This window comes from Sinohyriopsis cumingii, chromosome 2 (genome assembly GCF_028554795.1).
Source record: "Sinohyriopsis cumingii isolate HCF-2022 chromosome 2, ASM2855479v2, whole genome shotgun sequence".
Classification (NCBI taxonomy): domain Eukaryota; kingdom Metazoa; phylum Mollusca; class Bivalvia; order Unionida; family Unionidae; genus Sinohyriopsis; species Sinohyriopsis cumingii.
The window spans coordinates 109,813,872-109,885,960 of NC_142962.1; the positions used below are offsets into that span (position 1 = coordinate 109,813,872).

General features: G+C 35.2%; 1 long non-coding RNA gene across 3 annotated transcripts; it reads left to right on the forward strand.

The window, feature by feature from the left end:
- Positions 1-28,369: 28,369 nt before the first annotated feature.
- Positions 28,370-54,445, forward strand: LOC149805597 (uncharacterized). Of its 3 annotated transcripts, none has more exons than XR_016419705.1 (9): positions 28,370-28,864; positions 29,370-29,491; positions 34,424-34,538; positions 51,313-51,438; positions 51,757-51,873; positions 52,727-52,923; positions 53,423-53,581; positions 53,776-53,882; positions 54,335-54,445. It is a non-coding gene; the product is annotated as an uncharacterized LOC149805597 (long non-coding RNA). The 3 variants fall into 3 exon arrangements; XR_016419704.1 differs by having other exon boundaries at positions 28,371-28,864; positions 51,784-51,873; XR_016419706.1 differs by lacking the exon at positions 51,757-51,873 and having other exon boundaries at positions 28,373-28,864.
- The last annotated feature ends 17,644 nt before the right edge of the window (positions 54,446-72,089 follow it).

A 72,089-nucleotide genomic window follows, 5' to 3' on the forward strand; every position in this document is an offset into this window, starting at 1 on the left:
CAGCACCTGGTCTAACTTCATGTTCAAAATCAACTAGTTGTGGATTGCTTGCAGTATTTTGTGGTGTTCGCAACTTAATATACTGAATACGATCGGCGTTGTTGGTAATATCCTTAGCAAACTTCATCGAAGGACCAGCTGTTTTTATAAAGTCGTCAGAGTATCTTGCTAGACCAATTATTGTTGTAGCAACATCGACATCATTCTGAATCGATTCGATATTTTTTCCATCAATCATGTAGGTGGCGCTATTAAACAATGCCATGATCCCGTTGTTGACAAAACCAACTCGGTCATTGGCACCGTATTTATTATTATCCGCCCTTACAAGTTTACCTTCTACTTCAAAAATCGCCTCACCAGGTAGAAAATATATACTTGTATCATGAACTTGAAGTTCGATACGCCCTCGTTGATCTGGGATTGTTACATCATAGGACTAACATTGATAATCACGCACTGATTTATCTGTAGGGACTGGCTCATCTATGTTAAATGCTGTTCCGGATATACGCTTGAACATTTTATACTATTGCGTGTATTTCCAAATTGTGATTATCTTCGTCGAACACGAAGTCCACTTCCTGCCATCAAATTCGCTGTTATATTTTTTTTGTGCGTCGGATTCCTGGTTTACTAACGCTGCTAGTTTTTGATTTTCAGCTTGACGTATCACCTTACTGACATCCGCCGGCATAATTTCGGTACAGGGTAATTTCACCGGTGCTGATTTTCTTCTTATTAACCGTGCTAGTCTTTCTTTGATTGCCGAGAGTGCCTTACCAGCAGCAGTAACAATTGCACCAGAAGCTTTTTCACTAACAACATTAATGGCTTTCATTGATAATTGTTTTGCAAGAGGACCCAGTTTTGGTGCTAACCCTGCAAATAATCGTTGACTTACATTACCAAGTCCATCTCCGTAAGTTGCTCCGTAGATTGGTAATCGTGAGTTTACTGATCTGATCTACACGGGTGTATGTCTGTTATATATGACCATGTTATGTTATTTACTATTGTTTAATCGCTGTAATCATCATCGAGTTCTCTGTAAATACCAGCATCCATGACACCACCCTGAACAATCGCCGACAGATATCAGCTGCTTCATTAATATGTTCCTCCTATGAGAACTTCTAACCGCGAAACGTCATTGAAGATACTATCAGGGCAGGTAATAAAACCACCTCCTAAACCCTTGCCGGATGTTTTTTTTTTCTTCATATATATGTTTTAATTTTTCGACTTTTCCCACAAATTCCAGGTATTTGGGATCATTTAGGTTAACAGGTGATCCTTTAGCGGCAAAATATATTGCAACAGGCCAGTGCTCACTTAGTATTCTTCCACAATATTCAGGCTTTAAATAAAGGTCATGCTCACTCGCAGCAGCTTGATCTAAAAGGTGCTTTTATTTTCCTCGAAAATCTTCTATACAGATATCGTCAAATATATCTTCGGGATCTGGTAATCTGGACCAGAATTGTGGTTGTTGTGTTTGCTACTGAGACGAAGGAGAAAGAAAATCATCCTCTTCTTCTGGTCTAGAAGAAACATCGGTGTGCTGAAAAACAACAGAACCTTTGTTTTCTCTCTTCCTTTTCTTTTTTCTTTTGTTTTTCGTATTTCTTGTTGCTGTTTCTTCTTTTCTGCCAGCGATATTCGTCGAAGTTCTTGTTTCTATTTTATTTCTTTTAGCCTTTGTTCTCTTTCTTTTTCTTGTCGTTCTTCTAGATACCTATTATAATCTGTTATCCCCTGCGAATACATTTGGTAATTAGTACTATTACTGTCTATTTGATCATCACCTTGATTTATTTTATACATCCAATCAGCCCATGTATTTTATCTACTCTAAAATGTTCGTGTTTTAAAATATCACCTCTGGAATTAAATCTTTCGACAGCAAACTCACTAAATTTGGCTATATCCGGGCGGATATTTAAGTCTGAATTTATTTTATACCCGCTTCAGTAAATTTCTCCCTAAAATCAACCACTCTTTTGTCTCTTTGGGTTCTCCAACAGCACCTTCAGGTTCTCCAACAGCACCTTCAAGTTGAAGCTGGACCGCAGCCATTTTTCAGCAGTTTCTTTTAATACCTGAGTAAGACTTTCTTGTTTCTCACCTAGTTCCTTTTTTAGGTCCCGTAATAGCAGTTAAAACGTCTCCAGTATCCGTGGTAATAAGTTTAAACAACTGTTCCGTTTCCGCTGCCTACTCAACTTGTGCTTCCTGCCGCGATTGCACATTTTTTTTTTTTAAATCCTCTTTTACGGGGATATATTTTCAAGTGCTTCTTCTCGCTCTCTAGCTAGTCTAGCTTTGTAGAATTCCGAGTGTACCATTAATTGGTATAGCAATTTTTAATTCAGAGCAGCAGAGAGGGCGATGCTCTCAACGCGTCACCGACGATCGCGCATTTTTTTTAACGATTTTTTGCGATCCCCAGGAGGTCTTAATTTACGAAAATACAGGTGAACCAAGTAGAGTATGTTTGCCCTACCTGCTGCTTAAATTGTTGATGGGGTATTGGTATTTCCATTGTTATATATAGGGATGTTAATCCGAGCCAAGTTAATTTCACCTAGCTCGAATTCGCTCCCCTAGTTAGTGTTTGTGACTTTTACTAGAGTTTTCCTTAGTCTCGTGTTTGCAATATGTGTATTGATATGTGTGTGAATGCTATATTAGTTTCCATGTTGAGACAGCATATCAGTAAAATTTCCACAATTTGCCTTTGTATAATGTTTTAATTTTCTTGTAATATACTTTATTAATTATTGTTGAAAGAGCAATTGAGCGGTGTATTATTTTCAATAGAAAAATGCATCGTGTTTTATGTGCATGCTTATATGTGTCGCTCATCGCATAATTTTGAAATGCTGCAGACTGAACTCGAGTTATGGTCCATGCTTTATTTCTTTGTCTTATTTCACACGATTCTAGTTTTGGTCCTCTATGTTATTTATTGTGGCCAAAATTCAAATTTATGTTAGTCAACTATACAGTACGGAAGCTGTATATTTAAGATAGAGAGAGAGAAATGTAAAAATAAGTAAAGGTGTTGTGTTTGTTTTTGTGTTTTGCATGTACTAATAGTCCATATAGGGTGTTTTTATTAGGTTTAGTATGGGCCTTTCCACTTTGGGTGGCCCCGTGTGATATAGTCTCATGACATCATTACCTCCTACTTTGATATATATATATATATATATATATATATATATATATATATATATATATATATATATATATATATATATATATATATATATATATATATATAATATGTTTTTAACGATATATAAGACCCTTCCCAGGAGATCAAGGTGGGTACGACGTCTTAGCACGCGTTTGCGTTAGCGCTCGTAATGAGCGCTATACCAATGCCCTTTTCTTACGCCTACTCCGTTTGGTATTTGTTATATCCACACATGCAAATATATTAGTGTTTAACGGTGCATTACATTTATATGTTTGTTCGTTGTTTATTTCTTTTTTTGGGGTGGGGGGGGTAAATCCATTTTATACTTAACGTTTGAGAGATATCAAGTGATTTTTAGTGACTTAAATTAGTCCATAATTTTAGAATTTTAAATAATTCTACGTTATTTATTTTTTAATTATTATTACCTGGTCCCAAGCCGTCATTGTTTTTGTAATGTAATATATCTTAATTACTGCTTTTTGGTCAAACTCCCCGTCAAAATATGGAATATGTTTTCTTTGATATCTTTTTTTTTTTTTCATATCTCCATAATCTGTTTAATCCGGTCATCCTTCCATATTTCACATTATGCGATGGTATGATATTTGGTGAAGTGGATGTTTTACACATGGGACATTTGATTCTTCTCCGAATCATCCTTCTTCTCAAGGCCGTCCTGTCGCCTGTTAGCCACGAACTAAACAAGTATTGAAATATGAAACTTTGTATTTTAACTGATCTGATGTTGACCCTTTGCCTCAATAGTCTATCCCAATCTAGTTGGATGTGTTTCTCCTCTATTATGTTTCTTTCATTTTTTCCTTCATATTCCCTAATCCAGTCATATATCTTATCTTAGCATTTTGAAATCCTCTTTTAGCTTGTGATTTTTATACCTTCGATAATGTTGTTATTTCTTATTTAATAATTAATATTTCAATTGTTTTTACGTAGAATGTATAGTGTACAGCCATGCCTCAACGATCTTTGATTATCAATATTATCCGTCACAGCGCCGTTTACATGTCCTCTAGCTGTTATTTTTTTTGTACAGGAGTTTAGTCCAGTTTTGAAAGTTAATTCAAAATCCAAATTTCTCTATTACCTTTTGGGTTTAGTTATTTTCCAATCTGTCAAAAGCTTTATATTGGTCAAAAAGTAACATAGTACCTTCTTGACCTGTTTTGTTTACATTACGAATTCGCGACTAATTTCATACTCCATGATTACTCATTTGTACATTAAACATTTGTATTGTTGCAAACCGTGATATTGCAGTATTTAAGGTCAAGTTCTCGACATGAAGTTGGTAACATTGTAATAAATCTCATGATTTACGCATATTTCTCTATATAGAATGTATAACTGTCGATTGTGGTCAAAATCGTGCGTTTTTTATATAAGATGGGGGTCCAAGCCTAATATCGAAATTCATCAGACAAGTACACCTGATGTGGTGGATGCCCCTGTGCACTCTCCATGGCTTGATTTTGGGGGAGGTGTGTGCATGTGTTGAACGAAGAAAAGTATGAAATACGTATCCTTTCTCTGTAAAAGGCTACCTGTTAAAGCAAATGTAATCAGCCTTGTTTACAGCATGAATCTATGAAGTATATGTATAGAATGTCAAATTATGGTAGATTTAAATTACTACAAACAAATAATTATGTTTTTTTGCTCAAAAAACTAATATTCCTGACCCTAACATCCATTAAAAGTAGCGTTATATCTAAAACAATTTGAATCTTTTGAACTATCACAGAACAGTCCTCCTTCTTCATTATACCGATCTTTCCCACCAGTCCTATTTCAGGTTGAATCACTTTTTTAAACAACTTAAACTGTATAGAAATGTAATATCATTCATTGTTTTTCTTCCTCACGACTGAATAAACTAGTGGTTGGTGAGGTATAGTACGAAAACACTCCGAGCTGTGAGTCTGACAAAAAGAAGTACGAACAAGTGAACTAATGAGTGTAGCTTGTACCAGTACATATACCCTCACACGTATGATTGAAAACTTAGTTTGGTTCTTGACATTAAAACTTGATTTCTACATATATGTATATATAATGCAATAACATAGTTCAGATGCTATACTATCTGGTTAAATAACAGTTTTGGAACTTCAAACAATTGCATTCGAGGGTCCTTAAAGGACTGGTTCTGACGCAAGATCACGAATAAACATATACATACATGAATACATATATACACACATACATATCAAATGATGTTAACAGGCCGATGTTCAGACGAAATGGGAACAGGTAGAGAGAAAGTCATAAGAAAAGAAACGTTATGTTCTTGATCACGATACTTCCATATTGTTATATATATATATATATATATATATATATATATATATATATATATATATATATATATATATATATATATATATATATATATATATACATATATATATATATATATATATATATATATATATATATATATATATATATATATATATATATATATATATATATATATATATATATATATATATATATATATATATATATATACTATTATTTAAGGTGGGTCGTGGGCAGTTTTGTCGTCCTCGGACTGGTATCGTGGGCAGATGAAAGCTTCGTGGGCAGATGGAAATCTGCCCATGAAGCACGTCGTCCTTTTCTGCACTCTTGCCACAAATATAAATAAAATAAATGCATATTTACGCTGCTGAATGTTAAATATTCGATAAATATTCATCTGCAAAATAAATAATTGCCTTTTTACCTATTTATTTCCATTTTTTCATTAATGAATTGAATTGAATAGCACAACTTGAGTTACCTCCCATTATGTACAAGCATTTCTTACATGGTAAAAATAGATTGACCCGGAAGTAGTATGTTTCAAATTTACTGCCCATGATGACAGGGGGTCGTTACAAAGAAAATCAAGGGATGGGGTTCTAACCTGTAGCAATATAATATGTTAATATTGTTACAGGTTAGAACCCACATCTGTTGATTTTCTTTGTAACGAGCCGCTGTGCCCGTGATTATTATTGTGAGAGATCACAACTGCCCGGGAACCAGGATGTGGAGTGAATAATCTGCCAATGTCGCCAAAAAGCACCATACATAATTACATATATACTATTTATTATGATATCTAAGAAGTTTTCAATAATGCTAATTAGTAATGTACATGTACTGTTTAAGGTACAAAACTGTTTTGCATACTTCATAACTTATTTATCTAATAGTGCAAATAATAGGAGACAGAAGACAGTTAGAAAGAATTAATTTGTCAAAATAAGTTAAATATCAAGATTAGTTTAATGGACGTTTGAAAATTTAGTATTAAAGTAAAATTGCCTATTTTTGAGAGAAAAATCCTAATAGTAATACATGTACTTTATTTAAATTAACAGTAATGTAGAGGATGCTGATTTATTTATGAAATATACCATAAACGTGTGTTTCATGTTCATTACTCCAAAGTAAAATATCCAAGAACCACCTCAGAAAATCAGTAATGACATATTCATGTAAAACACAAAACACAATTCTAAAAAAGTGTTGGAGATGCAGTTATCAGCTGTGAGTCACATAGCTAACACATGTTGAGTAGCAGACTGGATGCTTGGTATGGTAGGAATTGTATTTGCCTTGTCAGAATAGTTGGTAAAGATTGTAAGAGGACTTCCTGGTTGGAAAAAAGTGAATTTGAGAAATGTATTATTTTTTTCATCGTATGTGTCCTTGTTTCACTTCATTAATAATAATGATATGACTTTTGACAAATCTTTTAGTCTGCATGACTCAATGCTGATATGTGTAAAACAAATGTCGAGGCTGCGACAGATGTGTCCTCTGTAGAAATGGGTGTTTATTAAACTAGGTCAAAATTAGGTAGTATAAAAATAGGAAGTGGAACAATACACAATATGGAAAACGCTCGCTTTGGAAGACATTGGGCGGACATACAGACACATCAAGATGTACTTAATAAGATTCATACACATATTATATACTGTTGTATAGCTGTCCTTGTATGCTTCAGATTTATACTATTAACATTGAAGTTTGTGGTACCGAGGCAAACGGCAATGGTAGATGCACGTATCAAGGATATAAAGATCGTTAAATTCACAACCGATACAGAGTCAAAAATACCAAAAATTTCATATTGCATTTTCTTACATTTCTACTATCACAGATCGATTTAGACTGATGCGAAACCTATCAATTTATATCAAATTTGTCAAAATCGGGGTTTATTTACTATTGTTATGAGTTATTCACCTGTATGGAAAACGATCGTATAGGAAGACATTAGGCGAAATGACAGACAAAGGAAGACATACTTAATAAGATACATACACATACTATTTACAGTTGTACGGCTTTAATTATATGCTTTAGCTATATAGCAATAGCATCGAAATATGTAGTACGATCGCAAAACGGCAATGGTAGATTCACGTAGCAAGGATATGAAGATCGGTAAAGTCGCACCCGATATTCAGTAAAAAGAGCAAAACCTTCTATTTTGCATTTTCACACATGTCTATTGGCACCGATCGATTTAGTATGATTAGAAACATATCAATTAAAATCAAATTTTTTATCTGATATCAAATGTGTCAAAACCTTGTTTTTGCGATTGTTATGACTTATTCGCCCATATGAAAAACTTTCGTATAGATCGGATCTAGGCGCACGGACAGACAAATAAAGACGTGCTTATTAAAATATATACACACATTTTATAATATTGTATAGTTTTAATTCTATACTTCAGATCTCTAATATTAGCATCGAAGTATGTGCTACAATCACAAAACGGGAAGGGTGTATTAAAGTAGCAAGGATATGAAGACCGGTAAAGTCGCACCCGATATTCCGTAAAAAGTGGAACTTTTTTATTTTGTATTTTCACACACGTCTATTGGCACAAATCGATGTAGGTAGATGAGAACCTATATATTAATATGAAATTTGTCAAAAGCTGTGTTTGTTTACTATTGGTATAAATTATTCACCTATATGGAAACCGTTCGGATAGGAAGGCATCGGGTGCACAAACAGACATATGAAACCGTACTTAATAATATACATACACATATTATTTAATGTTGTACATCTTTAGTTATATCATTCAAATCTATAGTATTAGTATCCAAGTATGTGATACTATGGCTAAACGGGAAGGGTAGATGCACATATCAAGGATATGAAGATCGGTAAAGTCGCAAGCCATAATGAGTCATAAATACCAACTTTTTTATTATTAATTTTCTCGACTTTTTTGGGGGACAGATCGATTTAAACTGATGAGAAACCTATACATTGATATTATATATGTCGAAATATATGGTTGTTTAAGATTGGTACAACTAATTTACCTATATGGAAAATGTTTGTGTTGGAAGGCATTTGGCGCACGGAAAGCCAAATGAAGACGTACTTAATAATATATGTAAACATGTTATATGCTGTTGTTTAGCTTAAATTTTATGCTTGAAATCAGTAGTATTAGCATCGAAGTATGTTGTAACCCCCCTCCCCTTAGTACGCTACTGCAAGCAGACTTTGTCAAATGCTAAGAGACACTAACTTGCTGGAAAATTATAATTTTAATAATTTTGTGGACTCGTATATTATAACCTTATAATGCGCCTTCATTTTCCATCAGGTAGGTCTCCAGGTCGAGTTGTCATGAAAAACAGGAACCAGTATCGTACATTCTTTACTAAGCGACTTCTCCGATGGTGCAATGTGTCTATAGAGCGTCCGCCTCGGATGCGAGGGGTCGCGTATTCAAACCCCGGCCGAATCATACTAAAGACATAAAAAATGGTACTAGCAGCTGCCACTTTTGGTGCCGATCATTAAGAGGTTAGTGTTCGGATTAGCCGGCCTGTTGTCAGGATAGTGTGACTGGGTGGGACAAGTTTGTCTTGTGTCCGCTAAAATGCAAAAGCCTACTGAACCAAGTCGAACAGGATACGTATTATACAACTTATTTTCGACGTTTCAGCGCCCCCCCCCCTTAAATGCGTACATTTATTATCAGCATACCTCCATACGCAAGCCTATGCATTTGGGTTACCCCCCTCCCCCCTCTATGCGTACATACTAAATGGACGGCCCCTAACCATTCATGAGATGGTATTGATTCAAGTTTATGAGTGCGATTGTGATGTACGCATTGTCCTACACAAACACGGGATGGTATTATTCAACCGTACATGTCCACAAAACTATATATATTTATATATATATGTATACAACCATGGTACAACAATTAGGTATCTAATTACATAATGACAGTGTAGTGGTTAGCAAATTTGAGAAATATACCTTTTTATTCAGACACCATGCCAAAAGGAAAGAACTAACTTACAGTTTACTCTAAACTAAATTAAATTTACTAATTTTGTTTCCAGCATGGTCGGAATATGTTTAAATGTTTCATATTATGAAACAATTTGCATTATGGCTAAGTATATCTAAGAAGGAAATAAGATGTTCTTACGAACTCTTATTTTGTTGGTGTATTGGTTACCTCTCAACATATGAACCATTCTTTGCCATCTCACGATTATAATCCGTATGTACTTATGTGTTGTCTCATTTGTAGTATTAATTTTTAAATGTATACTTTGCTTGTAAAATGATCCCACTTTATATAAATGTACAAACACCGCAATCGTGATGTGCTTACAGGAATACATTCTTCTGAGTTCTACTGAAGTCAATTATTCAGTATAATTTGTAAAACGATATGGACTGATTGATAAAAGTGACTGTTTTCTTTACTTTGGTTTGTCGCAATATTTTTCTAACACAATACTAATATACACTGGTCACACATGACGCCCCAAAGAAGCAGTTGTAGTTAATTCTTTTTTCCCTGTAGTAATGGGATTTTTACAATATATGGCAGTGGCAGATGTACGTCGATTATCAGACAATGGTCGGCTTTTGCATTATTCACTTATTTCCCTACTGCGAGTGCGGACTGATTGACCGTTAAGCAAAATCTCAGTTAATCTCTGCGATTTATGTGTTATCATTTTGATGCAACGTACGATATTGTCCCCAGTGTTTATTTAATTCCATCATCGTTTAACAAGACTTCTTTTCTTATCCACTCTAAATCAACTTTTGTTGACCAAAGACAATACATTTTATAAGCAAGGCAGAACGCAAAATCGCATTGCCCATTCACGAGTACAATGAAAATATATAAACAAAAATAGTTAATACAATTCCAAAGTATGTATAATATTGTAATATATTTTGGAGTATGCGCATTTGTTTACAGCTCTCCATTTTAAGGATTCATTATATACTTGCTTGAATATGGGAAGTCGGTGCTGGGATTATAGTCTTTAGACCGAAATAATTAGCGAGTTACTAGGGGCAAACGTTACGGAGTGAAGTGTAAGTGAGTTTCAAGATGACATGGTTTACTTTTGGTGAATTCAGGTCAGAGCCGCATGAGTGTCCCTGTCACTCAGTAGTCCCTATTCAAATCTAGTTGCGTGAATTGATCGTGTGACTCCAGGTGCAGTATTTATGACTGGAGATTGGTAAATTATACAATGGAATCAACAGGAAAGGACTGTTCCGCCGTCGGCAGGCGCCATTTATTGTTGCTATGGTGGTAAATATATTACAAAGTTACAGGCGTAATTAAGCAAAAAAATCATGATTTAAATGGCCTAAGGTGGCGTAGTAAAAACGGTTCCCTGTATTAGGTTGTTGAGTTGTATAGTTTCACGGCGTGAAATACTGGTGGTAAGTTACGGAAAGTTAACGAAGAGAAGCTTTGCAGTTGTGACCTTGACATTCAATTGGGAAATTGGGATTTGTGGTCATGTATTAATTAGAGTAACATTATTGATAGAATGGACGCGTTGGACTTTCCAGTTTGCAGAAGTAGTTGTACAGGATTCCTTTGAATCAGGGGAAACTTATGACTCGTAGCGGGATTCGCGCAAGGGCTTGACATCGCTCGGTCAAGAAACCCCTTTGGTTGATACAATATTTCTTGCGTGAGCATAATGCAAATATGTATACTGGCTTGCACTGTTTTCAGCTATGATGTACGATGTTGAGATCTCAGTCGGTCAGAATATTCTTTAACAATGGTATCTTTTATCCTAACACGTCTTTCAATACGGTTCCATTTCAATAGGGTACCATTTACCCCTTGCAATAAAGTATATCAGTTGGAGGTTGAGGATGAACTAATCGATATTGAATTTCTCTAAGTACTGTTTGGTCAATGTTCGGATCTCATTATCTTGTTATTGCAAAAAATATATATTGGTTATAATCAATTACACCTTTAGTTTTATGATTATTTAGACATTCTATTTAAATCCAGCATGGTATTAGTTAATATTTCGACGATATTATTATATGTGACCAGTACATTTGAACAGGTATGATTATAAACAGTAAATATAGGCATTTAAACTGTAGGATAAAAAATTCTACTGAAAAATGTTTCATCAGCATAAAAAATAAGGATTGTCAAATCCGAGACTAGACAACATTTTATAGTACCTATATTTGCTCTTTTCAGGCCAAGTTCTCACATAATGGCTTGTTTTAGTAGATGTTTGCATTCACTTGCTTGTTTTTGTGTGGGATTTTTTGTGCTCCCACACAAAATGCGCATGCGCGGAATTTAATTTCCGTTGCCATGACGAATAAAAGTTACCGGCCATGCACCAACATTTTTCTTTTTGCATCAGATTTGCATAACATGATTAAAAGTAGTTATACTTGAACAAAAAGAACCAAAAAAAAAAAAAACTATCAAGTGTACAGAAAAAATAATTTAATTTCTCGAAATAAAAGTATACATCACTGTTACTTAGCTACGATTTTCCACCTATAGAGGACGCCAGCAGGAAATGACGTACATTTATCCCCACAAGACGAAGTACTGGGGTGGGTGGGGGGTGAGGGTCACCAGACAGATCCCCCCCACTTTTCCAAAAAATTATGGTGTTTTAGGTGTATTTATTCCCCCCCCCCATGTGTTGTATGTTTTATATTATGCAAAAGAATTTAGGTAAAAAACATTTAATTCTAATTTTTAACGGGGTATTTTTTTTTAAACTTAGTTTTATCTATAGGGTTGTTTTTCCGAGTAGGTTTCCATCTTTCCATCACCTGACTTGAAATCCCTTCCCTATACTCTTGGTTGACCTTGGCTAGAGGTCGCCTATATCCCGTGTGTGCTATATGTATATATGCTATAGTTTGTGTATGCTATATTTTGCTTCCATGTTGGGATATCCTATATTTTTTTTTCCCCAAATCTCCCCAGTAATCTTAGGACCTTATAATCGGATCAAGAAAAGGTTTATTTTTATTTATTTAATATATTTTGGAATTTTGGCGAAGTAACGGTGTATTATAATTTAATTAAGAAAAAAAAACCTTAATGTGTTCTGTGTGCAAATATATTGTGTCATTATTCACATATTGAATTTGTAAATTGAAATCCGCTGTACTCGAGTTGCAGTCCATACACTTTTTTATGTGCTTGTATTTCTCCCACCTAGAGTTAGGCCGTCTCAAATTATTCATTGGATTTCTGCCAAAATCTCTAAAAATGGTTGTTCTTCCCCCCCTCCCCCACACACACACAGTGGGGATTTACCGTGCAGTGCGAGAGCTGCACATTTAGAGCGAATAGAATTAGAAGAGAGACTTATTAGATCCTTTGTTTTCGTGTTTGTATGTAAAGTTTCCTATATGGGGTGTTTTCCCCGACTCTTTCATAGCCCATGACGTCATTATCTCGTACTTTTCCCATATAGTTTCTCTGTCCCGATAATTAAGATTTGTGATAGGTTGCGTAATATAATTAAAGTCTATTTAATTATTTAATTTTAATTTTAATGGATAATAAAAATAAACTGAAGCTTTTTAGGAAAATTTATAAGAAATTAAAAGGGTGGCGGCTACAGCAGATTCCAATCCGGGGTGGGGGTATGGGGGCAAGGGTTCACTTTGTGGTGGTCCCCTTTAAGGGGAGACTATCCATTGCCCCATCTCCCTCCCCTTCTTTTCACCCTTTGCAGCCCCGTCCCTCCCATTCACAAATCTTCCTAGAAGGTCTTTTTTTCTAATTAATTTGAAAGGATTACAAAAAAATTGGCCTATTCATTTTTTTATGTTTATGACTTGGTCACATGCCATCATGGTTTTAGTTATGTAATCTGTTATTTTTCCTATTAAATTTTTGTTAAAGTTGCCGTCTTGATATAAAATTTGGTTTCTTCTGTATTCTTATTTCTTGGATATCTCCATAATAATTGTATCCTGTCTTGTTTCCTAAACTCGCACTGTGCTATCGCATGATATTTTGTGGAGTTCGCACATTTGCACATGAGATATTTTACATGTATGCGTATCATTCTCCTTCGGAGTGCCACTTTACCAGTCAGCCATATGTCGTGTAGATATTTGAATATCAAGCTTTGTATTTTTGGAGAGCCGATGTTGGTCCAGTACCTCCATGGTCTGTCCCAATTAACCGAGATATTTCCTCCTCTACTTTATTTTTAATTTTAGAGGTTAAGTTTTCCCTTATCCAATTATATGTTTCCTTAGTTTCAATTCCCCAAAGTTCCTCATTTTCCCTATATTTACATAAAAGTTCCTTTATACTTCTAAAGGTCCTTGGTTTTTCTAGTCTTTTTACCAGTTTATTATTTTTGTAGATGTCACTTACGTTTTTCATGCTAAAACCAAACCCGTAAATGTATAAAGCTTCCTAAGGGGTTTTGGGTTGGATATTTACTTCTTTTACATTATAAATGAAATACTAGAGAGGAGGCCTAACTCGAATTGGGAGAAACACAAATAATTAAAGAAAGTGCGGACCCTGACTCGAATACAACCTGCCTCATTTTGAAAATAGACTTTAATGTGAGAAACGCCACACCATAGTCACTCACATAAAACAATAGGTTTTATTTTAATTTCAACTGGTAGTATACCGTTCATCTCGCCGGAATTCTAAATTGAAATTAATTCAAAAGCAACTAAATTTATACCAGGACAAACAAATAAATTTGAAAAGTCCATAGAAAAATATATGTTAAGACAACAGGGACAAATTTGACATAGTATTGCTGTCCCTATACACAGACTATGTAGCATACACACACCATAGCATTGATACACATAGCATACACGGAACATAGGAAATCCTTGGCAAAGATCACTAAAAATCAAGGATATGAAATCTGAAAATGGGAATAAGACCCATGTTTCAGACTACTACCCTTTAGAAAACACTGGGACTAATTATAAACTAAACGTTTGATCAAAATTCCTTTTTTAAAACTTTAAACAAGCACACACATCTTGGGGTATACAAGAGTACATGAAAACACTTTATTTTTTGTGGTGGGGGTGCATCTGTCTGGTGCGTCCCCCCCAAAAAAAAAAAAATAAATAAATAATAATACTTTCGTAACCCATACTAGCGAAAGATTATCATTTGCAGTCACATTGTATGTTCTTTAAAATAATGATTTTTTTTTTATTTGCGAGATATCGTCGTATAGTTAACCTGGATACAATACAATCTTGGTCCGTTTGCACCTTGTAACTTATCATGCGTGAATGGCAGGCGCCTTCAAGCAATCTGGTGATATTTTCGTTTCTTTTGCGATATTTTTTTTTTATTTGACATTAGCGATACACACACAGTAAGGATGCATACGCATGCCGGCATCCGCTACATTTACGGAGTTCGTTGATATATTTTGTTCTCTAAATTTCGCATGATGAAAAAAGAAGGAATACATTATAACAATGCAAGGTTAGTTTCTTTTATTTTATTTTCAATCAAGTGTTTGTTTATTGTACCGTGCCGGGGTGGGGTGGGGGGTGGGGGCACAAATTCAACACAAAATGAGTTCCTTTCTTATCTGCATGGAATAATGGAGCAAATATGATTGACGATATTGACTAGTAATAACAAGCTTTCAATTTACACACACGAAGACAACTTGAAAAATAGAAACAAACAATAAAATTAACTGGTAACTTCGCACTTGTTCAAGGTTTTGTAGTTACAATGGGGGGGGGGGATTTTCTTTGCTATTCTTTGGTTAGGCATGACTATTTCGCAGAAATACAAACAAATCTTTTGAGATGAGCATAACAGACAATTTCTTTTCCTCCACACATTTACGATGATCTCAAAGGACCCACATATTTAGGTAAAATTATGACCGTTACCAGGCGTTACTGAGTTGAAAAGATGCCGAGTAAACTTACGAATTACGCCACGTGCAATGTATAAACAACACTTGGCAACTTTTAATGATAAAAGTTGGTGTTTTTATTTATTTACTTTTTTATTTAGTTATCAGAACTCTTTCAGAATAACAATGTAATTGCCGATTATACAGCTCGCCTCTAAGAAGATTTTCGTAGTTTCCAACTGCCATGCATAAAATAAGTTTATGCCAAAGTGATCGTGACCTGCATAATGTTGGCCATTGTCACAGGGCATAACATTCATAAAACAATAAAGAGCATTCCTTTTTGTTCTATCAAAGCAGCGGAACCATAATGAGTTGATAAAACACAAGGATATTTGTTGTTGTTTTGCAAACCATTGCTAATAAAATCAGCTTCAGAAACTATTATTATTGTCCGCCCTAGAGGAAAGATTTTACAAGGTGGAAATCACTGACTGTCAGTATCCCTGGAATGACAACCAGTATGACAACTCTAACTAGTTTGTGCATCAGTAAATAATCTTGAGTAGCCACTGCACCTGAAATGCATGCAGTCCATTCATCGAATACCTCCTATTCATTTATTGTATAATACACATTTTACTTACTAAGAATACCCTATCACAGTATAAATGTTTAGTCATAAATCGGGAAAGTTTACAACTGGATATGCATATTTATTTCTATTTTAACCGTACTGTCATAAAAGTACTTCTGTGGAGGCTAGTGTGTATATGTCATGATGAAAGGTTATGTCATCAATAGTTTTCTTTCTTTGCTCTTTACAAAAAATCAAAATAATAAGACTTTCGTTCATCTTTTGTTAGATTTCATATTTTCTTGAGAATTTTTTTTAAAATGTATCTGGAAAGTAAACATAAAAAAATACGATAATTTAAAAAATGAAATTTGGGTCTCCATCTAAAGAATGTATATATTCTTAGTTACTACTCAGTAATTTTTAATTATTCATAAATGATTGTAAGAGAAATTAGTTTTACAATGCAAAAGTGCGAGTTTGCTCTGTTTACAGAAGGGTTTACTTGCTTTTCTCTTTGTATAATTCTCCCAGCTTTAAACTGCAGAGACAGAACATTACATAAGACAACGAATTTCAGTCTTAACCTAAAGCTCGATGCTGGAGAAGAGGTCACTAAATTACCGTTTCCATAGTTACACACTGATCAGATAGAGCAGTCTCCCGCAGGTATCATTCTCTATAGATGAATTAGAGGCCAAGTAAACTGCCTTCATTTCATGAGCTATACTAGTGTAGTATAGATGAAATAAGTTTTAAATTGCAAAAGTTGTCTCTTTTGTAACAAAGTTGTCTCTTTTGTAACAAAGTTGTCTCTTTTGTATAACCAAAGTGCAAATCAATAAAGGAATATAATGACATGTAAAATTACATGAACAACAATGAAGGATCTTTTACGAGAGTCGCAAAAGATTGAAACTATTTAATGAATTTCATAAATTTCATTTTAAATAATCTTAAATGTAAGATTATGTTATGTGTATCACATGACAGAAATGATATTCAATAAAAAGCATAAAAATAGGTTACATAATTGACTTTAAATTACATTCGTCATTACACCTTCAATTCATATGTCGTCATGCCGGCATTTGCTGAGCTATTGGGTGTTATTAAACGTATCATATAGTTACGTATGATACTGGAAAATATCATATGGGTATATTAATCTTAAGAGGAGCCACATTGGCTCAGTGGTTAGCGTCTCAGACCTGCGACCGAAAGGATGCAGGTTCAACCCCTGCCATCGGATCAAATCCTCGACCTTATTGGAAAATAATGAGATAACAAGTACATTCTACAAAGACATGGAACCTATTACTTCCACTGAAACGTACGAAATGATCATCTAAATTTGCAAAAAGTGATCAGGAGAAGTGCGATCTGTTGAACTCGCAAGTTTGATATGTTACACGTTTAAAAAATTATGATAAACAGTTACCGCATTTTGAAGTTAGAAATCAAACTTTTATTTCTGCCATCATTATATATAAACAAGAAATTATTGATGTAATAACTAGTCTTGACCTAAACAAAACCGCTGGAACCAATCCAATAAGTAATAAACTTGTACAAGTATAGTTGAAGAAATGTATGTTCCATTGCAAATACTTTTAAATAAATCACTCCCAGCCAGCGTGTTCCTAACATAGTGCAAGCTAGCGTATGACATACCGATGTATAAGAAAGGAGATAAAACACTACCGTCTAAATACAGACTAATTGTTGACTTCGGCTAAATTATATACACTATTCATAAGTCCAACCTTAGAATATACTTCTGGAGTCTGGGATAATTGCTCTATTGAAGATTCGGAAAGATCAGAATAAAGGGGGGGAAATCAGATGGAAGATGCACGGATCGTTCCAGATCTATACCCATTAATTCTTCTAGATAGTCTCTTTATGCGGAAATTCTTTGGTTTGCACAACGAAGGAAAAGGAAGAGATTATGCATTATGTATTCGATTATAAATACTCAAGTACCTAACTATTTAAGCAAACTTCTTCCACAAAGGAGATATGAGGCATCTAAATATCGTCTACGTTACTCTCAAAGTATCACACCAATCTCTACCAAACTTTATATTTTCACACGACCTTTTACCATATACGATTCGTCTTTAGAACTCTCTCCCTGATGCTATCCGAAATCCTCCAGATCTTTCTATTTTTAAGAAACGTTTCTCTAATTTAACTAACGGATCATCACACAAGCAGAAAGACATCTTATTGTAGCTGGGTAGTCACGTCACTTTTCAATGATAAATCTAGACTTAACCAAGAAGTGTGTTGAAAGGTAGAGCGAAAGAGCTGGGATCTTTGGCATTAGGTAAGGGGCAATAGACAAAGTGCTCAACTTCTTCATTATCATAAGCACATGCACACGTGACAGAGTTTACTAAATTCACCATGTAAAGGTCGGAATTCAGGAGACTACCTGCTTATCTAAGTTTAGTATGTAGGATATTAAGATGACATTTGGCATAATTTTAGCGTGATGACCCGTTAGTTGAATTAGAAAAACGCTTCTTAAAAACAGAAAGATTTGGAGGATGAGAAACCTATAAATTGATATCAAATGTGTTAACATCGGTGGTTCTTTACAATTGGCATGACTTATTTGATTATATACAAACCATCAAAAAACGGCAAGGGTAGAAGCGGGTGGCAAAGATATGAAGATCGGTAAGTCTCAAGCAATACCGAGACAAAAAAGGCAACTTTCAAGGTAGCATTTTCACACATTTATATTGACACGGGTCGTTTTAGACTAATGAGAAACCAATAAATGGATATCAAATATGTCCAAATCTTTGGGGTTTTTTTACGATTAACATGACATATTTAGCCTTATAGAAAACGATCATGTTGCAAGGATATAGGCGCACGGACAGAGAAATGAAGATGTACTTAAGATACATACACATAACTTTTACTGTTTTATTGCTTAAGTATATGCTTCATATCATTAGTATCAGCATCGAGATATGTGATACCATCGCAAAACATCAATGGTAGAGGCACGTAACAAGAATATAAGATTGGTAATAGTAAAGTCGCAAAGGATAATGGGTAAAATATATTAACTTTTCTAGGTTGCATTTTCACACATTTCTGTAGGCATATATCAATTTAGACTGATGAGAAACCTATCAAATAATACCAGATTTGTCAAAATCTTTGTGTGCTTACGATTGGTATGACTTATTCGACTCTAAGATAAACATTCGTGTTGTAAAGATCTAGGAGCACTAACATTCAAATGATTATCATCGAACTATATGGTACCATCTCAAAGCGGCAAGGGTAGAGGCACGTAGGTAGAATATGATGATCCGTTGATGATCCGTAATATCGCAAGCGACACCGAGTAAAAAATATCAACTTTTTTACTTGCATTTTCACACATTTATATATTTCACAGATCAATTTAGATTGATGAGAAACTTATCAATTGATATCAAATTCGTCTAAATCGCGTTTTTAAAAAAATTACTAATGTTGTAACTTATTTGCTTATATGGACAACGCACATTGAGAAAGACATTGAGCTGACATACAGACACACAAAGATGTACTTTATAAGATGCATACACATATTATATACTGTTGTATAGCTTTCCCTATATGCTTCAAATCTATACTATTAACATTGAAGTAGGTGGTACCGTGGCAAACGGCAATGGTTGATGGACGTATCAAGGATATGAAGATGGTTAAAGTCGCAACCGATACCGAGCCAAAAATATAAACTTTTTTATTTTGCATTTTCGCACATTTATGTTGGCACAAATCGATTTAGACTGATGAGAAAATATCAACTGATATCAGATTTGTCTAAATCCGGGTTTATTTACTATTGTTATGACTTATTCACCTATATGGAAAACGATCGTATAGGAAGAGAGGGCGAAAGGACAGACAAATGAAGACGTACTTAATAAGATACATGCACATATTATTTACTGTTGTACAGCTGTACTTACATGCTTCAAATATATAGTATTAGCAACGAAATATGTGGTACGATCGCAAAACGGCAATGGTAGATTCACGTACCAAGGATATGAAGATCGGTAATGTCGCATCCAATATTCAGTAAAAAGAACAAAACGATTGATTTTGCATTTTCACACATGTCTATTGGCAGATCGACTTAGTCTCATGAGAAACCTATCAATTGATATCAAACTTGTCAACATCGCTGGTTGTTTGCGATTGGTATGACTTATTCACCTATATGGAAAATATTTGGTTAGGAAGGCACTAAACGCAAGGACGTACAAATCAAGACGTACTTCATAAGATGCATACACACATATTATTTACCGTTGTGCAGCTTTTATCATATGTTTCAGATTTATAGAATTAGCATCGTAAAAATGTGATACGATCGCAAAACGGGAATGGCAGATGGACGTAGCAAGGAATCGATGATCGGTAACGTTGCAAGCGATACTGAGTGAAAAATATTAACTTTTCTATTTTGCATTTTCACCCATTTATATTGGCACAGATCTATTTAGACTCATGAAAAACTTGTCAACTGATATCAAACGTATTAAAATCGTTCTTTGTTTGCGATTGGTATGACTTATTCGCCCATATGGAAAACGTTCGTATAGGTCAGATGTAGGCACACGGAAAGGCAGATAAAGACGTGCTTAATAAGATACATACACATATTTTATAATTATGTACAGCTTTAATTATATGCTTCAGATCTATAGTATTAGCATGGAAGTATGTGCGACCATCGCAGAACGGGAACGCTGTATGAACGTAGCAAGGATATGAAGATCAGTAAAGTCGAACCCAATATTCAGTAAAAAGTACACTTTTTTGTATTTTGCATGTTAACACATGTCTATTGGCACAGATAGAGTTAGACTGATGAGAAACCTATATAATAATATGAAATTTGTCAAAATTGGTGTTTGTTTACTATTGGTATAACTTATTCGTTTATATCGAAACCGTTCGTATAGGAAGGCATTGGGCGCACGAACATATATATGAAGACTTACTTAATAAGATACATACACATATTATTTACTGTTATACAGCTTTAATTATATGCTTCAAATCTATAGTATTAGCATCCAATTATGTGCTACCATCCTAAACGGCAAGGATGGAAGCATCAAGGATACGAAGATCGGTAAAGTCGCAAGCGACAATGAGTCACAAATAGCAACTTTTTATTATTCATTTTCGCCATATTTTTGTATTGTGTGTGTGTGTGTGTGTGTGGCATAGATCGATTTAAACTGATGAGAAACCTATACATTGATATCAAATATGTCGAAATCGGTGGTCGTTTACGATTGGTACAACTTATTTACCTATGTGGAACATGTTCGTGTAGGAAGGCATTTGGCGCACGGTAAGACAAATGAAGACGTACTTAATAAAATATATTAACATGTTATGCTGTTGTTTAGCTTTAATTTTATGCTTGAAATCAGTAGTGTCAGCATCGAAGTATGTTGTAAACTCCCCCTCCCTTTAGTACGCTACTGCAAGCACACTTTGTCAAATTCTAACAGGCACTAACTTTCTTGAAAATTATAATTATCAAAAAAATTCTGGATTCGTATATTATAACCTTATAATGCGCCTTCATTTTCCCTCAGGTAGGTCTCCAGGTCGAGTTGTCAAGAACAACAGGAACCAATATCGTACAGTCTTTGTTAAGCGATCGCTCCGGTGGTGCAGTGTCTCTACAGAGCGTCCGCCTTGGATGCGAGAGGTCGCGGATTTAAACCCCGGCCGAATCATACTAAAGACTTGTAAAAATGGCACTAGCAGCTGCCTCTTTTGGCGCCCATCATTAAGAGGTTAGTGTTCGGATTGGTCGGACAGGTGTCAGGATAATGGGATTGGGTGGGACAAAATGCTGTATGTTTGTGGCATGATGCCACATTGCTACAAATCATTATAAACTGTCACAATGCAGACATGGTAGCGATATGATTGCATTTTTTTAAAGCTACGTAAAAAATTACACACACACACACTTTACTAGGGTATTTGCTATTTAAAGAGATGGAATCTTGTTCATATTTCAACCGCTTTTTATTAATGATCATAGCTGTGACCAACATATACGATAATAATAATCCCGATGATGATGATGATGGTTGCTGTTCATGATTTGTTTTATTACTACTGCTCCATGGTTTTATTATATATCGAACTTGAAAACAGAAGCACTACCAGCAATAAAGTAACTTTGAAAACAAATCGCACTTAGTCGATATAAATAATATTGACATCAAAATGAACGTCAAATGCTCTTGTGCAAATGTATCGAAATGAACTATCACAAGCCGGGTTTTTATTTTATTTTTATAATTTTTTTTTTTTTTTTTTTTTTTTTTGTTTTTAATTTACATTTCTAAACCGAAATAAGTAGTACTTCAAGGCTCTGTCTATGGTATAAATATGTTCATGTACACTTTTCCATTGTAACTTTAAGTGTATAGACTGCAAATACGATGAAGCACAAATCGAGGACGTCGAGTGGTAACATTGGAACAATATTACTACTTCGGTCCAGAAGGATAGCGACCTATATATATATTCCTGCCCACTACCATGTAGGATGTATCAAACTGTATATTACTCAAGCGCTCTTTGTCGAGCGTGCTGGTGTGTGTGTAAATATAATAACTTTAACTGAAATATATACAATTAAATTATATTTAAAAGTGATGCGGCACCTGGGAGTAAAGTAAAAATGGAAGAAACAAACTTCCGGATCGCTACTATCAACAGCAAGGGGATATACAAAGCGAAAGCAGACAAAATAGCCAAAGAAACAAACTTTGAGATAATAATGATACAAGAAACACACTATGGAATTAAGCCAGAATTCAAAATTTTAGTAGAAGACAAACTTAACGCAATAAAGATATGCAACAATTTTACAAACAATGATATTAGAGTGGGTTGCAACAATAATATTTTTTAATAAAACAGGCAGTAAGCTAGTAAAGGTTTGAGGTGGGGGAATTTTTTTAAGGGACGGTTGCTACATGTTAAAATGTTGAATTGACATATTATAAATGTGTACATGCCAGCAAATAAAAATAAGAAACTAATTTTAAAGAAAACTTACATACCTACCTACAACAATATTCGATGGAAAATCTGATCATAGGGGAAGATTTCAACTGGGTAGGGGACGAAATTGACAGAACGGCTGACCTAACAAGTGACAAAATATACCGAACTGAAATGGTAAATTTATTAAATAAACACAATTTACATGACATTCATAGAAAACTGAACATTTTAAGAAGAGAATTTACCTTTAACTATAAATAAAACCAGTCTAGCAGGTTTTATAAATTTTACGGGAATTTTTATGATCCATTAATATATATTAATGCTGCAATAACCAACCAAAAACTATCAGACCATTTCATGTTCACTATTGACCTAAAAATGAAAAAAAAAAATAATAGAAAAATACGGGCCAAATAATAAAATAAAAAAAGAAATTGAAACCTTCAAAAATGAAGAAAATATTAATATAATAATTGATTGGGATGTTTTTGAAAAACATAATGAAAAGAATATATATTCAATACTCAAATAGAGGGCGGAAAAACAGAAAAAAGACAAACACGAACTCAAATTTGAACTAAGCAAAACAACAAACGACGATGGAGAAAAAAAAACGATTGACAGACAAAATTATAATCGTTGAAGAAGACGAAAATCAGGGGGGGAATAATAAGGGCGGGAAAATTTATAGAGATCTACAACAAGGCAAAAAAACTTATATAAACGAGAAGAATTTAGAAAAGGGGGTGATACAATTTTAAACAAAATCAAAATAAACAATGTAACCCATACTGTAAAAGAAGATATCCTAAATAATATTTCCCAATATTATAAAGAACTATACACCACACAGAACATATACTTCAGCACAATCGACAGCTACTTAAAAAAATGTCGACTGTGAGATGACATCAACAGAACATAGAGACCAATGTGATGACGTCATCTCAGATGAAGAAATCACAAAAAGTATATCTACACTCACAACAATCGCCAGGGAACGATGGACTCACCGTGGAATTCTATCAAAAGTTCCACGGTGAACTGACCCCGATCTTAAACGCTTTGTATAACAATATATTTTTAAGTAAAAATAAAATGACTAAACCTATGAGGGAGGGAGTTATCACACTTATATACAAAGGGAAAGGGGATAGAGACGAGATTAAAAACTGGAGGCCCATATCACTTTTAAACACGGACTATAAGATTTTAAGTAGTATTTTAACAAATAGAGTAACGGGTAGGATAAACAAAATAATTATTGTAAATCAAACTTGTGGGGGAGGGATATACAAAACAAAATGTTAAACATTAAAACTATAATTAACTACATAAATGAAACATGTATGATGAGTGTTATGGTACTCTTCGACCAGGAGAAAGCTTTCGACCGATTTGAACAAAACTATATAAAGAATGTTTTTAAAAAATTTGGTTTCAGACCCAGTTTCTGAAATGGACCAAAATCCTACAAACTGGGATAATTTCATGTGTACAATTAAACCGGAAATGCACGAAATAATTTGAAATAAAACGATCAGTGAGACAAGGATGTCCACTATCAATGCTACAATACGTAATGGCAATATAAATCCTAAGTCACACGATAAGAAACAACCCAGAAATACAAGCAGGGGCGTATTAACCATTAGGCAGACTAAGCACTTGCTTAGGGCACCAGGGCCAAAGGAGGCACCACAAAGTTGAGAAAAGGGTGAAAAGAAAAAAAAAGCGAATGAAGATTTGTAAAAACAAATTGATAAAACTAGTGCCAATTGATCATAATGTTCTGTTTCTTGATCATGGTACACCCTAGGGTTATCTTCCCAGGTGTACGTTGAAAGGAGGGGGTCACCAAGATTTGTCAGTGCTTAGGGCACCAGTGAGCCTTAATCCGCCCCTGAATGCAAGGCATACAAATACCAAACCTAAAAAAGAATAAAAAATGCTCTAACATGCATATGATTGCACCAACTTTATAAGAGAGGGGAAATGCTATATGCATCTAGTAGAAGAATTTGAAAAAGTTGGTAAAGCGTCGGGTTCCAAAATAAACCACAACAAGCACGAAATCTTAAAAATAGTTAACTGGAGGGGCAACCACCCTGGATTGCCCCCCCCCCCCCAACACACACACACACACCTACTGAGAGACACGGTAAAGGCTCTAAGGGTTTACTTTGGTAAGAAAGAAAAGAAGCTGTAGAAAACTATGAACATATTATCAACAAAATAAGAGAAAATATGAAAATCTGGCCATGGCGCCATTACGTATCATGGAGCGGGCCCAAGTGGCCAAGACTTATTTATACTCAAATATTAACTACATAATTAAATCCATATATACGGATAATACTATTTTAAACAAAACAGACAAGGAAATAATAGATTATATATGGAATCATAAAATGCATTATGTAAAAAAGAGACATTATATAGGGCCAAAAGTAAAGGGGGCTTGGGGTTGCCGAGCCCCCTACTACTATAATTAACTAACATAATCAATAGATTAAAAAATTGCAATCAGACCCGGCTACAGCGTGGGAAGCACTGTACATCTACTGGTTCGGCTTCACCTTGAGAAACCGACCAGAGATATACAAAAATAACAAATTAATATAAAAAATTGAAGTGCCACGCAAATTTAAATATATAAGAGAACTAATTTTAAAATATAGAGACAAAACAGATTTATGGAAAATAGAATTAAGTAAAAGTGACGCTTGGATTAGAGAGGAGGTAACCAAAAATATAAAATGTAGATTAGAGCAGGACAACTGGGGGGTAAATTGGACAAACACTTGGAAAAATTGGTGAAAATAAGATCTGTCAAACACAAAGTATAATTTTTTAAATACCTGCACAACACCTGGCTAACAGGCGAAGAAGCAATCAAACGTCGTATGCTCAGGATAATGCCGAAATGCCCTTTATGTAAAACAGCGAACTTCACCAAACTACATACGACTGCCCAATGTGAAAAAACTAAACATAATAGGATAAAGTTAATAATGGAAATTTGCAAAAAAAATATAAGTATAACAAAAATAACATTGTATTCATAGATGTAGACTACGAAAACAAAATCGTTCTAAAAATGTATAGACTATATAGTAACTACGATGATATCCTGTGAACAGGTGATACAGATTTTTAAATAGGATACGCCGTAAAAATAAGAATATTAACCACAATACGAACTCAGTACGTCTTACGAAGAACAGATACTTACCGTCAGGCTGATATAACGCAATTTATGTTGGAATTGGGGGAGAGAGGAATAGGTATGACAGACCGAAGGGTCGCGTAGCGCAATTGCGAGCTGATGCCATACCCATACCCCCTCCTCGCACCCCACAACAGCCATATTTTAAAGAAAATTTCAAATTATATTTCAAATATTTCAAAGAAACCCATATAACTTTTTTTTTAAAAGAGAAAAGGGAAGAAAGGAAGAAAGAAAACAAATAAAGAATTTTGTAATTTATTTTTTTTTTCTTTCTATGAAAAAAAAATTCTAAAGACATATATAGTAAGGGATACAGGGAAAATATAAGGGGGGAGTAAATAGCGATGACATCATGGGGCTAAGTCACATGGCGCTAAGCGAAGTGGACAGGCCCATCAAAAGTCTTTGAAAACACGCCATGTAGAACATAAACAGACAAAACAGAGACACAAATACATACTGTATAACACTTAGTTTAAAACCCTACTAACTTCTATATCTTAAAATCCATACAGCTCCCGCACTGCATGGTTGACCACTGCACAATAATGTGGTCTCATACATACGTTTGGATCTTTCAATAAAGCATAATCAGATAAACTAAATGAAGGAAGCCTAATGCGACCCAGGAGAAACACATAAAGAATAAAGAAGCGTGAACCTTGGATCGAGCGTAACCTACCTATCAACATCTTTAAAACCTATTATGAGGAACGATCATATTATCACTCGAATAATAAAATGAGAAATTATTTTTTTTTTAAACAAAATCTAAATAGTACACCATTCCATTGTCAAAATTAGAAAACCATAAAACAAATTAAAAGATACAATATAACATCATAAAGGAAGAAATACAACTGGGAAAGATAGTTGATCTATACTTGCTGTCTCAAACATAAAGAAAATATAGCATACATACAATATAGCACCATTACATATAGCAAACACTGAGACCTAGGCGACATATAGCAAAGGTCACAAAATATTTCAAGGGAAGGAACTTCGAGCAAGGTGAGGGAAACCAGACTCGGACGAACAACCCTTTAGATAACACTATGGAAACATAAATACCCCATCAAAATATCTACAAACTAAATTTGTTTATATAAAATTTTGTTTTAAATAAAACATACAACACATCTGAGGGGGAAAGACACAAACATAAAATACTTTTTAATTTTTTGGAAATGGGGGGGGCATATTTCCGGCGCCCCCCCAAAAAAAAAGTGTGTTTGTGTGTGCGTGTGTGTGTTACTATACCCATTACATTACTTGCAAAATATATATGGTGCTGACATTTTCGGCAAGAGGGAGACATACCGATATTCTGCATATAATTATTTTAATGTTTGTCAGAGCGAGAGTATTGGGGCCTGATCAGTTCAATATATTTCTCAACTGATATAGCGGGTATAATAGAGCCCCCCCCCCCCCCGAGTTCGCCACAGAGCGCTCGTGTAATATACGGTTTAATACAAAATACATGATCGTGGGCAGGAATATACAAATTTTGGTCGATATACATGATCGTTGTTATCTATTCAAACGAGGGCCATGAAATACATTAGCAAATCCCTACAGTATTTAAGGCAGGCGATTACGAATTATTTAAACCACATTCTTCATCTGTCACAGATTTTATGATCATTTTGAAGTGGCTGCTTTATCTCGAGGAAAACGAGCGGTAAAGTGTTATATAAAACAAAATCTTAATAGCAATTTGATCACTTTTGCGTCATTTTACAGTAAGAATAGTAACAAATAGAGGATAATTTCTTTTCCTACGTTAGGCCTAATACCTGGTATGTTTCTTAGTGTGATACACACACACAAAAACCAAAACAACACCAACAACATTTTAAAAAACCCACAAAAACGAGTGGCGCGCCGAAGCCACGGGCTAAAATGTTTTTTTAAATATTTATTTATAGTATCAATCACAAATTGAAATATATCCAGTATTAGCGTTGGAAAAGAAAGTTTTATTTTTGATATATTTTTTTTAAAATTATCTCATCCTAGCGAAACATTTTCTGCAAATGACCTTAATAAAGGAAAATAATAAATTAACCTAAACCACTTTGAATGTCGACCGTAACTTGTATTTACACGGCATCATGCGCGGAAGAAAATACCAACTGAACCGGGATTTCAGACAGCAGATGAACTTGATTCATTGAACTTCATGAGCACAATCAAACAAATGCAACAGTGAAAAAGTGGAACTATGAAAAATCGAGAATGTTAGATTTGCGGAGGATTTATTCCGAATTATTGTCTGCTAATAAAGGATTCATGTCAGTTGCTGTGTCAGGGATGCCCACACAGCACGCCGTCCAAATGTGAAGTTGCGTCGTGCTGAAAGACATAACACTGTGCCATAATTTATCTTATGTCATGTAAAGAAGCTGCTTAAATTATAGTATTTAAAATTTTCTTCATTTTGTAAGAGCTCAAGAAATTAATTCTGGTTTGAAAGACAAGATGACGGTAAAACTCAGAAGACGTAGCTGTACAGTACCGTTGGTGTTTGAGACATCATAAAAAAGGTAACTGCGTTAACTTCGCTTTTTGTTTGGTAATATGTTGGAGATCATCTTTTGCAGATCTTCTTTGAGCTTGGAGTAGCTTTTACATTCTAAACATTTTTATTTGCACTTATCTGCTTAACATGTATTGCTGGGATATCATATAGAATATGAAGTCAGTATAATGGTACTATATTTTAAATATTTGAATGATAAATTACTGATAAATGATATAATGATAAACTACAAAATAAATAATTTGCCCATTATCCAAAATATGTTAATTAAAACAAACATTGAATGTAAATTCAGATATAATGAGCAGTTGTAAGAAGTCAGAAATAACATTTTATCAATTGAACCAGTTATGTGTTATCATCATCAATTGTAAAATAAACACATGGAGACAAGTATGCTTAAATTCTAAAATGAACACACACACACACACACACACATATGGTATTTTAATTTAATACAGAAAAGGTGACATTGATATATGCAGACCAATAATTTTTTTCTTTTTCAGATACAAATTAAAAAGCCTAATTCTGAGAGTTTCACCTACAACATTCATGATGGAAAAGGGCCACTAATTAAGAGCTGACATATGTGGAAGAAAAATACCATCCATGTTGAAAAGGGCTAGAGGTAATGTGAGAAAACATAATTTATCAATCTGAATTAACATTATTGTTGCTATTTTATCTCAACTGGTCAAAAGGCTAAGTGGGTTTATGTAATGGTCCAGAGTGTGTTATTTATTTCACATCCCTTCTGTCTTTCAACAGGAAGAAATTAGCTACTTTGGAGTCCATAGTTCTGATCAATTTGTTTATATAAAACTTGGTTTTGGGCTTAAATCAACATCTTGGATAAATCTAATAATGAGCAAAATCCAAGTTTTTTTTTTTTTTTTTTTTTTTTTTTTTTTTTTTTTTTTTTTTTTTTTTAATTAACCCCGTAATAGGTTGACCACTGGGTCGGGGAACCATCCCAGGATCACCTTACAATCAAACATTTCTGGTTATCAGATAATCTAGGGATAATAAATATAATCTACAGAGAAAGTAAAAAAGAAAAACACACACACACACACACACCCATATACACATGCATATGGCCAAAATCTAGGTGACATGGCTTTTGTGATATTACAGTATTTTGTTCCTGTTTACCCTCAAGTCAGAGACAAGTTAAATGTTCATTGTTGAGGTCCATTTTTGAAGAAATTGGTCCTCTTTTGTATTTACCTTGGCAGTGTAATTTTCAATGTTCTTATGCATTGCAACTATTTGCTTAAAAGCAAAAATAGAAGGATTTTTCATATTGAATCTGCAAGTATAAATATAATATTTTGCCAAAATAAGCAGAAAATTACCCAAACTGTCCAGTTGTTCACTTCCTAAAAATGTTTCTTTTTTGGACAGATGTACAATATTTGGGCAAAAAGGTGCAAAAACTTCATTAAAACGGTACCAAAACTGTGAAGTAATACTGCAATCATAAAAGAGATGCTCAATACTTTCAGTTTCACTCTTACAGAAAGTACATTTGTTGTCATCAAATATGTTAATTCTTTTAAGAAAATCATTAGTAGCGATTATTCTATGGATTAATTTAAAGTTAAAAGAGATCAACTTGGTATCCTTGGTACAGCATTTTGCCCGGCTATATATATCAGACCACTCCTCACTACTTATATTTTTATTTAATACTTGCATCCAAGTTTCTTGCTTCGCAGTGTGTTGCCTTTTAGCTTCCTGTCAAAGATCTTTGTAAATAAACTTGAGTGAATCTTGTTTTCGCAAGTTCGTTATTTTATCATCCTGCTTATCAAAATTATTATGTACTAGGTGGTTTTTTATGGCATCTTTCCATGCTTTAGGAATTCAGCAAAATCCAAGTATATACACGAGGTGATCATGTATAAGATTAGTTGAGTTCTTTTAACCAACCTAAAAGCCATACTTCCACAATATAGACTAAAATCATTAAGTTATCCTCGAAGTTTGATGAGTGTTAACCATTAATAATAATAAAGTGATCTTTCACCTGACTGAGCATGTTACCACCGCATGCAGTATTTATGCATATAGTGCAGTTTTTACTAAATTTAGAATACATGCTTATATAAATGAGATCTAGATTGAAGAAGTGAAGATGCATACAAATACACGAGGTTATAACCACTACTGCTGATTCAAGTTTGATCATACTTGGCCATTGGGCTTCTATAGTCAAGCTTCACAATGATGCTTATTATGAGTGTGATAAAGGTATGTTAATGAAGTGACCTTGCATCTGATTGGCAGAGTTTCTTACGACTTGCACAACAGTGTTTATGGTCAAATTTAGATCTGACTTGTTTAATTATTTGCTTGTATGTCTGAGGCTGTAAGCAAATTCTATGCAAATAATGTGGTGGTTCTACATCTCAATCGCCATTCTTGCTATTGCTCTTAAAACTATTTCTCATTAATTTTATCAGACTTGCTAAATAGATTTATCTCATCAAGATATAGCAAAGGAGCAATTTTGTAAAAAAAATATTCATTCATATTAAACTCAAATTCTGCATCTGATTGGTTGACCTTGCAAATACTATAAGGGCTCTATTTCTGACAAAAAAGATTATTTTGATCTAATGTAGCAGAAATGCTTATATGATCAAAACATCTAACATATTTGATAACAAATAAGAAATATTTTTTCATGTAAATTTGATAAACATTGATAAATCGGTTCATATCATTACAAGCTTGGAAGAGTTTGATTACATGCGAGACCTTCACATATTAATCATGCTTTATTTAGATAATTATTTTTGTCAGGATTTAGTAAAATATGTAAAATCAATATGGACTGGTTTTGTTATGTACAGCAACACTAGTTGTTTACTGAGTACTGAGGGAATTGGAGTAAGGCAAGGGTACATTGCAGTAGGTAACCTGGTTGACTTGATAACAGGATTGTAACACAAACATTTTTATCAGGAGTCTATCATACATACCATTGATTCACTGCAGATCCTGCCCCCATTAGTTACCTTTTAATACATAAAGCATTTGGTTTTTTTATGTCACAAATCCCATAGGGATTAAAATTAACATCATAGGTCTCACTGGATAATTTTGTATTTTGACATACACCTAATTTTTAAGGTAGAAGGCATGAACCTAATTATCACAAGCCTAGCATTTCTAAATTCACACATAAGCTAAATCTATAATGTGGTTTAGATTTACTTTGAGTTAGGCATGGAAATAGGTTGGCTTGTTAGTGACTGCCTGTCACAGTTAGATGAGCATTGGAGATCAAATGCTTGATCTGCAAATGAGCTGCTGACCTTGATGTGTGTCTGCTACAGAGGCAAATATAAAAAAAATCTAGATGGTTGAGGGTTGATGAAAAAAGTATGCTAATTTGTTATAGTACTAGTGAACTTTATTCATGCATAAGCCACATACTGATTCTTTTAGCTGCCTTGTCACAGAAAAATATTGAAAATAGCTATTTCTTGTCAAAAATGAATGTAAAATTTAGGAGATGGTGGCAGTGATGGTTCAGTATAGAAATCAATAGCTGCATCAGGAATTAACCTGATTACTGCAGTCAAAATCTCACATGTATGCTTTCTACAAAAATCATTAGTTTGTTTTTGTTAGTATCTTCAGTGTAAAATTATTCTCATTTTTCTGTAATTGGTCATTGTCGGATGAAAATTCACCAGATAAACTGTCCAGTGAGACCATAAAATACACAATTAGAAAATAAAATAAATTTATTCTAGAAAGAAATATTGCATGCAACTCTGTGACAGAAATGAAATTAATGAGAAAACACTTAAACAAATGGCTAACATTACTCATCTGGCTTATATAACTTAACAGTTGGCCATTTCACTGTGGAGTAGTCAGGTATATCTAGTATTGTAAGAACAGAGCCTAAACAGTAATCTCAAAACTTTTATCAGATCAATTGCATACTTAGGTTTGGAAAGTATTACATGGGAATTATGTTAATTTTTAAAGATCAAAATGTACCTGCATGTTTTGACCCTACCAGAACCAAACTAAAAGCTCAAATGTGTGCAGTGCTTTTTGCTCGTCACAACATAATTGGGATTATAACTGCTAACCCTACCCTCTAGCACACATTTAAGATCTTTAGAGTTTTTAAATACAGCCTTCTAATTATATAAGTTTCATTACATTGGTTAATAATTAGTCACATGTGATGACACTTGTAACTAATCAAACCACAGCCACTGAGAGCAGACTAAGCACTGATATTTATGTGGTACAGTGGCAATATACAGTCCGTCTGCTGCACATTTAGTTACCTGCCCATTAAACTGACAACACATGAAACAAACTGGGCAATTCTGAAAGCCTTGAATTTGACTTTATTTATCTGTATGGTAGAACAGAACATGAGTTGAAAAGCTTTTAATGAAAGACCTTGATATCAAACCTAATAATAACTGCAGGAGTTATATTATGGATAATTAACCATTCTCTCAGTTTCAAACTGGGCATTCCATCCCATGGGGTTCTAAATGTAAACCAAGTGTAACTGATATCCTAATGAACTGTAAAGACCATAGCAGCACAACAGCAGGGGGCCAGATATGTCCAGATCCAGGAATCATAGACCAGTTTCAAACTGATAATGAGCCACATAAAAAATGACACATCTGCTAGAACTTATGTGATGAAGATAACTTAAACTGCATTATTATTAATCCTCCTCATCCACATCATCATAATTGAGATGCATCATATATGTTTTATTGTAAAATAGTTTATGCAACATAATTCAGTGAAGACCTTTACTGCCAATTTACCAGTGAACCATTTGTTTCAATGAACATATTTTATGTTGTAACAAGGAGCATCATTTAAACATTATGATACACTTATCATACCTGTATATGAAATCTTAATACTAACACTTATACTTGCAATACTACTACTAATAAAAACACCTGCACTGATAATTTGATTATGTTCAATTGGACTTGTATCTAAATGATCACCAGCTGTATGAAAAGACATATTTTAATATATAGATATTGGATGGAATACTAGTTACCACAATTGAATAGTCATATGATAAATGATATATTATTATTTTAAACAATTTATATTTGCAGTGAAACATACTTTTACATTATCTTCCCATAAATTTCATTTATAGAGCAGTATACTCTGCATTCATTAAATTACTGAAATGGTTAATAATACAACAACAAATACTGCAACTTCCAGAACCACAAAAATCAAAAGATATAAACAAAAACTTCCCTACATGTATCAACAGTTGTCACTTTATAGACAGAACCATGAAGATTTAGGACAGGATGTTAACAAATTAGGTATTCAAGTTAAAAAGAAAAAAAATACCAAGTAAGCTTACTACCAAAAAAATCAAACATTAACAGTGAATTTTAGTACATTCCCAGGAAACAGAATATATAATTTTTCTTAACTTGATCTGATACATCTTAAATCTATAGAAAATGATTCATATTGTATGACTAAAATATTATGTGAACAAAAATTCCATCACTTTTTTCAGATGCAACATGCATACCCCAACCCATCCTTCTTGATCATAAAGTATACCAGCATTCCACTATAAGATGGGGAGCTGTAGTTGCTCAGTGGTTAGCTTTCTGGACCTGTGAAATAAGGTAGGTTCAAATTCTACCATCGGACCAACCTGGGTTAGCTACCATGGTGCGTCCTTGGGCAAGGCACTATACTTAAAGTGCCTTGGCACTAAATAACTTACTTGTGTTGCTTTACCATAAAAAGCCAAACCAAACACAAAACAACAACTTTAAAATATGAGTTATGTCACTACTAAGTAAAGGAAAATCATACTGAATAAATGTTTTTGTTAATACAATTTAATGGATCTAAAAATCTCTTTCTTCTGCAGGAGTTTAAAATGTTAAATTAAAAAGGTCATGGTACACATTGCTTTGTTCGTACACATCAGGCTCCGTATCCCATATCCAGCTAAAATTTTCAGTAGAGTCTGAATAAAAAATATTTTAATCTGGATGATAATATTCTTTCTCCATTCATATATTACACCAGCAAGATTGATCCAGATAAGATTACATTTTACTATAACACTGATGATGAGTATGCCTCATAACAACTGACAAATGTGGAGAGAATGGAGTTAAAATGAACTCTGATTTCTTTTCAGCCATAACACAAGATGATCATTTATTATGAAAAAACCTGAATAAAGTTGGAGTTCATAACCATGACAGTCTTGATATAATATAAATTCAATATATTATTGTTGTCTTGAGGTATAGTTCTGTATATTACAATCTCACACAAGATCAGGGTATATTTTAGTACCATACAGTTAATTCAGGATTGTATTAATACCTATTCTGGTGAATGAAAACTGAATAAGTTTTACTATTTTGGAACCAGTTGCAATAAAGTTCACTACACAAGAGAAAATATGACTTTACTGTAATATCTAAAATGTAAAATCTGCAAACAGAATACTCGCTTGACTTTACACTTCAACTATATCATAATATTTATTTGAAATGAATTTATACAAATGGCATTAAATTGGGTTTCAGGCTGGTAATGACAACGGTCACACTGACTTAGACCCAGGGTGGGCAACCTTGTCACCAATTGCCACAAGTGGCAAATTGGCCATGTAAGTTTGGCTCAGTTGTGGCATCGTATGATGTTTTTCACTTCTCATTCGCCACACATGTGGCTACATTGAAAAATAGTTTGCCCACCTCAGACTTAGACAACTAGTAAATTATGAAAGAAAAATGTCATTAAATTATGCTTTTCTGGATTGCTCGATTAATAAGTTATTGTTGACTTGAGGTTAGAATATTATGTCAGTGAAGATAACACTCACAGTGACTTTGACATTTTGAGCTTTTTGTGAAGACATTGGAATTATGTGTGTGAAGTGCTAGATTAAGTGTGTGTATGTGATTTGGATTTGTTACATTACAAAAAAATGTAATGTAATTTAAAAAATTACTAGTTTAAAAAAACCTCAATCATATCATGGATTAAGTAATGATTAAATTGTATTGCAAAGATCAAATCAGCAAGGATAACACTCACAATGACTTGGGTATTCTATATCCCTGAGAACATTTTTGGACCTATACTGTATAAGAAATTGAATCATGTATTGCAGCATAAGAAAAATTTCTCAGGCATGGAATTAGAGTCTTAAATACAGAAAATCAGTACATACACGTGTTGGTATGTGAAGATAACACTCACTTGACAATATAGCCAAGTTCTTATAACAAATGATATAACTATATGTAGTTTGCTTGTAAAATAAGTTAGGAATGAATATTAATTATATAATTTAGAATAGAGAAAAGCACATTAAATTCCATCAATAAATATTTTGTGCTTAAATAAAATCTTAAACAAAAATGTACAAGTCCAAAATATTTTGTTTTAGTGCTATGTCTTACTACCCAAATAACGGCCATGTATATGTGTTCCAATGTCAATTGTCATCGGAATGAGTAGTCCAAGTTTCAGGAATAGCTCACACACTTGGCAGCCTATATCGACACTCTTCCACTAATTTATGTGTAATTAATATACTTACAGTGCTGTCTTTATCCTGGTGGAGTGAAAATATGACACTAGCAAATGGACACATTTTCATGTTCCATTGACATACATTTGAATTTGTTGCAATGCAATGGTAGTCGAGGTACGCCAAAGTTTGTTTAAGTAGGTTCATGTGGGGAATATGTTTCTTGAATGAAACAAAACATTGCTTACAGTTCCAATAGGCAAAACATATTTTTATTTGTTTCCTTAAAGAATAATGTTTCAGCTTAACCCGATTTTGGCATTCCTGACTTTCATCGCTTTCCAGCCAACTGAAATGTGGGCCAACAAAACTTGAAAACAGGTCCGGTTCTTTTGTGAGAATTTGAATTTATTAGAGAAAAGACATCAGGATAAGTGAAGTCTGACAAAAACATTATAACTTTACTTTGTAGAAATGCATTGTTATTGGTTACCAGTTGTGTGTGATATTTCAGAAAATTTGACTTTCATTACACTGTTAGTCGACATCAAAACGCTCCACACAGCACCCTTCGTTAGGCAGTAAGACCCATCAGCCCCCCAACAAATATATTGGGTGATGTGTCTTATGTTATCGGACTAGTCCAAAATATTGCTTAAAGTTTCTAAACTATATACAGAACAGTAAGAAACAACTTAAAGAAAATAAATAACTTTTAAAAAAGCTCATAGTAATTGCAATATTAGTTAGAAAGCTGCTGAGCTGTCTTCATACATGCAGCCCACAACACCTTATATACTTATGACATATTGCATAAAAACCCCAGCTTGTTAGAACCTTTAAACAAACATGGGACTTACTATCGCAAAAGTACATTTAGTAAATCTGCACAATAATTATATTTAAAAAATTACCAACGTAATAGTTTACACATTAGTACCTAATGATTTTATAGCCAAGAAGAAAAAAAGTTGATTTCTAGTGGTACATGCCATGTTTACTGCTGCTGCTCATAGCAAGAGTTCGAAACCTGTGTTAAGCTATGCACTTTTACAGTATGATCTAGATACACCACATGACAAGATTAGTCAGCATGTGTTTGTATCAAGTGAAATAAAACAGAGAAAATCAAAACTTAAACACAGTGACATACAGAAACTTAATATTGGTATAAACACATTGAGAGTAGTGAAGTGGGACGATATAGCGTCAATGGGACTTACCATTAAAAACCACCCTGGGACGATATAGTGTCAATGGGAAATTTAACATTGTGGAAACCCCTGGGATGATATAGCATCAAGGGGAATTTAACATGGGAATATGGGACTGTTTAGCGTCAAGGGGAATTGAACAGGGTGGGACTGTATAGCGTCAAGGGGAATTTAACATGGGCAAAAAAAAAAAAAAAATCTTGGGCCTGTTGAGCATCAAGGGGAAATGGAGCAGGGTCGGGACCCTATTTTAATAAGGTCCCGACCTGATGGGTCTATGGAAATGGAACAGGCGAAAATTGAAACAGGGAGGGGTCTCTATTTTTTATTTTTTTTAAAACAAAAAAAAAAATAAAAAAAGGGTAGGCAGTGAAAGTCAAGATCTTTTCGAGACCTATGAGTGGCCCTGAAAATGGCCTTTGGGTTTATGTTAATATGCCCTTAACATAAAGGGCATCTGTGACTTCTTCTTGTCCTTAGGCTTCGCCTGACTGCAGGACCATAGACTAAAACTCTTTTGAGACATCCTTGCCTCTCCACATAGATCCTACGTATCCATAGGCTGGTATCTGTCCTATGGACAACTGTCCACTTGGATCGGACGTACATCGGTATGTCTGTCCTGAACATCATCGAAGACACAAGCGTAGAAGATTGAACGTTGGTCCACATGTTGAGGCGCCGAGAACAGGTGAAGGAATGCAGTGAACTACACTCATTTATAGGGAGAGGAAGGATTGAAACGGAGTTCACTGACCAATCCAAACACGCCCACATCCAATCCGAAGAGAGCAGTCTGTGACGTCATGTGGTCTATATAGATTTGCTAGCACCTGTGTGCAGTCAATTCATGCGACAGTTTTTCAACATGACGGAAACTCAGAAAACGATAAATTGGGGTGCACCAGCTATGGAGACTACCCAAGGGAAACCGGACTTACTTTCAGAAGAGGTGAATTGGGATTTTGTGGATTTTCTTACCTCGCAAGAATTTGTTGCGGAACCTTCGTCACCTTCTCCTTCATTACCACACGTGGAGAAATTTAGACAGAGACAGAAAGAAGAATTGGAGAAATTTATACAACAGCAAAAGGAAGCGGAACAAGCTTTTCTCCTTCAGCAACAGCAGCAAAAAGAAGAGGTAAGAAAAAAACAAGAAGAAGAAGAAGCAGCAGCAAAGAAACAAGGGTGTGAAAATCAAATGGTCACGGTACTGTTAGACATTTTAGCGGAGTTAAGAAGTCTGAAACAAATGTTATCAGACTTCTTTATTACGACCAAAGAGAATACGACCTTCCCGAGCTAGACACTCCAACCCTGTGACTAAGCCTCCCGTGCCACCCTTAGTGATTTCAACCAAATCATCATCATCAACACTACGCAGTCCAGAAGTAGGCCTTGGCCGTGGCAAAGGCTTAAGGCAGTTAAAGTTGATTGCTTAAACTCACCCCTACACCAAAAAAGGCCCTTTTCAGGGCCACCCACGTCTGTCGAAAAGAGATAGACTTTCAATTGCCAACATCCATTCAAACTATAAAAAAAAAACATTTTACCTCTGTAGTACATGTGTATGAGTGTGTGAGTGTAGGTTCTTATTTTAAAATCAAAACCCAAAGACACTTACCTTTTAATACCTAATTTATTCTTTTATAAATATTTACAATCCAATTCACAATTCACAACAGAGCACTTTAAACAGTTCATAAACTTCTTCTGTCTCATTGTTCACTCTCTGAGTGTTTTGAATTTCTTCACCACCACAGTCTTTTCCTCCTATTCCTCCTCACTTTCTTCTCTTCTTCTTTTCTTCTCCTGTTTCTTTTTCTTCACCTGTTTTCTTCCTCTTCTTCCTCTGAAGAATCCCTCTCTTCTTCTGACTCCTTGTTTCTTTTTTGGGCAATCTGGAGACCAGTGTCCTTTTTCTTGACAATAATAACAGGTATCTTGACTTTTGTCTTTTCTAGCCCCTTTTTTTCTTTTTTGACGGTCTGGACACTCTGAAGACCAATGCCCTTTCGTCTGACAGATATAGCAAGTATCTTGACTTTTATCTTGAAAGGAAGGAGAGTAGTCCCTCGGCTGGTCTGAAGAAAATTTTTGGATGACCCCTCGCAAAGCTCTGATGAAACGTTCGATCTGGGTAGTCTCTTCCATCGTTGTGCTCGGTTTGAGAGTGAAATGAATAGTGAAAGGACAAGACACATACCCTTTTATATACGCTGGTCTGCTATGACTATAAATTAGTCCATGGTGTTTAAACTTTAGTCATTTGACTTTTTGCTATCAAGATGAAAAGATCCAATTCATTTGAGAAGAAGGAAGAAAAAGTAAGAGGCAGAAACGTGCTTTATCGCCTCGTACCAGGGCTGAAGTCTTGGCACAAATTCATGCCAGTGATTTTGAAGAGGACATGAGTGAACCAGAATCCAAACCCTCTAAAAAAAGTTCACCACCCTTAGTCAACCGTGAAAAGTACTATTCCATTCAAGAGACGGAAGAGCATCCCTCTAGAAAATTTAGAACTACAGCTTACAAATACACGGTGAAGTTTAAAGATTTCAAGTCCGAAGTACTGTTAAAGAAAGCAGAAGGGTTCATCACCGAGATGTGGATTGAAATGCTCAGCATGTTTGGCCTCTCCACCCTGTCTGAGCGAAGGACAAGAACGAGTGCATTGTTCAACTGGTCTGCGCACGTTTGTCAGCCCTGCCTGTTACCAACAACATTTGAAGATGCAAGGTTCACAGAAGAAATGTGCTTGTCAGCTGCTGAGATTGTACCCTACCTGTGGACAAGGCATACTTACCAATAATGCCAAGGCACACCTGTGTCGAGGAAAGAAAAAATGTCACATTTGCTGCCACATCGTGGACTTGGAACACGAATGCTATGTGCAAAAATACCAACCCCAACCAGAGAAAGAAATCGGTCACAAGAAGAAAGGCAATTTCATCTTTTTCGATTTTGAATGCATGCAAGAGACTGGTATTCACATTCCTAATTTCTGCGTGGCTCATCGAGCGTGCGAGAAGTGCATTCAAGAACCTATTTTCAGTCATTGCCTTCACTGCAGCAAGATTTCTGGAGGACGTGAAAAAATCTTTCGAGGACCGAACACGCTAGCTGATTTCGCTCGATGGGTCTTACACCCCATCGACAAGACGTGGATCCAAGAGGACATCGAACGTTACGGAGATTGTCATCGTCATGCCACAGTGATGGCTCATAATTTCTCCGGATACGATGGACAGTTTCTTCACAGATACTATACAGAACATGGCACCGAACGTCCTAAAGTCACTTTGAATGGAGCCAAAATCATTTTCATGCAAGTGGGACAAGTACAGTTTAAAGATTCGATGAGTTACTTAGCCATGCCTTTGAGTCGAATGCCTAAAACGTTTGGAATGACAGAAATGGCTAAAGGGTGCTTTCCACACTTTTTCAATACGGAAGCCAATCAACACACCGTTCTACCCCATTTGCCTGAGGCTCACTATTACGACCCTGACAACATGCGTACCGAACAACGAGAAGCTTTCTACACTTGGTACCAGGCTCACGCCTCTGACCCTTTCAACTTTCAGGAAGAAATGCTAAAGTATTGTCGTTCCGACGTGGACATTTTACGGTGTTGCTGTGGAAAATTTTGAGAACTGTTCATGGAACACGGAGGGGTCGATCCTTTCAAAGAAGCTTGCACCATTGCCAAAGCATGTTCCTTAGTGTACCGGCAATGATTCATGCCTGAAAACACCGTGGCTGTCATCAGTCCTCAAATGACCAACTATGTCAAACGTCAATACTCGGTCAAAGCCCTACGCTGGTTACATTACTTGTGCGACAAGGAAGACAAATGGATTCAGCATGCCCGCAACGGAGGGGGTGAAAAGACCATCAGAATGCATTCGGTCGATGGTTGGGACTTAGAAAACCCCAAGATTGTCTACGAGTTTAAAGGTTGCTTATTTCACAGATGCCCCGTCTGTTACCCTGACCGTAGCACTAAAAATCAGTTTTTACAATGAACCATGGAAGACTTGTACCAGGCCACATGTCAGCAACGCCTAAAGTTAGAACAGGAAGGATACTAAGTGGTGGAAATGTGGGAACACGAGTACCATCACCGTTTGAAAACCGATCCAGAGTTTAATCACCTCGTGGAAAGTTACCAGTTCATGGACCCCCTGAACACGAGGGATAGTTTGTACGGAGGAAGGACCAATGCCACCAGTTTGCTGTACCAAGCCGACGAAGAGAAAGGAGAAGAAATCAAATACTTGGACGTGTGTTCACTGTATCCCTACGTGTGCAAATATTGTCGCTTTCCTGCAGGGCACCCACAATTGTTGACGGAACACATCGATTTGAAAAACATTCGACAATATGAAGGCTTGATCAAATGTAAAGTTTTGGCTGCCACTGACTTGTACCATCCCGTTCTACCTCACCATTGTCAAGACAAACTGATGTTTCCTTTGTGCCGTACTTGTGCTGAAACGTGCAACCAAGACCAGCCTTGTCAGCACACCCAGGAAGAACGGGCCTTGACGGGGACGTGGGTCAGCGTAGAATTGTTCAAAGCTCTGGACATGGGATACCAACTGTTAGAAGTGTATGAAATTTGTCACTTTCCCAAGACAGAACAATACAACAAGGGTGACCCCACTCAGAAAGGCATTTTGGCAGACTACGTGGATGCCTTTTTGAAACTAAAGCAAGAAGCCAGTGGTTATTCGTCCTGGTATCACACTCCCGAAGACCAAAATACATTCAAAGAGAAATACTGGGCACAAGAAGGCATTACTTTAGATCACATCGAGAAAAATAAAGGCAGGCGATCGTTTGCCAAAGTGATGTTAAATTGCTTGTGGGGTAAAATGGCACAACGACCGTGTTTACCCAAGAATATTTGACAGAACCTTCCTGCTACTTCCAGATGATTCACAACAAAACTAAATTCATCAAACACGTGGACGTCGTTCGCGAAGATTTGATCTTAGTCAATTACGAAGAAGATCTGGACTTTGTAGAAGCCGATCCTTTTGGAAATGTCATCATTGCAGCTTACGTGACAGCTCATGCTCGCTTAAAACTGTACGAAGCTTTAGAACTGTTAGGGGAACGCGTCCTGTACTTTGACACGGATAGTTGCATCTACATCGATCACCCGAGTCAACAGCACTCTAACATCGAAGGAGACCGTTTAGGAGCCTGGACAGACGAGCATTCTGACGACAAGATTCTAAGTTTCGCCAGTGGCGGTCTTAAAAATTACGGCTACGAATACCGGGACAAACAAGGAGAAGTGCACACGAAGTGTAAAGTGAAAGGATTGACTCTGAATTATCGTACCAGTCGAGTGGTGAACTTTGGCGTATTGAAAGAAGCTTTGCAGTCTAGAGAAGATGAACACTTTAAAGTGACCACCTATCAACCGAACAAGATTGCACGTTTACCCACTCACCACATCGTCAGTCGACCCATGGAAAAAGTCTGTCAAATCGTGTATCAGAAGCGAGTGCGGCTTCCCAATCACTTTATATTGCCATATGGACATGTCGGTATAAAACATTGGTTGTAAGTGGATAGCCACTCACCAGAAGCATGACTACGCCACAGCAAGAATCAAGTGAGAAACCTGATGAGAACTCCAAGTTCAAACACTACCATTTTCCAGTCTTCTTACCTGACTATTGTGATTGTGCCCGTCGATTGGACACATTTCAGAAATAGTTTACGGATAGGGAAGGATTACCTTCTTCGCATGTTTTAGCTAGAACAGGATTTGTCTACTTGGGACCTGAGTCAGGATTGGGATACGAAGTACGGTGTTTCGCTTGTGGACTGAAGTTACGAATGGATCTATGTATCTATAAAGGTTCAGCTATTCTGGAACACACTCGATGGTCTTTGCACTGCCCTTACCTTTCTATGGCCTTTCCACCCATTACACTACAGTACAATTATGACGGTACCTTAGAGACAGTACCTTCAAAAACTAGATATAAAAAAGGAACGATGTACAAGCTTGAGACTGCATTGTGACTAGTATAAAAAGGGGCTATGGTCAAGATCGATAGTTCATTGTGACTACCAAGACCAAGCGAACAAGATGAATCCTTTCAGAGAAACACAAAACAAGTTCAGAAAGGCACAATTCAAGTTTGGGGCTTCTGAAGTGGAATGTGATTGTGAGCCTTGCGATGGGAACGATGCTGTACGCTGTGACCTTAGCGATGCCGTAAAGCATCATGAGAACTTTGTTCTCACTACCCCTCTCATGGAAACTGATGCTGTGCGTGTCAAACCTGAGGGATGCGAAAGCGATGCTGCTCGTCCTCTTGGACACTTTACTGGGTTTCATTTTAAATGTGGATGTTCACCTTCACGTCTACCCCCCTACGGATGTCATCCAGACTTGAGCAAACTCCTGTCCATGTCACCCAGCCCTCATCGAAACGAACCTGTGAAAGACGAATATTCGTTCCCTGTGTGTTTGTCGAATACTGCGACTTTGAAAATCGTCTTCAATCATTCAAAGGAAAATGGCCTAAGTATCTGGGAGGACCGATTCCCAAAGAATTAGCCAGAGCCAGATTTTTCTACTTGCACGAAGGGGATAAAGTCAAGTGCTTCAGTTGCGGTGTGTCACTTCACCACTGGGAACCACAAGATTCGGCCTATCTAGAACATGCTCGTTGGTCACCGAATTGTCATTACTTACCCTTAGTGGGACCGAGACATTGAAGTAACTTACCATGTCGTTAAAGAAGAAACCAGATTGGTTAGGAGTCAAATGTTGGACATCATCGAGACCAGTATTTAAACTTCATTTCAAAAACGATATTGAATCATTACCTAAAGAACTGCAAGAGAAGATTTACAAGGAAGTTTGGCAGGGGCTTGCCAGAGTGAAATCTCAATGGATAACTGTAGAACTTTTATTCCGAGAAATTCACAAGAGATAAGTGAAAAAAGTCAACCAGTGTGTTAGATTTCTCTGGGTCAAGGGTGCATTCATACTATTATATCGCTTTAGACCGTTTACGTCAAAAGAGTTCAATGAGATTCTTGAACGTTACCCTGAATGGCAGTGGTCTGAAATTACTCACTATGTGGATTACTTTTGCTCTAGGAGAAGATTGTGAATTGTACGTTTTAAGTGATGATCTTGGTAATATAATATTTTAGTCTTAGGGGGATGTTTTCCTTCAGGTCTGCGCTTTAACTATAAGAACCTACAGTATTCGTCATTCAGACCGTGTGATCGACGAGAGAATCTAATCCGAAACCGGCTAAGCAATGGAATTATCTAAATTACACTAATAAATACTTACATAAAATATATATATATCAAATTTGGACCAATGGCGAAGACAAGGATTCGGTCTCCCCGAACTCTCCATTTATGAGAGGCGAGTGTGATCGACGAGGGAATCTAATCCGAATCTAGCCAAAAGTATTACAAAATAAATACACTCACAAAACAAGTACCAAACTCTGAACAATAGAAAAACTCATTTTATCAAAACTAGCCCACTGACTGATAAAACTCTGCAAACAAATATCATTAAATTAAAAAACACCTAGTTCAAATACCAGGAAGAAATATACAGGGGGTGGGTGGTGGGAAAAACAAAACAAACCTTCTCCACTTCTCCTAACTTAATACTCACCTAACACCCTAACTAACAGCTCCAAAAGTCTATCTTCTACATAGGTGACAGCTAAGACAAAAACTAGGTATAACCATATAGTCCCAAAATAGAACGTAAAAGGTGGTCGCAAGAATAGACCATCAGGGATCCCCCGTATTAAGACCCTAAACTTACACATATAAGGTAGTCAAAAAAACCCAACGACTATCGGGCCCGGCGGCACAATGCTGCAAATATAACAAATATATAGAATACCACCCCAAAAATTACTTGTATAAGGTAGTCAAAAAAAACCAGTGACTATAGGGCCAGCAGCACAAGGCTGCAACCAAAATGTACAACTAGATAATTAGGACCCAAAAACAATTACTCAGTAAGATGGAAAAAACACCAACTCCATCCAGGGCCAGCAGCACAAGGCTGCAAAACCAATCGACAAATACTGTCACCTAAAAGCTAACATCGACCTCAATAGACTCTATCTCTCTTAAAAACAGCACAGAGTTTTTATGATTCAAAATTCCAAAGACGGAAATTTAGAACAAAAATACCCTGGATCGGAAAAACCCTGCTAACCTGTGGCAAGACAACTCCGCTCGAGCCTGACCACTTTCGCCCTTTGCGACGGACAGACATCAAAACACATACGTGCAGTGCACGCATCATAAATTAAAAATACGGACTAGATCGGGTCCAATCCCACTAGTCGCTAATCAATGCAAATGAATGACAGAGTGTGTGCTGGGTCCAATCCCACTCAAACAAAACATAGGCCTTACAATCAGATCGATGTGTACACAAAAGTACCTTGACCTGACGGCCCAATCAATTAGTGTTCTGTGAACACAGATATGCCTGGAGGAAGTGGCTCCATTCCTTCCTCCAAGGAGTAATCAGTTAGGTGCCTGTGGTATCATAAACCAGTGGTACATGCTCAATGCGAAGCGCACGCCACTATAATTCAACTCAACAACAACAACAATCGTTCAGACCATTCCACGGAATAAACAAAGAAGATGGAGGTGACAAAATTATTCAATCTATTAAGAGATATCTATTTTTGGATAATGGATGTTGAATATGTTGTAGGAAGAATAGAAAAGGAATGGAGTGATGGAAATAGGCAAGACTTGTTAACTATTCAAGTCAAAGGACTAAAGGTGGCCGGAGATCTCATCGCAGGGATGATAGAAGAAGAAGTCAACAAGTCAAGCGGATTTACTGACCCACCTTATGTCAGAGTGGGAAGTTTGAAGGAAGCACTGGACCATGTCATCCAAGTCGGGTGCTTCCTGGAAAAAGTATTGTATTGGATGGAGTGGTGATACGTAAAATGGGGGTTCGACCAGTTGACAAAAACGGAAGAAGTAATGAGGAAAGTGCTGACGGAAGAGGTAAAGAACATCAAAGAAAAGTGGTCTAAGGAAAGAAAAGAAGAAGAAAATAGAAAGAGAAAAAAAAGCTTTGAGAAACTCAACAATAACTGGATAAGAATACAGGAGAAATTCCGAGTGATAGGTCATCCTGACTGGATGCCTGAGTCAGAAATAAAGAAGAAGATGACAGGAATATTGGTAAAAGTTAGAAGATGGTTGAAGAAGTGGAAGAGTTAGAAGAAGAAGAAACCCAAAGGCCCTTTTCAGGGCCACTCATAGGTCTCGAAAAGATCTTGACTTTCATTGCCTACCCTTTTTTTTTCTTTTTTTTTTTTGTTTTAAAAAAAATAAAAAATAGAGACCCCTCCCTGTTTCAATATTCGCCTGTTCCATTTCCATAGGCCCATCAGGTCGGGACCTTATTAAAATAGGGTCCTGACCCTGTTCCATTTCCCCTTGATGCTCAACAGGCCCAAGATTTTTTTTTTTTTTTTTTGTTTTTGCCCATGTTAAATTCCCCTTGACGCTGTACAGTCCCACCCTGTTCAATTCCCCTTGATGCTAAACAGTCCCATATTCCCATGTTAAATTCCCCTTGACGCTATATCGTCCCAAGGGTTTCCATAATGTTAAATTTCCCATTGACGCTATATCGTCCCAGGGTGGTTTTTAATGGTAAGTCCCATTGATGCTATATCATCCCACTTCACTACTATTGAGTATATATTTATAAATCTGAAATGGTTAATTAAAAATAGTTATTAGTCAAATTAACAAGGATGCCAGTTACTAGCTTTGATACTCTGTTTTTGTTAACTGAAAACATGTAGACTCAAGCCACATCTATAATGATAATTTCTGGCACTTTCAAGGCTGATATAGCCCTTTCATTAAAACCTGCAAACATTTTTGACAATTTTATCTGCACACATTGCTGTACATTTTATACACATCTGACTTGCCAGTATTTCTCCCAGCCATTGAGCTACCATTGGCAGAAGAGATCTTTTTGCGAAAAATATTTCCAAATCAAATCCTGTTTGGTTACTTGTAAATCGACATGGAATAGCACAACCCTAGCACAAATATTACTATCCCTACTTCGTGGAGACATTGAGGCTATGACATTGTAGCTACTCAACCTTCTGTCCTATGACCATTTTGAATTTTGCGCTAGATATGGCTGTTACCAAATACCGGTGTCTAAACAGTACATAGGTGCTTTCTGGAAAGATTTGCATGCAGTAAGATTGCACATCAGATCCACAATATTTCCATCAATATCAACACAGATTGGAGGGGGGCCTTTGAAATTGTTTCTACATATTTAAACAGGTTTTCAATGAATTGTTGCTTTTTGTTTTTATTAGCAGGTATTTATACATTTATAAAATGAGTGTCCTGTATCACAATATGTATCAATCTTCCTGCAAAAAAGTTTCCCTTGTTTTTTTGCTCCCAAGTTACTCCCATTTTATTCTTGATAAAAGTAGCTACCCCTCCCCTTACATCTCCTTATAATCATTCACAATTATAACCCCATTTAATTTTTCCTCATATGAAGTTATTAGTTCTTTAGTCAACTTATTATGTGTTTCTTGTATGAAAATCATATCATAATTTGTCTTGTTGTTTAGTTTAATTATTTTTTCCCTATTTATTCAGTTTAAATTTGCTGAGGCTATATGGAAGTTTTTTATATCCATTTTCGCCTCTCCACCAGGTTGTCGCATTTTTGTTTATACATTAAGTATTATTAGTTTTAATTTAGAATTGAAATATCACCTAGGGGATCAAATAGTAATTTATTAGTCAACATGTAGACCCACTCCATGACCTTCTTGAATCTGTAACCCAGAAATTCCGATTAACTATGCATCTTTTAGAATCATACAATACATTATATAAAATATGGTAATGTATACCTTAAAACAATACTGCATTTTAATCCAAGTTTCCAATTTTGCAAGAAGTTGTCCCGCACATGCAAAATCATCTGCTACCCAATATGTAAACTTGTCGCCAGAACATAAATTCTCAAAAAATTCCCCAGCGTATAGTCTGTTTCTAAATTCTTTAGTAATTTTCCCCCATCAACAAGACACAAACACATTGCATCCTATTTCATTGTTGTTTCTCTTCCACATAATAGCTTATTTTTTATAAAATGTTAAACTTTACTAATCTTTTTTCAAGATCACTTTAGTTTGCAAAAATATATCTTGTCATTTATTGGCATTCTAGATTGAATTTTGTAAACTAGCTATAAACCTGACCTAATTACTCAACTTAACTGCTGACAGAAACAGTCTACAGTAAATGTATTTCATTTCTATAGCTCGATGGATAAACATTACATCTTTTAAAGCTGTGCACAGAATAGGCCGACATATCACGAGTCAGGAAAACATGGGGGTGGTATCCCCTGTGTCCAAAATTAATATCATTTTGAATAGAATATTCTATTGACAATTGCCTCTTTTCAAATGGTAAGCATTGCTTTTTTTTATTTTCGTAAATCTGTCAAATTTGGTATGCATTTTGCTTTAATATTTGAGATGGAAACCTTAGGTGCATAGAAATGTCAGACAGCATTGTACATCATGGATGGTGTCCAGCATACTTTTATGATCATAAAACAAAATCCCATTGTTTTAGTTATGGCCACTGATTTAAAATATATTCATCCAAGCTAAATATAATAATAATAATAATGAGGACTTTGTATAGCGCCTAATCTTTAGAAGCTCTAAGCGCTTTGCAACATTAGACAACATAAAAACATACACAATGATATGATTACAAAAACAAACACCATGAAATTAGAAAACATAAAAAACATGCTGAGAATATTTAAGGTAGTTAACATTATTAAGTCATTAAGTTTGTTTTTGCAGTCAGAATAAGTAGTTTTGAGAGCACTCTTGAATGGGATCACTGCGTCTTTGTGTCTAAGTTCAGTGGGCAATTCATTCCATGTTGCTGGGCCCTGGTATGCAAAAGAATGCTGTCCATGTGACTCTGTTTTCATAGTGAGAATAATGAGTATATGATTGTCGGAAGAGGAGTGTAAGTATCTTGCTTGTGTGTACACATAGGTGAGGTCGGATAGGTATGTTGGACTAGAGTCTGTCAGTGAAACGAAGCACATAGAACTAATGTTGTGTTTGATTCTGGATCGAATGGATAGCCAGTGTTGGGTACAGAGCAGCGGGGAGGTGTGCTCTGATTGTGGTACTCTGAGTATGATCCAAGCAGCTATGTTTTGAACTTTTTGAAGTCTCTGCAGTAGATGTTAAGATGAACCAGACAGAATTGAGTTACCATAGTCCAGTCTTGAAAGTAGTAATGAACACACAAGTGTTTTAGTGGCATCAACTGAAAGATATCTGAGAATGGAGCTGATGCGTCTCAGCTCAAGATATGCAGCCTTGCATATGTTCATGACATGTTGGTGCAATGTGAGAGTACTGTCCAGAGTAACACCTAGGTTTTGTACTGATTGTGTGAATTTAATGTTGGTGTTGCTGATATTTATTGTGTGAGGTAAAGGACGTGAATGAGAAAGTCTTTGTGTTGTAATCAGAATGGCCTCAGTTTTATCATCATTCATCTGCAGCTTGTTACAAGTCATCCATGATTTCACATCAGAAATGCACATCTCTACACCTTGGATGGTAGCATCAACTTCAGTTGGGTGGCTAGATTTGTATATTTGGGTGTCATCAGTGTACAACTGGTGAGACACTGGATGATGATCTATGACACTTGAGAGCAGCTGAGTGTATAGAGTGTAGAGAACAGGTCCAAGAACAGACCCCTGCAACATAGATCAACTGGGCTGGAGTGTAATCTATTTGCAGACACAATTTGTGTCCTGTGGCAAGGGCGATATGCATATTGTACATTGCTAAAAAGACTGTTTGAATTCAGACAAGATGCAAGCTGGGATTGAACAACCTTTTGTAAGATTTTTTATATGAATTGGAGATTAGAAACCGGGCAGTAGTTCTTTAAATCCTTATGGTGTAGTGTTAGTTTCTTCAGCAGAGGTTTTACAATGGGAGTTTTGAAAAATGATGGAAATTATGCTGATGAGAGAGAGGTATTAATAACATCAGTTAGTGAAGGCAATACTGGATCTAAGCACTCAAGCAGCAGTAATGTTGGAATTAGATCAAGTTCACATGACTTTGGTGCACTCTAGGATGATTACTTAAAAATGCATTTATTGGTGGTGAGAGACTAAATACATGACTTGATACTTGTGTTTAGCATTAATTGGAAAGCTGAAGATTAGTAATCTTTTGACATACATATCTTAATTGTACCATTTAATTTACAAAATTCAATGTAATTTGCATTGGTAAAATGTGTAGCACAAGAAAAGTCATTATGAATCAGAGATAAATCATATCTTTGTTTTGTCTGGAGCCTGACTAATTTATTGCACATTTCTGTACACTATTTTGTCTTTAATCCAGGATTATTCACTGCATTCGGATGCATTTCATGGTGAAAATTCACCAGCTGGATTTAAAAGTGGTGAATATTGCTAGCGATTGTTCTGCAAACCCTGTATGTCACAAGGAGTCAGTGTATTCAAGGACTCATACAGTATTTACAAGTTCTCATTGACATTTCAGATGAAAATGAAGAACTGAAAAAAGATGAAAATCTCAAGTGGAAACCTTTCTGGTCAGCCATCTCATCCAAAACCTCCTGAAATGGAGAGTATTTTGCAGACTCCAAGATTTCCTCTTATCCTGCTGGTATGTTCTATTTAGTTTATCTGGTCTCTTTTTATTTTTTATCAATTGCTTTTATACCATGCCACAATTGGAAATTCTTTATCAAAAGTATGTATAAATTTCATCATTTTTCTGTCTGTTTAATAAGATGTGTTTAAGAGTACTTACTTACTCATGATGCTGTATATATGAGATTAGATGTTTTGTTAAAAAATAATGCATTTTGTGATATATTGTATCACTGCTTTATATACAGTGGTCATTGCAACCAGTATGCATTTTGTTTACATGCCAAAAAATCCAGTCTCATTTCTTTGTTTCTTTTTTACTGCAATTAAGGAGTAGTGATAATCTTTATACTCTTAGCTGCATCCAGAAGGACAACACCATCACCATCCCCATCCACTCTGGAGTGGAGAATATAAAGATTTCTCTCTGCCAGTTCCTCTGCAAGTAGTAAGTATTGAGGATGGAAAAAAAATGTACATTATAGAATAATGAAACAAATACTACAGTTGTTGACTTTTATATAATCTCTTATTTCATTTACAGCTCTCTAAATACGAGTAGGTCAATTATACACTGTATTTATGAATTTAATTCTCATCTAAGGTAGTAGAACTGTTTTATGTTTGACAAAATGTTGGGTAATTTGTGGCCATACACTAAAAACACATTTTATAGCATTTAAAAATGCTTATGTTCAATGCACGTAAAACTCATTGGTTTGTTGTCACTTCAGTTGATAATAGTCTTGTCATCTTGTAGACATTTTGAATGTTAGTGTTCAATGCTAAGGTCATATACATTGATTCAACATCAAAATTTGTTTGCAAAATGGAAGATTATGACATGAAAGCACAAGCTCTTGTAGCTTAGATACTGTTATTTCAGAACATTGTGAGATGTTAATTAATTAAATTATAGGTCATAAAACATACTGTTCAAGACTTATTTGTGCAAATAAACAATGAATTGTTTTTCATTGATGTGTCGACTGTTCATCATTCCATTGTTTTTTTTTTATTTTTCTTTCTGATGTATACCATTGTCTTGTGTAAGTCAGACGCCTAAACCATCTACATTGAATGCAGACTTTACAGACACCAGCAGTGAAACAACATATCCAGGGAATAAAAAAATAAAGGATTATGGGAAAAGTTTTCATATAAACTGTACAAAAACCATGCATTTCATTCCATAAATATATTTCATTGTTAAACCCATGTTCACTGTACAGATCTTTTTAAGGAGTTTATAATAATGATCTTGATCTTTCAAAATTAATTTCATCACAAATCTGTTACAGATTTCCAGTTCAATGTACTTATGAAACTGGACACAAATATTGAGAATTTGTTGGAGCAGCTGGCCCTCCAAGTTCATACACAAGGCCCAGACACAGAATATAGAGAAGAAATTCTTGCAATGCCATGTGATTCAGTGGAGGAACTAGAGGGCCTTTGCCAGAGGTTGGAGGAGAATCCCAAACTCTCCAAGAAGATGGTAAATTGGGGCTTTATTTTCTATTTAAAAAACTGTTATAACCTTTATTTGCTGTTGTGAACCTCAATATGCATTATGCAAGTTCTGCAGTGCCTGTATAATTATTTTTGGGGGTGGGGTGAACATGTAGTGGTCGGCTGTTTTGTCTTACGGATGTAGGCCAAAACATGTTTAGAGATGAACATGTAACAGGTATTTTACTACATATACACTATTACATATTATGTGGCTACTTTAATTCAATCCTTGAGTGAATGTCATTTATGAAGTTAATAGATTCACGGTGGTTAATTTGGTTTATAATTGCTATTAGTACATTGTGTTGCATAGTTAATGTTATCAAATTTTTTTCAAGTTAGAGAAATTAAATTTGCTTGCAAAACCATGGCAAAAAATAACTATATACAAGCATATTTTGTCACATCGATCATGAAATACTACTACTAATAATAATATCAAAATCAAAAAATAGTAATATTATTATTATTATTATTTTCAGATATGCTACTTGAGCTCCCTTGGCAGGTTTACAATTGGGGATAGTGTCTGCAGGATGATGAAAAAGCTTAAAACAAAAAGACTGGCCAGAGTATAGTCCAAAGGGACGTAAAGGAAAAAAAAGCATTTCAAGAGCTTGTGATATGTCAGGTTTTGATAAGTAAGTATGGCTTGATTTAAATTGTGTTTTTCATGTGACTTGCCAGAGATTTTTAAATGAATTGATAAAGTAACTTGAGACCACATTTCAAAGTACATGTTTAAAAATATTCCATTGATTATTGCTGGCATTTAGAAAAATGCAATGCATCCTTTGTTGTGAAACTTTTTTAAAACATTGTATTACTCTTGCAGAAGCCTGCTTGAAAACTAATGGCAAAGCAAAGGCAAATGGAATGGAAGAGACCATATCAGAGACCCTCAAATATGCACCCAACCAACGCAGAATGATACAAAACAAGGTAATCCAAATGACTCTTATTTCATCAATATCGGATTCAGTTTCGTCTTTTAAAGCATAGTATTTGCAAAGCGGATGCATTTCTAAACTGATAACAAAATCAGCTTATCCTATTGCCCAGGACTATCAAAGCTAGAGTCCAGCTAACTACAATATGCATATATCTTGTCTGATCGGACAAGTGCCTCCATTTTGAATTTTTATTCACATGAATTATTTGGATGAAATACATTCATCTTTGTGCAAATTGATTGCACCATCCACTTGCCAGAAATGATAAGTAAGTGCAAAGTTATCTTGTATCATGGCTTAACGATAGTAAGGGAAGCACAAGTGCAGTGAAGAAAATTTCATACATTTTTATAATGCTGATTAACATGACTTCTGCATATGTAACTAGTGCTGAGATGATATGACTTTATTTAAGCATTACAATTTTGTTTTAATTTGCAGGTGCCTGAGCAGAAGAAGTAATAGATAAACTTTACAGTGGAGTTGGAGACTGATTCTGATTCATAATCTTAATTAAATCTAGAAAATAAACATTAAAGTCATATTAAAATATCTGTTGTATTGTTTCCTTCTTTCATTTTTCTCTTAAAAACAAATGTCTGAACCTTTAGTCTGTAAATTCAGTGGATTCCTTATCAGCCCATCTACTTTTACTTTACACCATGCTACTTTAAAAAAAAAATGAATTATCCCCATTGTGGTAGGTCCCCCCAACCCCCCACCCTACTTTGTCAACTTACCTGCCACATTTAAATCTAATGGAAGGCCCTGCTGTAAAGCTTGTTAGTAAAACTACCCAACAAGAGGATTTCATACATTTGCAACTCCTAGGTGGATGGTAATGTTTTCATTTTTGTAATGTAGATTTGGACATTCTTGCCACCAGTATGGAATATGTGTTTCAGAAACACAAGCAGCTTTCATCAGATTTGCATAAAGGTTTTATATGTTGTGAGTATGTTGTAGGAAGTTTTTTTAAATAACATCATATGAGATGATGCCAGTGGAAATGGCAGAAAAGTGTCTGTATTGTTCACCAACTACACCTTGTTCTTACAAAATGTGGCTGTTACACATTCCCATGATGATGTCACTGACAGCCATCAGTGAGGAATGCCCCAACAAGCATAATACAAATTGCTTCCATTGTAATTGTTACAATTCCATTCTGACCACTCCAGTGTCCTAGTGGTTAGAGTGTCCGCCTCAGAAGCGGGAGGTCATGGGTTCAAACCCCAGCCAAGTCATACCAAAGACTTACAAAAATGGTATTAACAGCTACCTCGTTAGACGCTCAGCATTAAGAGGTTAGTGTTAGGACTGATCGGCCTGGTGTCAGGATAATGTGACTGGGTGCAACATCATACTACATGTTTGCAGCATGATGCCCCAGTGCTATACATCACTATAAACTGCCACACTGCAGACATCGTAGCAATATGACTGCAAAATTATTCAAGCTACGTTAAAAATCCAATCACACACACACAATTCCATTCTACGATCCAGAACCAGCACTAATTCCGTACTACAGTTCTTGCATTTCAATCCAATTTTGCTTTTGAAATGTAGTGCCACTCAATTCATAATGAACCCATTCATTTCAAACACTCGCAAATACATATTATTCCTGTCTACAACTGAAAAATATCTATATAAAAAAACGTGTAACTGTGTTTTATGCAAGGGCATGGAGATGCACAAAAACTTGCACCTGAAGCTTGAATAAATCCCCGACTGTGGATAAGACTTTACCCATCGATTACCCCAGCTTGGGGATAAATTCCGACCTTGGCGATTTATTATATATCCTATGACTGCTCCAGCTTGAGGGCAAAATCCAAGCACATCCCTAAAAAGATAACAAGTATAGCGGCTCTTTACCTTCTGTAAATGCCACTTGAGCTTCCTGATGCTGTTGTATCTGCCATTTGACAGAATCACGAATGTGGATATATTTCTTAATTGCCTCTAGTTGTTGAGTTAGTTTAGCTGTATGAAATTCCTTTGTGCAGACTCGCTCATTATTAATAGTACAACAGTGATTTAATTACACATTACCTGTCAGCACACCGATGATAAGTCAGTTATTTTATAACACACCAACAAGCTTGCCCCTTGCACCCCCCCCTTTTTTTTTTATTTGGGCACCTGTGGACATGAATCTGCAAGGCTCAAATTGTCATTTTTAATATAAGATCTCAACATTTTTAAGGCCTTAATTTTAAAGACATCCTTAAAACCCCCAAAAGGTTATCAACTGGATCACCAGCCTTCGTTTAGAGTAACAGCAAGTATATATATATATATATTTAGGTCTAAGGAAACACAATAAAAATGTTTGATTTAACAATGACATATTTGCCTCAGGTCTGTGATCCTGAAGTGAATATTAACTGTCCATTTATTTTCTTGGCTTTTCTTTACTAGGAAATTGATTATAGAGATTTCTGCGATGGTGAAGGCAATGTAAAAATTGGTTACTATAACATACTTTTTACGCCATGTTTGAAAAAATAAATCCAATGGAAAGGTTATAGTCTGAACATCTTCATTAAATTAAGTTAATATAGGGGAAAAAACTTTAAGAGTTCATAAATATTTTTCAGTGCTGAATACAGATATAACATAACACTTTCTGCTGTGATTTTAATAGTTTCTGAGAGCATGAAAAATTTCTAGAACTATAATGTATAAATGTTTTCAAAAGATTATATTAATATGAGGGAAAAATCTGTTATGAAATAAACCGACAAGATCTTGTATGAATTCATGTTATCTTTAAATATGATATTTGTGTGAAAATATCTGGAAGAAAAAACAAGATGGTGCCACTCACACATACAATGTGGTTGCCACAGTAGCCATATTAAGAAACTTTTTATCGCTACTTCTGAATGGATAATTGTGTCAGCGTGTCAACATGTGTACAAAATACTTATGTTGATGTCTAGCAGGTCCTGAATGAGAATTATGGTGCTGTACAGACATCCTATAAGGCCACCAATGTGGCCATCCTGAAAATCCTGTTATAACTACTTCTCCTGAATGAATCGTCATATCAGTGAAAGACTTCTTATGTCTAGTTGGACGTACATGAAAATAGTGCCAATCTAACCTCCAATATGGCTGTTTTAATGGGCATCTGGAAAACCCCTTCCTTGCTACTTCTCCTAGATGGCTGGTCATTTTGACATTGTGCTTTCACTAGATGACCTATTTGATGTCTGGTTGGCCGTAAATGGAACTATGCATATGGTTTTGATGTCTAGTTGGTCCTAAATGTGGTTTTTGCTGCTCATAAACTTCTAATGGTATTATAGTTGGTTCCTTAATGAAACTGCTGTACAAAATTAAAAGGCCTTCTGACTTTCTATCAAGTTGGATACAATTATCTGTACTAGCTAGGATTTCTTGATCCTCTTTTTTATACATCAACCCTTCGCATATGTAGTTAGCTAAAACAGTATTTTGAACAATTAATTGCCCTCTTGCAAATAAAATCCCAACTGCATGCTTTTACCAGTGTGAGAGCTCCTTATATAAGTAGCTAAGTATTCAGTAACTGAATTTCCACATCCACATGCATCAACTCAGAATTAAAAGTTGCAAAACATATACAAATTTGAAAATCTTGAGACGTGTCACTTTGCATGGTGGGTGTTATGATTTAAATGCAACAAGGAAATTGAATTAGGGTTAATTTCTTTAAGCTGTATTCAATCATGGGGCCCTGGATTATAGAATGGTCTAGGCATACACATCACTAATCAACTCTCTCTAGTCCAACCAATGTGTGTATATGGGAAAGTTTGCCAGTAGCGTTATGTGTGTTGATTTCTTCCAATAAATATGTTGGCTGCCATGTAAAGTCTATGATGTCCTGAAAAATGGTGTTAAGCTCCATACAAGCAAGCTAAACAATCAATGATATAATGGAACAGTAGACACCATTTTAGCTAAATATGCCAAGAATTGATTTAGAGACTTGGTTAGTGATGATGACTTAAAATTGGCAAGGGATTAAAAAGATAAAAGAAATGACCTTTCATGGCACTGTAATATAACAAATGAGGAAAAACAAAAGTTTATTGCATTTGAACCTTTTGTTTTTTCACAGTTTCAATTTAAGTCATAAGGCCCCTTATTTTGCCTTACCAAACATATAGCAAGTTATTACCTCAAACCCTAGCACTAATAATGCCTCACAAGTAAGCAGTCTTTTATGAAGTCTCAGGTCTGAGTATATGTCTAGCAATACTTATGTCCAGTTTCTTTATAAAATTCTTTCTCACATGGTACAGTTTTCAGAGAGACACGATAAATTCAACAAGTGTGGTAATGAAGGGACAGGCATTCTTTATTTATGCACACATCCCAAAGGGACATTGCTATGTTTGAATCAACACTGAACTGAAGAATGGAGCATCAGTTGCATCAATTAAAATATTGTGGCCCACACAAAATACTGCAAGGACTATAATCAATTTATGAGTGCAATGGGCATGAATTACTGTAGCAGACTGGAGGAAGTAATCCGAATTTATTAATATCTTGAAGCTAAATATAGTAAAGTTTTCATCTATAATCTGTGGAATCGTTTTTGCACACAGTTTGCAGGATTTGTCTTTGGGTCATCGTTTTTCTTTTTCTTCATCTTTCTAGCTTATGGTATCTTGATAAGTCTTATGGTGCCGTGCAACTGCACTTGATGATTACCACAACCAGTGACATTGTATCAGATCTTCTGGGATCAGATGATTCAATGCAAATTCCACATAACCTATCACCATCCTCATGTTTGCCATCTGACTTACTAAGTTATTTTGCCTAAATAATAATAAAAACAATCTGGTCTGATGTATTGATAGCGTTCTGAATGACCATAATATATTCTCTGTATCTACCCTAGAAAATCCTGAGTGGATCGCTGTTTGGTTTTAATAAACCAAAGTAATCCAATGAAAGGCATTTTTACAGACACAAGTGTCTGTTTCCTGTATGCAGTGATTAAATGATAGTATTATGTCTTTTTTTTTTTTAAAACTGATGATACATATGATCACCTTCAATGTGCAATATTAGTTATGTTAATTAACGAGTGGACAATATTTGAATTTCAAAGATAAAAGTGTATGCCATGATCACTTTAGTAGGATGATTTGTCAAGTGAGGTTATCTTTTCTGTTTGAATAAATATTGTTAACTAAACTATTTTCGCAAGTTATGACATAAGAATGATTCAAAGAAAGAAAATTCATTAAATTGAACATATAAAATGTAATACTGCAACAGAGTCTAGATGAACTATTTCTTCAGAGACACAATCCAGACTCTGTGGCAGCAAAATTATCAAATAGGACACAACTAAGAGACAATCACATTTTCAGTCACAATGGTTTGACAATTATCAATGGCTTGAATTCATTGACTGTGAAGGCAAAGTGATTTGCAGTTACTGCAAAAAAAGTTCCCAAACTGTCACAGATTTTAAATTCTACCAGTGGACTTGTAAGTGTAACTGACAAATTCAGGATTTAATCAAGCAAGTCTCATGATAGTATTATACCTAATAAAGCAAAATGTAGCACAGTATATTCATGACACTTAGGCCAGCATGTACAAAATATTCCTCAAGTTACAGTTGCTAGCACTCCACTAAGAAATGTCATTTTATAATAAATAAAAATGTAATGGAAAAAAAAATCGATAAAGTGATTGCACTCTTTAACATAGCCTACTACCTAACTCAATAATGAAAATGATTTGGTTCATTATATCTTTGTGTTTTATGGAATAAATGCATACATCTGATTGAATTTTAGGCAAGAGACTGAACTTTTGGGTTAAGTTAAAATGTATGTGGAACAAATGCATTTTCTAAAACTACTTGTATCAGTGTGCATTGTGACTTTTCTTTAAGATAACTCTAAATGGTACTGGGTATATATCATTTTCTTCAACTGCACACTGTTGTCTTCCATTTGATTTGATGACTTACAGCTATACTGTCTACACAGTAGGCCTCAGTATCAGGAAAAATTCTGTATACTTCAGTTACAGCTGAAATAAGTTTTGCATTAGTACCTGAATCAGACAAAAAAGGTTGTGTTCTGGTGTGTGAATAGAAATGGCTAAAAGTAATATAGACAAAAGCCATAAGAGTACACAAGTTACATATGAAAACCACCAATCCACTTGCATGTGTGGCATACAAGTTCAAAGATTTGCTTTATGTTTATTTGTGTACACACATTGTTCAACTCCTAAGATATTTTAAGAGCTATTTCTCTATTGTATGCATAATTCATTTACAAATGTGATTAGTGGGCCACACCGAAGGTCATACTATTAGTTCACTTGGCAATATGGTAACGTCAGCTGAAAAGCATAATCATCCATTAAAAGAGCATTATGATATGAACATTAGGTATTTAGAACATATAGATTTTTCTTTTCCAAATGGAGTCCAAGTAATTATTGCCCAATCCAGGTATAATTTTGTACACAAGTAAAGAACAAAATAAGATAAATCTTCATTTATTTGCAATTGACAATACAGTTCTTAATGAATATACACTTTTACATTTATTTTGTATCACTTGAATAAACAATATTTCTTTCAGTTCATTTTAAACTTTTATTTTATATCACTTGAGTAAACAATATCTCTTTCATTTCATTTAACACTTAGAAACAGGTTCTTCAAGTTACAATAATCAACTCTGGAAACAATAAACAAACTGGAACTTTTGACCTAATTATATTACATTTACTAGGGTTAAAACAATAAATTCCTTAACATAATAAATTAACAGTTCCAGTTAATCAAACACAAAATCATCTTTTATACAGGGTGTGAACTGTTAATATTTACAGGATAAAGCTTATAGTTTCCAAATTGATTGAAGCTTACATGTTGCAGTTGCTGGCACATATCTATTTCCAGCATGGTTTGCATACATTCCACCTTTAATAATTTTGTTACTTCCCTACCCCACCCCATTCAGTAACAAGTATCAAAAATCAGGCTCATTCTAAGGCAAAGTCTGTAACTTGTGTACCACAGTCATCAGAGTGACACAGATGCAAAACTTTATGATGCCTGTCAAAGGAAGAAAACAGTTTGTTGTTTACCCAAGTTTTGAACCAGTTAACTTGAATTCTCAGACCATCAATTGCTACAGCCCCACTAATTACAATTGTTAGGGAATAATGAGAACTCACCTTCAGTTATCTGTGTATATATATAATTTTAATAACCAAGAATACCGGATGTCTGGGAACATTATAGCATTCAATGGTAACGTCAGAACTGAGATGAGAGAATTAAACAAGCATAGTACATGACATAATATATCCATAAACTATTGACTGGGAAAAATACTACAGAACACCATTTCTGCTGGCAGCAAGATGTTGAACCTATATGTCATAAATATCAGGTTGGACATCTAGGACCAGTAATATTCATAATGGGCAGTACCCACCCCCCACCCCCCAAGTGAGAAGGGCCTGATTTGTAATCTAAGCCACCCAACCTATCACAGCCTTTATAGTACTTGAAACAAATATTGAGTAATAGTAAAACAAACTCTGAAAGTTATTAAAACCAATTTGTTATATTTCCATAACTCTGCATAGTTAACTGTGCAAGCAGACTTAAACATATCAGTGTATGACAGTTAAACTGAGCTATAACATCGATTAACAGAAGCTACGAATTCATCAACAAGCAGTGAACAATCATCTTCACAATAAATGTCAAACATTAGCATCCATAAGCTGTCAAGACAAGTTGTTACACTGGATATATAATCATCCATTTATTTCAAACAATCTGTGAAAAACGAACCTCACGTCCGCTATATGTACGCTGGCCATTGCAAAGGATGCTTTAATAGATTAATGTTTATCGTCGTGTCTTGACAACCATTTTGCGCGCGCACACCGGAAAGTCATGCTATATATTTGTTACTTGTGAACGTATTCGTGGGCAGTACGCTATGTATTGTTCCCGGGGCCGTATTCGCGGGCAGAATGCTATATGTTTGTTCTTCGTGAACGTATTTTTGGGCAGTTACTTTGTCATCTTCAACCTAAAGGTCAAAACTGCCCATGAAATTTATATATCTGCCCACGAACCGAAAACATGAATAGGACTATAACATAAGTGTATATACTTATTTTCAACATATACATAATTACTATGTAAGAAATACAACCTATGTATATGTATTTTGATTTGAAATGTAAACTATATCATGTCCTTCCCGTAAACCCACTTTCGGGATGACTGCCCACAACGCACCTAAAACGTGTATATATATACACACATATATATATATATATACATATATATATATATATATATATATATATATATATATATATATATATATATATATATATATATATATATATATATATATATATCTTGCCAATCAGAATTCAGAATGTATATTAACTTAATTTATACATGATTGCATAAGTGGTATTGTTCTGACTGATAATGCTGCTTAATTAAAGCATGATTAAGACAGACCTATCTCATCACTAATTATGATTTGCAGATTTTACGAGTCACACTCATCTCATTCTGCATCTCTTATTTGCCCGGACTGGTTGATATAGTTGAAACTGAATAGTCACGATAATCAAGTGAATCAAAGAAAAACATACAGAGGCAGGGAAAGCAGTAGCTTAAAATATGAAAACAAAGCTAATGTGAATTATTCTTCATTATAATAATGCCTTAGATAACTATTACTGTTTATTGGTTTCAAAATTTCACTGTAATTAAATCAAAAGCTTTCATAGAATGTTTTGAAACATCCCCATATACATATATATTGGGAGCACATACACATGCATATTTACATAATAGCGGCCACATATTGCAACCTATTGTCTCTGACTTTACGGGCTAGCACATTTACTTTAAAGCAATTTTAAGGTGATTTTAAAACAAATGTGAGTTAATTGGAACTGGACAAGTTTGGTGATGTTATGTTATTATTTTGGTAGCAGTTGATTATATATTGTGTATAAATGCAATAATACATTCTAGGTACTCCTGTAAGTAATTATTAATTACAATTTATATATGTAGTGTCCTCCTTTGGAATCTTATTGCGAAAACACGTGCAGTACTGAAAGAAACTGATCCATAGAGTCCATGAAGCAGGTACTATTTAAATAATAGATACGAACCAGTCTCAAGATGGAAAAACACACATATGAGATATACAGGTATGGGGGCATTGACTGAAATAATGAAAACTAAACAATAAGTAAAGCAATTTATTTTAATAATGATACAATCATCAATTTAAATCAGATGCCTTCAACGTCCTACTAATGCACTCTCACTCGTATTATTCACGTGCCACATAACTTATTTACTGAAGATTGCTTTGCTATTTGCTTTGTCAATTGCGGGTATCGTGGTGTATGGACCAAAGAATGTATGCAAAAGAGTTATATATAAAATTAAAATTATAGGAAGTACATTAGCAGCGGGGTGGGATAACCCACCTCTTTTGTTTAAAACGTACCAAAACCTCTAACCACCGAGATTCTCTCTTGGGTGTTGGTCTATTTTCGTTTTTTATTTTTTATAGTTTAGTATGCACGTTGTTTACGCAATTACGTCAAAGCGAGGTGGCGCCCATCCCCCGCCCCTCCCCCCCCCCAAGCTAATCAAGTCCGATTCGATATCTTGTTCCGGGATGATGCCAATCAATTGTTATAAATCCGTGTGGGTAGCTTGAGCTCGCGAAAAGACATTTCTAAACTTATTTATATTCATATCTCCGCTACACCAAGTCTGATGAACATTTCGCAACGCATGCGTGTCTACGCCGTTAAACACAACTAAAACATTACAATTATCCCTGATCACTTTTGGTGTTTGTGTATATCGCTGAGTAACAGAAATAATATCAGTGTTTTCATGTCATCCTCGAGAACATTTTCTAGCAGGATTTGATTGTCTGTCCAACATCACATCATCGCATACATCTAAAGTATTAATACATCCATCCAAATCATCTACGGATGGTGCTTCATCAATATCTTTTATAAAATCAAGTCTTTAAGCGCATCAACGGATGATGCTACTAAATACAATTTATCCCATTTCAGCCATCTCATTATTAAATTAAGTAACAATTGCGTCTTACCCGATCCAGATCGTCCTGTTATTATCATACGCTCTTGTCGCAGAGTTGCTGAGAAATCAATTATATCCGTATTTATCCATATATCTAATTATACATGACTTTATATTGTTTACGCTGTAGAACTAAAACCCCAACTATTGATCTATCTATGGTTACAACAACAAATACAATAATAGCATACGGTAGAAAAGGTTCTGTATGTGGATGAAATAAATGTTCGTGTTTTTGCCCAGAATTTGGTGGTGATATTGCTAAAATAAGGTCAAAGTTCTCAAGAACTCCATGGGCTAAATACCCAGGAGAAAAACATATACCAGGCTAGAATTAATGTGGTCCTGGTACCAGACTTGATATCAGACTTGATAATCAAGTTCAACCAAAACCAGGCGAGGAAAAAATAAACGCTATTGATCAAGTTTGTCACGTTCATGATGTACCTTATAAAAGCAATAATCTTGAACAACGACATATTGCAGATGTGAAATTAATTCATGCGTTAAATGCTATAATAAATTTTAAAAAATCAGAGAAAAAAATAGCAGATCGGTTACTAAGATTCGCGATGAAAGGTAAATTAGCGCTAGGTTCTGGTAATGAAGAAATGGAATAAATTTATTATAGTCAAACGAGATACTGGATAGGTAGAGAGCAGCAATTAGCAAACTCGCTGACGCATAAAATGTTACGCGTTCTACTGCTGAAGCACGGTTATCTAAACAGGCTATATGGCAAATTTATATCCCACCACCGAAACAAATTCAGTACGCGTATTTCGATGTCAGCGTCGGTAATGAACTTCCTCAGATATTTTATATTTACCATATGATACAGTACGTAGGTGATTTCCGAGGATACACAATTACCGCCCCAATCACTAAACTAGCACCTCTACGCCGATTACACTCGAGACAGGTCAACGTAACATTTTATTGTGCATGACCAATACTTTTATTTTTTCTGTATACTGTAAATTGTCTTCAATCATTATTCTAATACCGCCACAGCATTACGCAATTACAGCTCGCACAATGATCATTCTGTTCTTGTTTCAACGTGCTGATAAATTCAACATCAAGATCAAGATCGCGTTTATTTTATTTTTTGTCATTTTGTTTATAGCTAGTTAGTTTTTTCCTATTATATCATTGTCAACGTCATCACTAGTCACTGACTCGTCCAAGACAATCCGCCGCAACTGAGATATTCTTTTGACTCGAGTCACTGCGAGATAAACTATGTTTGACCACTTGATACGATCATCTATAATCCAAACAACTGTATCAGAAATATATAATCCCTGAGATGAGTGAAAAGTCATTGCATATACTAGCGTCCACGGAGATTTGTTCAACGATAAGGCATTTTCAACAGCGTTGATATCAACTGTGACAATATCATTTAATACTAAATTCTGTTTTTTCCGTCTGTCCCGGTATACCAACGTCAATATTTTGCCGCCGTGTATCAGCTGGTCGATAACATAACGGAACCGGCAATGTTGGAAATTTTTCTTTATGTAACTGAAACAATTCCTGTTGAAGTGTATCACGAACTATTGTTCTACTTGCAACTATCAGATCATTTGGTCGCCACGTTTGTAGAAAGTCGTTCATGGGTGTTTCTGGAATTATCCCACGCATTACTTGAATTTTATTCGGATTCCGTTTGATTAATTGTTTTAATTATTTTAATTCTGCATCAAGCGCTCTATGATCATCATTTATTTCTTCGTAAAAATCGACAACATTTTTAAACCAATCATGTGGATATGGTCCAACAAACGGTAGTGGTTGACCACGATCGTAGCACATTGTCACAGCAGTGTTTCTTGTTAATAACCTCTCTAGAAATGTTTTTAATGTTTCTAACGGCACCATGCATATTTTATCCCATATTATAATCCTCGGAACATATTTTTCTCTCATCCTCGAAGAAGTCCATACATCACCCTTCCATCGGAAGAAGCTTTGATACGTACATGATTGTTCTCGCCGTCGTTTCATCTCTCGTGCGAGTCTACGTGTGGGTGCTAGCACGATCTTATCTAAGTTCTGAAACAGTTCGATCGCTCGAGTGGTTTTACTACTAGAACTTCCAGGTTCCGTTTAGATAAACTGTTTTGTTATATTTATTGGATACTACACCGATGGTAACAAAAAAGTTGTCGACGATAACTGCAGTTTTTGATGTTTTTTTTTTCTTTGCAATAAATATCTTTAACCGCAACATCAGCTGATTTGGAATAATCGAGTATATTTTCCTTTTTTATTCTCCACGAACCCCATGATGCACAAGTGTCTCTGTTTAACAGTATTGAGTATTATTTTATTTATATAACACGAATCTGTAGCAGCTCTGACAGCGAGTGTAGAAACTTTAAACATAATCGATAATAGACTTATTGAAACGTACGCGAACATCGATGATCTTAAATGAGTAAACTGCGGTGACTCGCCGTCCATATAACTTGTACAACTGTACCTAATTAAGTTCCATTTGACAAGAAAGCAATGTCTCGACTTATAAACGTATTTCTGTTCGTTCTATCAGCGATTATAAAATCTAACTCGGCATCATGCATGATCAATCTTGTACAATGTGATCTGTGATCATATGCTCCTCCTTGGGTGAACTTACCGATTATTTTTTCTACCGAGATCTTTAGCGATTGTATTCTCGTAATCGGTTATATTGGGGTTTTCATCATCGGAATATTTATTTTGTTGTGGTAACCAAACTTCGATTTGTTTCCGATATGATATAATTGCTTCACTTACAATCAGCAGTGTTAACATCGCACAATCAAGCATGTACCGTAATAATAATATTGGTGCCCATATTTTTTTCTGAAAAATGTTTTCCAAACCAAACATAGCAAATCGCATTGAGATCTTTAGACATTTCAAATGACTCGATACAAGTAAATCCAGTTAAGTCAAATTCCGGTAAAGGTCCGTTTATCGATACTCGTGTCATCTCGTGCGTCGGATGAATCGCTCAAAGTACACAGAACAATCTCCGTATCCAAGAAAACTTCCAGGATAACATGCAACCATATCAATCGATATAACATTTTTTATAATTATACTTGGTATTCCACAATACACCGTGTCCGTATTCGACACAACTCAGTATTATATCATTGAGAAAATCAGACCTAGTTGGTTTCCACGAATCTTTCTCTCTAGCAAAATGAGACCGCAACTGACGGCACAGTAAAACAGGTGCTCAAAAGTTCGTTAGTATATTGGAGTGCAAGACTTTTCGTTTTTTCGCTAAGAAGTTCTGTTCGATAAATAACGCCATTCGGTCTTACAAACTGATCAAATTTATTTTTTTTCTTCCATATCTGATTCGTCGTTAGAACTCTGAACCAACTAAACTGACACAGGATCGTGCTTACTCATTTCGTTAACAAAATCAAACATGTCTCCGCGATATTATTTAACTGCTCCTTCTCGTGGAAAAAATGTTACTGCGCTTGTCCACGCATAAGCGTTATGATCAATGCTATTTATTGGAGCTCCTCCTTTTTTGTAATGTTTTGAATTATATAATATCTCTCATGTTATAGTTTTTACTATTTTGGGGAATTTTAGTCGGTTTTTCTTTCCAACTTAGCAACATCGTTTATTCTAGCTCCAGTATCCTTCACTAAATCAGCCCACTAATTTACTTGTTCACGTCTTTTATCTGTTAAACCGTTTCCGCGCACCGTGTTTGTAAAATGTTATATTGCTCGTCGGCTACACACTTTAGTCTTGAAAATTGCATTGGGGCTAGTTTATCAACGCTGGGTTTTTAATTTATCACATATATTCCATAAATAACCGCTGTTACAGGATATGCTTGTCTATAATACGGTTTTTCAATGCCAGTCAGCGCTCCTGGTTTGGAATTTATATCAGTATGACAGTTGTTGTATTACTGTGGACAGGATCATATTTGTCACGATTAATATAATTATCTGTTTATGTTAACACGACAAATTTTATTCTGAAAAGATAACTTCTATCACCCAGCTGGTAAATAATAGTTGCCGCTCGTTTGTCATTCATCGTAGCATCAATGATATCTTTGCAGGGTATAATCTTGAACGTTGACCATACGTGAGATGCACCATCTGCATGACATTTTTTCATGGCGTCGTGAATTTTATTGATCAAACTTTTATTTTTGTTTTATTGGTAAATCATAAAATATCCTGTCGAAGTTGAACTTACTTGTTTTCCAAGCCTGATTCTGGATAATCTCTCAAGCTCATCCTTATTATATTTCAAACAAATATTTAAAAAAAATAATATTATATATGCAATGTCTCAACACAACAAGTGCACATGGTTGATGATCGGATCATCACCTCCCTGCAATAAATCCTGCATGAGGGAATTTTACGGGATTGATTGGCAGTCCGTTCGTAGAAGTTGTTTAGGACCAATACCGTGTCTTTCACAAGAAATATTTTGAGAAGTTTGTTTTTTCATTTTCTTTAAAAATAACGACTTTTATGTATATGTTCGACTTGTTTTCCTACAGCAACATTAGAACTCGTCTGTTGTTGATATCACGTGACTGTATGATCACTGATGTCGCTAAGCTGTAGGTTACGAGAGTTGTATAGTCACGTGACTAGCATTACAAATGGCCAGATCCAGGTCAAATGTTAGTAACGATGTACTTTCGTCTCGTGCAGCAGCGGATTAAAGACATAACGAATGCTGTGATCGCAATTTTTAAAAAAATAAATCATATTTCTATCGTTTTCATGCAGGTATATATCGATGTCAGGTCGTTCAAGTTTACTGGGCCGGCTATTAAGCAGCCACCCCATGCTGACAAAAAATGGTGTCGGTGAATTCCAACTTTTCAATAGGGAATGCGCTTTGACCCTACACCCAACATGAATGTCTAAATATCAAAAATGGGGTGGCAAGGGTCAGAGGAAACTCCGACTAGTAGATGAGATGAAACTACAGCATTGATGACATTTGACCTAGTACTCGCCATTCGCATTGCTACATGTTTATCACATTTTGGGTCCAGTAGTCACATGATATCACCTATAACCCATTTCAAAAGTAAATAAAATCAAAAATATTAAATAAAGTTGCATACTGTTTGTAATAAAAAAGTAAAGAACACAAATGTTGATTTATACTGATTCTGATAATAGTCATGAAACCTGGAGCATGCGTAAGCAATGGTTTTGTTGTATCATGTTATGCCTTATTGACATGTACTCTCTGCTCAATGAAACAGGTTCTGTCCAGTTTGCTGCAACAGCATGAGTTTTCTGGGAAAAAATATGTTGAGAATGTTTGTGTCCTGTTGGGTGTTTGCAAGAGGTATGTTACGTCTGTTTAATATTTTATAATTTTGGAACATTAGAAAGTGATTTTTTGTTGATGTAATGTGACTATTGGACTTGGGATGTCTTAGATTGAGAGGTTTTTGTAGACATGTGACAAGCGATGCAAATGGCAAGTACAATGTCAGGTTTCATCAATGCTGAAATTTCGTCTCGCCTGTCAGGGAATTAAAGATATAACAATGTTAGTACTTGCAATTTCTGAGAAAATACATTATTTTCATATCGATTTCATGTAGATACTATTTAGCGTAACATTTTGCAAAATTTGCTAGAACTGCTGATAAGCAGCTACCAGATGTCACTACCGTATGGTGGCAATAATTCCAATTTGTAATAGGCAGTTGGCTCAGACCTTTTACCTCAGCATCAATGTCGAGATATGAATACTTTAGTGGGAATATTAAGAGGAAGTCGGAATTAGAAAGAAGACTGCCATTCCTTATAGACAGAGTATTGAGTCAAATTTGTAGTCTAAAATGTTGATTGTGAGCTGAACTTTAGTGGTAGACTATTACACTGCTATGTGTAACTTGAAGTATTTGGTTCAGATCTTAATTAGGTCACAAGAGAAATAGGAGATTGTTATTCCTTTTATTATATATTAAGAAATGATACTGGCCTTAGTATCAATATAGGTTTGAAGACTGGTTTATCGCATTACGAGCAGACATGTTGATTTTACAGAAAATTAAATCCTTGTTTATACAGTAGTATATAATTGTGAAGGTATTTTTGTCAAAATTTCAATCAACTCTTTGTGATTAAGCCATTTTAAGTGATGGATTTTTTAACGAGATTTTGTTAAGTAGTTTAACCTGTTTGATAAATCGTGTTAGTTTTGGTTTTTATTAGCTCAGAGTAATTAGGGTTTAATTGTTCTCTTTACAAGACAATACAGTATTTATTATAATGTGACATGATGTGTTTATATTCTATAGGATGCATATTGATTGCTAACTTGATTTGCAACTCATTTTTCTTATTTTTATACATTTAAAGGTTCGAAAGGAAACAACTAATTTATGTTCATTATGTTCTTGTTTCCTGATACCAACATAATGCAGCTCAGGCAAGTCAATATTAAATTATATTCTGTAAATTGAAATGACATTATATGCTAATTTGTATGAATATACGTTATCAAACATTTTTATTGTGTTGCATTTGTGGTTTAGTACATAATCATATACGAGTCAGATATTTTGGCCGAGTCATGAAATAAATTTATCTTTTGTTTTAAAACTTCATGTTTTTAAGCTTAAATGTTCCCTAATTTAATTCAGTAATGATCATATGTGAGCCTTGAAAAAATAAATTTCATTCTGGAAAAACGCTGGAAATGTCAAGGAAATTTTGTCGTTAAACACAAACTTGGAACCATGTATACTTTTTCAGATTTGAATCATCAAAATATATTGGATGGAATTTGTGTAGTTTCGTTTTGATGATCCTCTTGAGAGTTTTCACTGTTCATCAACCAATATTGTTATATCGGTAATTTATTTTACCTCTAACAAATGTCAGAAAGTTAGGACTGTGGCCACAATGCTTCTCAGTCCACAGATGCCATGTTTGTGTGTTTCTGTTAGAACAACTGAAGTCATAGAAAATATCAAACTGAGATAAATATCCTTGAACTATTTGAATTTTTGTTAATGGTCAGTTTGTTAAAGTTTTTGGGAATTACATGAGTCTTCTATGTTGATGGATGAGCTTTTTACTGATTGACAAGACGCTTTGAATATCTTCAGGGACATGGGGAGCACAGTGTCATTGGTCAAGATCATAGAGTTTAAATAAAATCATTGGATGTCGCTGCTTACACTTGAGAATATTATTAGACTTTGCACACGATTTTAAAAGGGACAAGAATATTCCATATAACTTGTTAGGTCAAAAGATCACAGGTTAGTGTCAGAGTGAGAGGAATCAGTTTAAAACTTCTTCAAGTGATCTGTTTTTAGTTTCCATAGATAGGTATATCTACTTTACTTTCAGATTAAGACTATAGGTAGCCCCTCCCCGTGTGCCCACACACAAATCAATTAGAGCAGGGGTATGCTAAATTGAGCTTTCTGTTCGCATATTCATTACACCTTTCTTGCCCGGTCTGTTATGTATCGACCCATTGACATTTTACTGGGAAATATGCTACCACCCGAATATGATCTGCATACAAAAGTAATGGTGATATGCCACGGTTCATGCACAGGGTCATATCAAAAGGTCATGTTGTATACTTCGTCAGTACTCTTTGTTTCTAGTAGGTCATTTTCTGACTTTTCTTCATATTTTCATAAAACTGTATGCACATACGTATCATTAGTTTCAGATTCGTTGAATATTAGATTTAGGGTGCTGTGTAATGGTTTACAGCAGTAGTCGAAGGTCAAAGGTCATTTTCTTACTTGGCCAGTTTCATTTTAATCATTCCTTTTATTGACTGAGCCTTGGAGATATTGTTTAGAATTGTTGTGTCATTAACAGACTATATATTTAATTCCGTACTTATATTAGGATCTTGTATCAAAGTAACATTCCAAAATCTTAGCTAATTTGTTGAGACCTGTTTTTTGTCTTCTGAAGCTTGTAATTTCCTGACATTTTGACATATTCATGATCTTTTTGCATGTCATCAACT